Source organism: Cibotium barometz, chromosome 54 (assembly GCF_041138505.1).
Source record: "Cibotium barometz isolate CiBa-2024 chromosome 54, ASM4113850v1, whole genome shotgun sequence".
Taxonomy (NCBI): domain Eukaryota; kingdom Viridiplantae; phylum Streptophyta; class Polypodiopsida; order Cyatheales; family Cibotiaceae; genus Cibotium; species Cibotium barometz.
Genome location: NC_141099.1, coordinates 22,729,505 through 22,783,040, shown reverse-complemented (window position 1 = coordinate 22,783,040; position 53,536 = coordinate 22,729,505). Strand labels below are relative to the sequence as shown.

Here is a 53,536-nt window from a genome sequence, read left to right as displayed (position 1 = left end):
TGTTGTTCATTTTTATACCTTTAGGCCATGGGGTTTTCCCCATGGCCATCCAAGTGTGAATAAATCCTTTAGGGTTAGCTGGTATATAAGTAACCTCATCCTTAGTTTAGGGTTGTTGTTCATTTTCATACTTTATTGTACCTTGAGCTATTTCTCCAAGTAAACTAGCCTTCTACACTCTCTCTCTACTATGTGTTCTCTTTAATCTATAAACATTGAGTGAGTGAGTGTTTGCAACTTTTCTTCCATCAAAGCGAGGCCCATAAGTCTTTAATCTCATTGTATTGAGCCAAGGAATAGCTTAGCAATTGTGATTAAAAGTGGAATCTACTCCAAATACATAAGTATTAAGCTCCATTAAGTGTGGCTTATAGTGAGATAGGTAATTTTTATATATGCATTTCATATTCTTACATGGATTTTTTGAATTGGTAGCTTAAAGGCATGAAAATTTTAAAAAAACACTGTTAACTAGGATTAGGATCCTTAGTCACCCCTCATGAAGCCTAAAAAATCTCAAAAACTCCAAAAACCAAGCTAAACTAGCTCTCGGCTTGGGGGAGGTAAGCCCATAGTCCCACGAAAAAGATGTGAAACTACAAACATGAGCCTAGAGACACGAACTTAGCAAACATAAGTCTAGAGGTAGGTATAGGTAATTTGTACCAACCCATTATTATTGTCTTAAAGACTTGTAAGGACATACCTAGTCAAGTCCTTTAAGGATTTTCTTGTCATATAATTTAGACTAGATATAGTTTCCAAAGGAAATTCTTGTCCTTTGTAATTATTAAGGCATTAAAGTATAATTACCTAATAATTATACATAAACCTTGTCATAGGCCCATTACATTAAAGTTTGTGCCCTAGGTGGCCTATTTCATAAAATTTAAATATGTGAGTCTAGTTCATACAAGGTGAGCCTACATGGATGAACCTACATAGTGAGTCTAGAGATGTGAGCCTACAGACATGAACCTGCATATGTTAGCCTTGACATGTGAGTTTAGAGAAGTTAACCTAGAGCATACAAAATAAAGTTCAAAAAATGAGAAAACTTAAAACTTTTAAAAAACTTATTTTTTGTGTTACAAGTAAAAATAACATTATTTCTTTGTAGCTTAAGCAAAGTAGACATGTATAAAATCAATTTTAGACATGCCAAGAAGCACTAGAGACCATTTCACTAAAGTGAAACTTTGATAAACCCAAACTAGACTATTGGAAATGATAATACAGTGGACAATACTGCATCAAACTACACTTCCTCAAACCCATCCAGTCTTTGTTGCCAACAACAAATGACCTCGGGGGGTGAACTACTAAGAAACCCTGTGTATCACGTGCATTCAAGGGGTATTTAAAAAACCCCTTACCTTTGAATTTTTCATGAAAATGACCCCTTTATTTTAAGGACATGGTTTTTTTTTTCAAAATCGATTAAAAAAACCCCTTTTGTAAATGTATTTCCATAAATTTACCTTAAAATTTTAAATTAAAAAACCCCTTCATTTGAACTCACGTGGTATACTTACATATTTTTAGGTGAACCCCCCGAGCAAATGACCAACACTCAAGAGAGTGCTCCCATGTTAAAAGGAAAAACTCCTTCATATCCACCTCTAGCCAAAAAGATTTAGAATAAAATAAGATAACTAAACACAGATGTAAGTAGAGGAATAACATAACACTTGGAAATAGGAGCCGCCAATCTTTGAGCTCCATAATTCACTAACTAGCTCTGTAAATAACCCATAAACTTCATGAAAATAGCATTAAACCACCCTTTTTTGCAAAGGTCTAGCAAAGGAGAAGGAGCAAGCCATGAACCTCAAGGTTTGATTCCTCTCAAAGTGGTCATACCACTAAAATGTTTTAAACATTGGGTGTTGATGTTATGAGACTGGTAGGAAACACTGAAAGGTAACACTAGGAAAGATTATTTATATGTAAAAGGTTGCATATAAATAAGGTTCACGAGATTTCAAATAAGAAATACCTAAGCAATGGTTAATAGACATTAAAGGTAAAGTAAAAAGGGAAGTAGATGGTTAATAGGAAATACCTAAGCAATGGTTAATAGACATTAAAGTTAAAGTAAAAAGGGAAGTAGATGGTTAATAGGAAATACCTAAGCAATGGTTAATAGACATTAAAGTTAAAGTAAAAAGGGAAGTAGATGGTGCACAATGGAAGACCAAGGGACATAGAAGTAGGCACCCCCTTCTAGGGGTAGTTAAAGAGGCATCGGACAAGGAAAAGGCAGTGTCTAGCCAATGAAAGGTCAAGGGGATAAAGTTGGAAGGTCATGCATCACTTAGGCACTGTCGAGGATAGCACTTAGCTTAGTATCCTCCACGTTATATTCCTTAGCTAGAGTCTTGCTTTTCCCAGAAAGAATGCAAATCTAGCAGTAGGTTATGAGATGCATGTTTGATTTGTTTGATTTAATTTTTCTTCATAATAATACAACGGTGGAGGAATCAGAGCATGAGAAGCTTGGGAGGCTACAACAAAACCAGGAGCTACAAGTAAGTGTCCTAATCTTGCTCTTGAGTCCATTAATTTTTTATTTTTCTTCAACTAGTTAAAAATCATATTAGCTTAATTCCATAATTAATCTTAGGATATTACGTTTTATTAGGCATTATATGCATCATTGGATAGCTTGGGACTAGCCTAAGCCATCCACAAAAAGAAAAACACAAAAGATCATCATTGAGGGATTGAAACCAGTAAAAACTCAGAGAAAAAATGGGCACAACTTAGTCTCATCTTGCTTCTTTGAGAAGTGAACAGTCGTTCACTTCATAGAGGTATGGCCATACGCTCTTAAGGAATGCCCATTCACTCCCTATGAGACATAATCTTTCCATATTTACCTCATTAATGTGAGTAATGTGCATTAATAAGAGAGCATAAAGTGCATTAAAAAGGGTATAAATAAAGTACAGTTGAACTATCAGGGGAATATTTGAAGGCAGCTATCAGAAGATACGCCATTTTGGCACAGTTAAGATACTTGCCCTAGTGTCTATGAGTATACGTTTATACCTTCACAAACGTACGTCTATTGTGGTGTCTGAGGAAGTGCTAGAGAGATGTTAGCTTTACAGGATCTCTCTTGACCCTCTGAAATGTCAATTTCCTAGGAGCCAATCCCTTCCTTCCCCATCCCCTGCTCATCTCGGTGAAGGGTAGTCGACATCACCCTCTACCTCACAAAGCCATACGATGGACACCCTCTGCTGGGTATAGATTGGGTGTTTTTGATCCCAATAGGCATACTCTCAGACATCAAATCCTCCCATGCTACCCTCCCTAACTTTGCATCCCTAACTTTGCAGAAGGCTTCTCTAACCTCACCACCAGGGAGCTCAGCACGTCCATGATGGACTACATGCAGAGGCAACATGAGCAGGTAACTGCCACCCAATATGCCATGCTCTTGGCCAGAGCTGATCAGCTCCAGACCTAATAGGACCTTCAAGATGTAGGTAGGTCTCCAACACCCACCTGCAAGCATCCCTGGAGGATCGCCAAGAGCGCACACTCATCGATGCCCTGGCCGTCGTCATCACCCACCCTAAAGTAGCTCTATGCGACCCAGGAGGATGCTCAAATCGCAAAAACCACACATGGTCCCTTGCCTAGAAAGAAGCTCAAGACATGCATTAATGAGCCCAAACCTGCCGAGGATGGCTACATAGGATCCACACCTCCTCCAACTCCTACAAGCAAGTCATGCTGATGAGTAGACCTTGTAGCAAAAAGATGCCCAAATGTGTGCAGAAGAGGAGCGTGCCCTCCAATCCAAGCTAGAAATTACGGGGCAGACGACCAGCACCCTGGAGGGCAAAGTTGATGCCTTGATGGACACTGCCACCACCGAGTTGCCGTGCCTCTCCATTAGGAAAAAAGGGAGCTCATTTTGGGGCCCTGTAAGAAATTCACTATTTTTCAATTTATTTCTCTCCTAAAAGATCTCAAAAATAATAAAATATAGAAACGTGGCTCAGAACTGTCAGTAAGGACCACTGAACTGTCAGTTCAGAAAAGAACAAGATAATCTTTTGTCTAACTAACACGATTTTGCATTAAATATCTCCTTAATTTTTTTTGTTTCTCGAAGATTTCGCATCTCTTTTGACGACGTGTGCAGGCCTCTCATAAAGAATCCATCACTGAACTTAATGATTGTATGGATACCGCCACACTTCCACAATTCATGTTACAAAAAGACTATGAGATTGACAAGCCAACTTTGCAACCTCAGAAGCACAAAAAATGGCCGATACTAGTGAGTTACAATCTCAGAAGAAGCGATTATACCATCTTCACATCGACTTAGAAGAACAATAAGCTCCAGCACAAAAAAGACGAAAGGATACGGTGCTAAATGCTCAACAAACGGGAAAATATGAGAAGAGAAGGGCTCCAACATATTGACTTATGGTGTGATGGAAGTATATATCCAAAATGTCTAGTAAAAAACTCTACACCTCCATTTGTCAATCCAACCACACTACTGAGGTTTGCGGGCGATGGACAAAATGGACTTCTTGGTTATATTTCAGCACAGTCTGCATTTGCAGACACATATAAAACAATGTACCTACAAGAAAAGGGAGCCAGGATTCAAGAGATAGCTATTCGTGCAAAATTGGAGCAGCAGTTTGCAGAATAAAATTGAGGAGCATTCAAAGAGTAAAAAAGAGTTAACAAGATCAAGAAGGAAGAGAACCATGCTTGGAGACAGACAACGAAGCAAGAAGATTAAAAACATTGCAAATTTGAAGGCTGGGACTGGTGGATGCAAGCGAAGAATTCAGGAAGCAAGGTTAGTTTGTAATTTTTTATTTTTAATACTCAAAAATGCTCTCAAATGACTATATCTATTTTGTCCATTAATGCAAAACAGGATTGGAAGTGTTGAATAATATAGGCATATTGTGTTGTTACTATATTGTTACTATAGGAAACTATTGGAGCCTGCAAAAGAAAATATGGATCCCAACCTTCTTCCAGTTAAACAAATGAAAGGATTGCTTTCTTGTGGTGTAGCAAAAGGTCTGATTGAAGAAAAAAAATACAAAACAATCAAACGCAATGTTGTAGAGGACTTTATATCCAATAATCAAGTTGATGGTACTACAATCCAAGAGGCTCTTGATGTTAGTGGAGTTAGCAGGAAGGGATATAGTTCGATTTTCCATGCGATATCCTCAACTTTGAGAGATCAAAGGATTAAACGAGTTTTACTGCCAAATCCAGCAACAGTGTGGAAGATAAGAGGTCATTTGAATGAAAGTATAGATGAGTTTATTGGACCATATATCTATATTGAAGAAATATTTCATGGTGCTAAAGGAACCACTGTGTATGACCCTTGGAACAATATATTTGTAGATCTACAACAACTTCAAAGAAGAATGGTCGCGTTTTATGGAATAACATTTGAAGAGTGCAAAGGTATTTTAAAATTTGTTATCAAACTGGATGAGTGTGAGGTTGTAAAGGAAAAGAAAATGGAAAGGATTACTATCACATTGATGAATGGAGCACTTGATACATCATTGAATGAAGCGAGTTCAAAGTATTTTAGTGTGCAGTCAGAGAAACACATATGGTGGTTGGGCTCATTCCAGGTATGATCATTTTTTATTTCGTACTTGATTTTAGTCAATGTTTTCAAATCTTTTATAGTAAGACTTTTGTTTTGTATAATCACAGGTAAAGACAGAAGACCATGAAACACTAGATTGGGTGTTTCACCACACGGAAATACCAAGAATAATTAAAAGACAAGTGCAAGGAGAGAATCTCCATGTTACAGGAAAAGGTGATTTTCAAGTAGAGTGGCATATGGCGGGGGATCTTAAAACACTTAAGTGCATGTATAACGTTAGTAAAGGAGGTAACTCAAAGTCTCCTTGTCTTTACTGCAAAGAATTAGCTCAAGTAATGGATTCCAAATGGTGGAAGAGAGCACCTAATAGAGATAAAGTTGACCCTAACTTCAAGGCCATTCTTGACATTCCACTATGTAATGTTCACATATGCACATTGCATGCTCTATGTCGTGTTACCATATTATAGTAGTGATGTGTGTGAACACACTTAGGACCGCCGGGGCACTTTTTCCCTCACTAGGAGGTTTTTTCCCCCGTGCATTGTATATACGCCCATTATCTTCTAGGGCTTGTAATCTTTCATTTTTGGCACTCATAATACACTACTGTGTTGTGCTCAAGCTTCCTCATCTTCTTGAAGTTGTGTGTGCATTCCTGCAACCCTAATTCCAACAATTGGTATCAGAGCAGGCTTCCTCCTCCCGGGCAGCATCACCGGCACCTGCCGCTTCATCTCCTCCGATTGCAACGAGGTTTCACGAGCGTTTCGGAATTTTGATCTGAAGTCATTTCGCCCTCCGTTTTTGCATTCCAAGTACTGCGCAGGCAAAATCGTCCTACTGTGCAGATTTTCTGTCAAGATTACAATCTGCAGGACAGGTGCCCATTCGTCTGTTTTGGGCTGTGCTATATAGCACAGGTCGATTTTATACAGGTTTACCTCTTGCAGACAGCATTTACATCTAGTAGTACAGTCATTGGCCATGGCTGACAACAATGATGTATTCCGCATGTTGGCTGCTGAGGATAAGTTGGATGGCACCAACTATCCATTGTGGGCATATATGATGCGACATGTATTGGTAGCAAAGGGGTTATGGAATATTGTGCAGGGTATTGATGCACGTCCTATTGTGGCTGGAAATGCTGCAAACACATCAGAAACAGGTACTGTTGATGATGGTGCAGGCACAAGTGCTGTAGCAGCTGTTCGAGAACCACCACTTTCAGCAGAGCAGATTCGTTGGGATGGTAGAGATGCGCAGGCTCATGCCTTGATTGCGCTGTCTGTCAAACGTACCATTATCCCACATATTCGCTCCTGCAGGACTTCTAAGGATGCTTGGGATGTACTTGCCACATTGTATCAGGCAAGAAATGAGGCTCGTGTTGCTTATCTCCGAAAACAGTTGGAGAATGAGCATATGAACGAAGGTGATTCTATGGATAGCTTTTTGACAAAGATCAAGGATTTCAAAGAGCAGCTCATTTCTGCAGATGAAATCCTGTCAGACAGTTCACTTGTGCAGACTGTTTTGAATGGTCTACCAGATTCTTATCAGGGTTTTGCTTCCACTCTTCGCTTGATGATGAAAGGCAATCCCAATGCCTTATCATTTGAGGAGTTAGTTTCTGTTTTGCTGCAAGAAGACCAGTCAAGGCAAAACAGGAATAGTATGCGTGTCGCAGATCAAGCTTTCGGTGCTAGTCAGAGAAGCGGGAAAGGTAAAGCTGGCTTTTCTTCTAGTAAGCAGAAATCTGCAAATGCTGCGCAACCAAAGAAGGAAGACAAAGATGAGAAGAAGGGTGACAAACAGAAGACATTTTGCAAGTACTGTAAGGGAAATGATCATGTTATCAAAGCGTGTCCTAAGCTGGCTGCGAAAGAGGCTAAGAAGAAAGAGGCTGGTATGGCTGTTGCAGATGCCTCTCCTTCTAACAATGAATCTGCTAATGTTGTGCTAGATACAGAATGGGCATTCAATGCGCAGTGCAGTTATGACCCATCTTTGCATGACACATGTATGTCTGCAGTAGATTCAGATGTATGGTACTTTGACAGTGGTGCCACTAAGCATATCACCTCGCAGCGCAGTTTATTCACTTTCCTTGAGTCTGCTCCCACAGGGAATACTGTCACTTGTGCCAATAACTCCTCTTATCCCGTTAAAGGAGTTGGACAGATTGTGCTGAATGTTGCAAATGGCAACACCTTTACACTTTTTGATGCATTGTATGTGCCAGGGATCAAAAAGAATCTGCTGTCAGTCTCCGCATTTGCCAAAACAGGTTTGGTTGTAAAATTTGTGGATGACAGATGTACTGTTCATGATCTCTCTTGTGGTGACATCATTGTAGCATCTGGTTCACTATGTCGAGGGCTGTATAAGCTCAATAAGGATGGCAAATGTGTAGAGGATTCAGCATGTGCTATTATGGATACGCAGGCTATTTCAAATGCAAAACTGTGGCATGCACGTTTTGGTCATCTGAATTTTGCAAGTTTGCTGCGCCTGCAGAAATCTGAAATGGTGTCTTCTTTGCCTAAGCTTGAGGCACCTGTCAAGCATGTTTGTGAGGGCTGCATATTGGGTAAAATGCAGCGTGCTTCCTTTCCCAAAGATGGATCAGTGAGAGCTGAACGCAGATTGCAGCTTGTTCACAGTGATGTTTGTGGTCCCATGCAAACTCCATCATTTGGAAACTACCTTTACTTCGTGACTTTCATTGATGATTTTACCAGGCATGCATGGGTATATCCTTTGAAGGCAAAGTCCGAAGTGTTTTTGCGCTTCAAACAGTTTTTGGTTATGGCTGAAAATGTGTCAGAAAGTAAGATGGGCACCCTCCGTTCAGATCGAGGGGGGGAGTATATGTCTTCAGAATTTAATGCATTTCTGGCTGAGCGTGGGATAAAACACCAATGTACAGTGCCGTATACACCACAGCAAAATGGTGTGGCTGAGAGAAAAAACAGGTCTCTCATGGAAATGGCAAGATGTATGGTTAAGAGTCAAAGTCTACCACATGGTTTTTGGCTTGAGGCTGTCATGTGTGCCACTTATGTACTAAACAGGTGTCCCACCAAAGCATTACAGGTTGTCACTCCATATGAGGCTTGGCATGGCCGCAAGCCATCTGTTGGCCATTTACGTGTTTTTGGTTGCCTGGCATATGCATTAGTGCCTGTGCAACATCGCAGAAAATTGGATGACAAAGCTGTCAAATGTATTTTTGTTGGATATAGTGCTGAGAGCAAAGGCTATCGTTTGTATCATCCACAGACAAAGCGCATTTTGGTTAGCCGTGATGTTGTATTTGTGGAAGATGCAGTTCAGCCCTTGGTTTCATGTACTAAGGAGACAGATATCAGCTCACGTGATGTCTATGATACATTGTTGCCTCTTTTCAGTGGTGCACAGTCAAGTGCAATACCTCATGAGGCAGTTTTTCAGCCTATGCAGGTTTTAAATGATGGCACAGATCAGCCTATATCTGATGCAGATGTGCATGATGCACTTGAGGATGAGAGACAAGAGATTGAGGGCTCTAGGAATATGCCTAGATGGCTGGTGCAGACTTTGCGTGACAGCAAGTTGGATGCTCCTTTGTCTAGTCGCACTCGTTCTGGCTCTCATGGTGCCTCTTATGCGTCAGATTGTTATGCATTGGCTGTTTCTAGTATGTGCGATGAAAGTGAGCCTGTTTCATTTGATGAGGCACAAAGTTCAGAAAATTGGATGGCTGCTATGCAAGCAGAATACGATGCTATTATGAAGAATGGTACATGGTCTTTATGTGACTTGCCCCCTGGCAAGAAGGCCATTGGCACTAAGTGGGTATACAAATTGAAGCGTAAGCCTGATGGCACAGTGGATCGCCATAAGGCTAGGCTTGTTGCAAAAGGTTATGCTCAAGAGAAGGGCATTGATTTTGATGAGACTTTTGCTCCCACATGTCGTATGACCACTGTTCGTAGCATCTGTGCATTAGCAGCTCATAATGGTTGGAATGTACATCAGCTGGACATAAAGACTGCGTTCTTAAATGGAGATTTGCATGAGGAGGTGTATGTATCGCAGCCTCGTGGTTTTGTTCAAAGAGGGCAGGAAAACAAAGTGTGCAGGTTAAAAAAGGCTTTATATGGTTTAAAGCAAGCTCCACGAGCTTGGTATGAAAAAATACATGCATATTTGACTGCACATGGGTTTCAGAATAGTCCAACAGAAAGCACTTTGTATGTTAAACGTGTGGATGGTGTACATCTAATCATTGCTCTCTATGTCGATGACATGCTGCTCACAGGACCAAATAAGAGTCATATTGCTGATTTTAAGGCTGATTTGAATGCCTCTTTTGAGATGTCAGATTTGGGGCATTTGCATCATTATTTGGGGATACAATTTAAGCAGTGTGATGGAGGTATTGCTTTGTGTCAGACAAAGTATATTGAAACATTGTTGCGGAGATTTGGCCTTGAAGACTGCAAGCCTATTGCTACTCCAATGGAGACAGGTTTGAAGTTGAGTCTTCATGATGCTGGAGATCACTTTGATGTCACACTCTATCAGACAGCTGTTGGTTGCCTCATTTATGTATGCATTACGAGGCCAGACATTCAGTTTGCAGTCTCACAGGTGAGCAGATTTATGCATAGCCCAGGCATTAAGCATTGGCAGGCAGTGAAGCGTATCTTTCGCTATTTGAGTGGTACTCGGCATCTTGGGTTGTTTTATCCCAAGGGGGGATCATTGCCGCCAGATTTACATGCTTTTTCAGATTCTGACTGGGCTGGTTGTTATGACACACGCGTGTCCACGAGTGGTTTTTGCTTCATGCTTGGAAGCTCATGCATATCATGGTTGAGCAAGAAGCAGCCTACTGTGGCCACTTCTAGTTGTGAAGCTGAGTACAGGGCAGCTTTCACAGCTACGGTTGAGTGTGTGTGGCTCAGACGCCTTATGGCTGATTTGGGTGTTGGGCAGCCATCTGCCACCACCATCTTCACTGACAGTCAGAGCGCATTGGCAGTTGCGCGGAACCCAGTGTTCCATGCTCGTACGAAGCACATTGAGGTGCACTACCATTATGTCAGGGAGAGACTCTCTGCAGGAGAGATCAGTTTGGCTTATGTGCCAACACAGGATAACCTTGCAGACCTTTTCACAAAGGCTCTGCCTCGTGAGAAGTTCGAAGCTTTTCGCAAAGCTTTGGGCTTACTCCCTTTTGTGGATTCGTCCACATAGCTAGACACTTCCCTATACATGAGTGCTAGCTCTTGTTCACCGCATCACTCCAGGGGGGATTTGTTACCATATTATAGTAGTGATGTGTGTGAACACACTTAGGACCGCCGGGGCACTTTTTCCCTCACTAGGAGGTTTTTTCCCCCGTGCATTGTATATACGCCCATTATCTTCTAGGGCTTGTAATCTTTCATTTTTGGCACTCATAATACACTACTGTGTTGTGCTCAAGCTTCCTCATCTTCTTGAAGTTGTGTGTGCATTCCTGCAACCCTAATTCCAACATGTCGAATTATTGAGAAATTGGTATTTTTGTATATTGGATTTGCTTGGAAACTCCGTCCCGAAAGAAATAGAAAGGATGCTCTTCATGCATTGGAAAAAGTGTTATCCAATATAGGTCTGCATGGAGGTGATGTTCATATCACAAAGGATTTTAAAAAGTCTACCAATGGCAAGGAGGTACCAATCAAGCCCTCTATTGGTGGTGTTAAGGCAAGAAGATTCTTGTCTCAACCCAAACACAATAGTAAGCAAGTAAGGCAAGGTAGAATAGTTTCAAGGATTAGTTATGGATTGTGGAAGCAAGTCCATAATGCCGTGAAAGATCATGAGGCAGATGGGGAAGCACGAAATGTGAAGGCAGAGGTGTGGAGGTCTCTTGATCAACTCTTCATGTTCTGTGACAATGTAACATGGACAAAGAGTGATTACAAGAACTTTGAAGAGGCAATTAAACATTTTGGGAAGTCAATGAAAGACGCATGGACAGCCTGCAATATAACTCACTACATGGTAAAGTGATGTCTTCTTCTTTTACTTAAGTGTGATCCTCTTTTCTTTTATAACTTACTATGCATTCTTATGTCTTTGTGAAAACAACATATCATCTACAACCACCTTCCCTATTTTGTCAAAAAGTATGGATGCCCAGCAATTTGGTCTACCCAAGGCATGGAGAAGTCTCACTACATGGCACGTAATGCATTTTTCAGACACACACAACACTATGGAGGGAGTCAAAAGGCAAATAGTCTGAAGGAAGTCTTCCAATGGTTTTACCGAGGCATTCTACAAAGGCTGCATGCTAAAAGAAAAGTTGCTAGTTCCAAAGTCAAGCTTGCTTTTATTCTAGCCCAAAAGCAAAGACGAAGACAAACTTTGGACAATTCAATGGCAGCAGAGAGACATAGACAGTGGAGGGATTCGAAGATATTTAAAAACCATAAATGGACAAGTAAACATGAATAGCAGTTTGTAACTTATTGGTGTTATGTCCACATGTTTTCAAACTCAATCAATAGATTTTTATTCTGTGGAACAAGTGACTCTTGGTGTTATGCCTATATGTTTTGAGACTCCATCAAAAGTATTTCTTTTGTGAAACATGTGATCTATATTAACAAGCATCAATACATCCATATATTAACACACAAAAAATTCAATCAATACTACTTAATTATGCTAGACATACTGTTGATCCTTACCAATAAAGTACTGAGTGTCAAATGCTTTTAGAAGCTTTTGAGTGTGGGAAGAGTACTGAAGTGTCGTACGGTGATGGGACAAATGCAAAAGGGTACTGATCGTCCGTACGGACAAGGAACTGATGAGGATCAAAGACTTTGTACAAATCAGTTCAACTTCAACATAATGTTTGTGCTATATTTGATGACTAAATCCTATTACTCCCAAGACTTGCGAGTCGGAACTCTCTTTTTGAACTTGATTGGACTCTTTTTCTTCCTTATTGGCTTGATGTCGACTTTCTGTTTATCAATGCTTGCCTCTGTTGCTTGTCTGAGAGGGGTATCCTTGTCTTCAGCTATCTCCACGTGTTCTTCTTCTTGGATTGTGTGGCCTGATGCAATCATGGGTGGCTCTCGAAACCTTATGAGCTTGTGTTTTCCATAGCCCTCTAGACATTTGGGCTCCTTAACACCACATGCTAATGCATAAGAAGTGTAAGACAAAAAGTAAGAGGCCCTAGAGGCCTGCTTATTCACATAATCCCCAAATATAATCCCCAAATATATCTATGGCGGACAACCTCTCTATTAAAATGATCTTTTCCTTTTGCCATGGAAGATCATGTCCACCTAAAACCCTAGACAAACATTTAAAGAAGTAAACAATGGCTTCTCCATTGTTGCTCAACTGCCTATGGTAAATCAAGATCTTAGCACTGCCTAGATCATGAATATAATGAGCTAGGCTTGACATTTTGCCAAACCCAGCCGGCCTGCTTCCACTTGTTCTCTAGAGGAATCTGTCATCCTCAATTTGTAGCTGCCATGTATCAAAAGATTGTAGTGAGACAATGATACATAACTACAAAACATTTAAACACAAGATAAAGTATTTGATTTGAAGTAATAATATCATACCTTCTCATTTTCATCAGCAACAAGAAGTTCATCTTTCCAAAGATTTATTCCTCTCCCCTCCAGTCCAGCCTCTTCTTTAAGTTTTTCCTTATGAAGTGCTGAGAGATTCATAGCTTCCTGGGTGAGCTGGAAGGCAGCTTCATCTAGCTCTTGGAAATTTTCAGCCTCTTTGAAACAAATAGTAAGGGCCTCTGCTGCAGGATCAAAAGTTGTTTCCAAAGCTAGCAGTGAATGGTCATCCTCTATGCCAACCTCCTTGTCAAGCCTTGAAGCCTGGGCAATAAGGGAAATGGCATAGTCCTCCCTCAAATTGAACATACACTCTATATCATGGAGGAAAACATAATCTTTACCACCAATCAAGACACGTGGAAGCATGGGCACTGCATAGTTGCTGCTTTGAACATCAAAATCTTCAACTGGCTGTGCTGCCCTCCTAAGAGTTTCAGTCCTCAGTTGAACAAGGTCAAGAGCAGCCACTTGCAGCCCCTCATCCTTGAGGTTGATATCTTCTTCCTGCTCTGCCATATCTATTGCCATAGGAATATCCTCTTTTACCTCTGCTACAGATATATCTTCTTCTTCAGTCTCCTGCCCTTGCTCTTCTAGAGATTGCTGTTGAAAGACAATGAACATAAGAAATGCCATGTTTTCCTCAAGCACTCTACACTTTCTGGTGTGCAAGTTACAGCTGAATTTATATTTCTCAGGCAGGCTGTCAAACCTTCTATTCACATGGTACCTCAGCCTGTCAATGGAGACAATATGATTTAAATGCACAAAAACCTTTTCCCCTTCCACAATCCTTCCTGCCTCTGTCAGTTGTTTGAAGGTATCCCAATGGTCTGAAAGGAAATCTCTGTGATGGTCCAAAAGAGAGCTCATAGTGAACTCCCTGTTGAAAATACTGTGGTATATGTGGAAGTTCCTCTGAGCCTTGCACTTGTGAAGAAAGTCAAGTAGGAGCAAATCTGGAGATTTATCCTCTTCTGGTTCCCTTTGTTTTGAAAGGGAAGACTCACCTTTCTGCTCTAGTCTCTTGCTTTTGCCTGAACCAAAATTTATATAACATGAATTCTATATGCTGACATATGCAATCAGATAATGTATAGGATATCACCAAACAACTCTCTTCATGAGCACACATGAATCACCTGGTGATTGCTGTGGTCTGAGTATAGCAGCAGAAAAGTCCAGCTTCCTCTTGAAAGGAGGGGCCTGAGAATAACAATGAGGAAACAATAAAAACCAAAAGGGACATAATAATTTGCAACAAAACGCGATACAGATCCATTTGAAAAATGTCAAATGCTCTCCTCGCATTTTGTTGCAAATTCTAAATTTCTATTGATATCCATCTCCAATCAAATGCTAGGGACATCTCACAATGTTCAGGACAGTAAATGGTACTAGGAGGAATTCCCCAGGGCAAAAGAGAGCAAAACAAAGAGGAAGAAATAAAAACTAAAACAAATATCAGAATTTGTAGAAAAACGCGATTTGGAGCATTTGGAAAATGTAAAGCACTATAATCGCATTTTGTTGCAAAATTCTAAATCCTATTCATATCCATCTCTAATCAAATCCTAGGGTGATCTACTAGATTTCTAGGCACTGAGATTCAAGAATTCTATAGACGGAAGAAATATATATCAGAAAACATTGGAAAGGGTGTAGATCTCTGACCTTTCTTTTCCTCTTCCATACTGTCCCTGGAGATCTGGTAATGGTAGTAGTCTTCAGACAGGTTGCAGAGTGGATAGAGTGTGTTGGGTAGGAAGTGATCAGAGTGGGAAAGAAAAGGATGATAGGAGGGTGCTGGCAGGGATGGAAGACGGGGAGGGAAAAGTGTTAATGGATCTAATTATGAAATCATGATTGGCACGATTTCCAAGGCAAAAAGTGACTTTCACACGTGTCAAATTTCAAATTCCAAAAGATCTGGGTGGGACCCACACGTGTTAAAAAACGACTATATTTCACACGTGTGGTATTTAATAACTCCTTTATTTGTATTTTGCAATAATCTACTCTCCTAACTCAGTTCTCTTGCATCTCTACCTCCCTACTCTACACCATCAGCATCCAGACCAGCACCAGAGGTTCATCCCCAGCACAGGATACTCATCATCAGCACAGTATACCTGCAGATAGCTTCCAGGTTAGTAAGACAATTTTTTTCCTTCTCTTCTTGTTTAATAGTATATTAGGGTAAGGTACTGATTGATGTGATGTAGATTAGATATTATGATAACTATTATATGCATTTTTTAGATTTTCTCCACTGCATGTAGAAGCAGGAAGACTTTTTATTTGGGCCTGTTGAGTGAGAGCTTGATCACTTCTTGATGTCTATAGGCTCAATCCATGTTGCACTAAGCTGCATACACACTGAAATGACTAAAGGCATGTTGAAGTATGCTGCCTCTAGAATTTGCAGCAAAAGGCGAGGAGAGGGCTTTAGAAATCTCAAACAGCCCAAATCGCATTTTGTTGCAAATTTGAAAATGCTTCTTCATCCACCCATTTCAGTGTGATTTTGTAACTTTCTAGGCTATTCAAGGCTGCATAGTTCTTGCATAAACTCAATACATATTGTTTATAGTTGAAAAGACAGAGAATTCATTGTAGGGATGCAATAGCATGTTGTTTCAAGTATTTGCAGAAAAATGCGATGATGAGCTTTTAGAAATTTCAAATTATCATAATCGCGTTTTGTTACAAATTGTTCAATTTTGCTTTATCCAATTTGTCATCACCTTCTTTTATCATTCCATGTTCTCCATGGTTGTAATCTTTTTCCATTGATTTGTATGGACCTTTTCAAAGTGATGGCAAGAACCAAGGCAACTGCAAGGAGGTCTGGCAAGGGGCCAGGGCTTGCAGCAGCAGCAGCTGGGGGCTGATGTCAAGGAATCTAGTGTGCCTCCAAAAGGAAGAGTTGCACATGGTAGGAAGGGGAAGCCAATGAGCATGCTGCAGCAAAAGTCCAAGAGGTTAAAACATTCTGCAGGTGTGCTAAAGGAGATCAGGAAACAACAAAAAGCTATAGGCTTTGCAATCCCCAAGGCACCTTTTCAGAGGCTAGTGAGAGAAATTTGTGATAGCTGGCACCTTGGTTTCAGGTGGAACAGGACTGCCATTCTTTCCTTACAAGAAATGGCAGATGATTACTTGGAGAAGTACTTTGAAGATGCAATGCTTGTAGCAGCCCATGCTCACAGGGTAACTCTGTGGCCAAGGACTTCAACACATTGTCCAGAGTGAGGTGGAGGTATGACAAGCTGGTCCATCCTGTGGAATGGCAGGACATAAAAATGAGAGACATATTATTAATTCCACCTACAAGGAAATTGAAGGCAGACAAGGTGAAGGTTGTTGAAGTGACCCACTCAATGAGCAGAGGGAAAGCTGCTTATGAGGAGTCACTGAAGCAGCAAATAGAAGAATCCAAATCTGCTATAGATGTGGAGACTGTACAGATGGAGCTACAGATACAGAGAAGGTTGCAGGAGCTGGGCCCTAACATAGTTGTCCATATTGAAGATGATTTTTCAGAGAATAATTTTGACTTGACAAAAGCATGCTTGGCAGCATTGGCTCATAAGAATGAGTATTGCTCAGATACTATCATTCTTGCAATGCTCTAGTAAGTGTCTTTTATTTTACATTTGTTTGCAAAACAATCCTTATTGTACCTCCTCCCTTACACCTTACCTTAATTATTGTTTTGTCCAATGCATGAGAAGCTGGCTGAACCATGCTGTACAGCATACAGTTTATATTATTGATCCTACAATTTCCTTCAAGTTAAGAGATCCAAAGGAAACTCCCATGGATATTTCCAATTGGTTCAGACACTGTGATTTTGATCATGTTGATATTTTGCTACTTCCATACCATAACAAGTATGTGTGTGGCTGCTTCTTTTGGGATTTTTCTTCAAGATTGAGTACTCTTGTATCCTTTGATTTCTTAATGCTTTTTTCCTTATGCAGTGACCACTGGAGCTTTGCTTCTATTGACATCCAGCAAAAGCAATGCTTTTTATTCAACTCTCTTAGAAACACACACAGAGAGGTGAAATTGTAAGTGGTTTGTGTGCTATTTTTAACTTTAAACTTCATTATTTGGATTTAATGCACACTAACTGAATTATATGTATTGCAGTTGTATTAGAAGACTTCTAGATGCATTGGATCAGTGTCCTCCTAATGTTAATCTTTTGGATTCAATAGAGCCAATAGATTTAGAGGTAGAAAGTTGTTCCCTCTACTGATGTCTATTTCATGCTATGCCTTTGAACTTATTGAATAATTTTATTTTGTTCAGACATTAACAGTTTCTAACATATCTTTCTAACTATCCAGACACCACAACAAGATGATTCAAGTAGCTGTGGCTGGAGAGTGCTGATTAGTGCCAAATATATACTTTCAAGCTATTTTGAGATAGGACAGCCAGAGCTTGTAAGAAAAAATAATTTTCATTTAGCTTCAAAAAATTTGATATTGGTACAAAGTGTTCTAAATCATCATATCTCATTGCAGATGAGAGAAGATAGCTTCAACTCGAGCTATGTGTATAGTTTCAGAGCTGATATAATTTGGAAGTTTTTGAAGTATGCCTCCCCCAAACCTATTGTACCAGCTCTACTGTCGAGTTGGGTGAGAGATCTAAAGTCCGAGAAGGTGTCATACACCTTGATGACACAGATGATGCAGATGTGGTGCCACAAGAACAAGGACCTAGTGCTGATGAGGAGAAGCCACAAGAACAAGGACATGCTGCTGCTGATGTTATTGAGGAGATGATGGAGCAGCAGCAAACAGATGCTCCAGGGGCAGTAGAGGAGACAATGGAGCAGCACCAAGAGACTGTACACGACAGGATGGAGCAGCAGAAAGTAGATTCTCCAAATAAAGATGATACGGTGAGCTTGGACCATGTAGAGCAGCCTCTAGATCAGCCTGTAGATAAATAGAAAATTGTTGTCAAGAATATGTTCTACATATATAATTAAACACTTCTGTATAGAATTTTACATTATTGAATATAATACCTTTGTTTATGGAGTCTGTGTTATCTCAATTTTCAAATTTTCAATGTCTTTGCATTTTATTGATCTCTCTCTTCTTTTGAGCACCTGCAAAAAAGCAATATGAAACAATAGGGTAAAGTAAACTAATAGCAGTGCTTAATGAGACTAGGATAAGTCACATGGTATACCTTCTTATTGTTGTAGATAAATAAAAAGTCCTTTGAAATAGAACCTTCTGTCTCAAATAGAATGTCATTGCGCAATTGAGCTAGGGAGCAACATTGTCTTAATGTGATATTGACTAGCACATCACCATTCTCAACAACATCAATATCAAGAAGTTTATTTTCTGCACCAAAAGAATCTTCATCTTGATCCATTGGGACTAGTTTTGTACCTAGCATTCGACTACGCTTATAATAAAAAGAAAAAATGAAATTTTGTGATGCAACCATGTACTTCAGTTGCATAGAAGGTTGGACAACCTCACAAAACACTGAACTACATGTCTTCTTATCCCAACCTTTATCCAAAAATTGTGGCATGCATGCCAGACTTGTTGCTTTAACTGTGAACATTGTTTTTGAAACCTTCACTGGAAAGGTATTAAACAAGTCTACAAAAACTGTGAGAGGCATGCATAAAGAAATTTTTATTATCCTTGTGGCAATATCGGGCCTCGGAGCTTTCTGTACTTCTTTGAAAAGCTTGGCTCTATATGCCTCTGTAACACTAAAATGTGGGAGAGGCCAATCCACTGAATTCCATGCCGGAAGGTCTTGTTTTCTTAACACACCATGTGTGTTTGCATTGTCCAGCAACTGATAAAAATGATCAGTAAAAAATATACCGGATTGAGCTAGCTCTGTTGCACATCGACCTTGGTATTGTTGTTCTCCTATCGATCCATGCAAAACATCTATAAATCCCAGAATACAATCGATGTTTTGCCATGTCTCATACGATGAAGGGTATAAATCTGAAATAAAATAACACAAGAATATCAATAAGCAAAGAAAGAAAGCTTTGTCTTAAAAATCCATGCACCTCATAAAGAACAAAACCACAATAGAAAAATATACAATTAGGCCTGTGTTGCGGAAGATCATTTGGATAGTCTCGCAAGACAAGTTCTTTATGCATGTACACATGCTGAATCAAAACTTCTTTCACCGATATCTTCCCTCTGGTGATTTTAAAATCTCGTACTCTTCCCTTCCATGATGCCAAGAAAATGTTTTTTGTCTGGGGTCTCCTTCTTTTACTAGGTTGCATGAGCACCCATGCTCTTTTCGAAACAGTAAACCTTTCCCAAGTTCCTTCCGTTTTGATTGTACTTGAATTCTCTACCGAAGAAATAGAAGAAGCAAGTCAACGGGGTAAGGATGTGTGGTATAATTCTGCCTTCATAGCATTATCATCCACAGAGCGTCTTCCACAAGAACGACCATAGTTTTTATTCACCATGGATACCTTGTGAATCTGTAACCACAGCAAAGTAATGTAAACAAGATAACAAAGTGAAGTTTCAAGAAAGAGAAAGTGGGCAGACAGATAGTTGACAAGAAACATCTTACTCTAAGCCAAACAGGATCAAGGGAGCAGTTTTGGAAAAGAAGAGGTTGCTGCACAATGAGGCAGTGGTGTAGAATGGTAGACCTTTCGAAGGAAAGGCAGCACAACATTTCAAAGTTCAAAGGAAGGTGGAAGCGGGAAGGCCCTTGTCAGAGAAAATGTCAGACTAGATTCTATCTTCATGTCCAAAGATCTTGTGAGAATAAAAAACCAATCTCCACATTAATGTAGCACGCTTGTACCTACATAAAATATTGTTTCTTTTATCTATTTTCTTTTATTTTTGTGAATTTCCAACGTTACGTTGGCCCTCTGTTCATTGGTTGAGAGCTTATTTTTCCAAACCGTAAAAGGCCCCAAAATGAGCTCCCTTTTTCCCTAATGCACCCCACCCCAAAACCCAACCCAACTCCTTGAAGTCCATTATTGTGTGCTCCAACTCAATCTTCTACAACACAACCTTTTCCTTGATGGTCACTGCCTCCACCCTCTCTTAACTCATTACCAAACTCCCTCGCCCCTCTATTAACTTCCTTGTCACCCTCTTCTTTCCAGAACCGCATTTCCTTCCCCGACCCCACCATCCTCTAGCCACCAACTGGGCCATGCTCCTGGAGTACGGATAGCCACAAACGCCGATGCCTCCATCAAACTTTTAGTACCCCATGGCCTCTGTCCATACTTGTACCTTGCTTCAAAAGCCATTGTCACCCTTGCCTTCCTCAAACAAAGTGGCTAGACCACCCTCTACTATGAATACAAAGCCCTCTGCCATCGTGATCTCCCCCCTCACTCCGCTTCGAGCCTCCTTTTCCTCTATCATCGCGCTTCCATAGCCATTATCCAATTTGACGACTCCCATATTATTCGACGACTCCCATATTTCCTTCCCCTCCTTCAACATCACTTCTAAAGAGGCCTGTGAATTGAAGGCTTTCTTCTTGTCCAAATGCCCGATGATGACAACGATGATGACGGTGGGCAACGAAGGCCCAGATCCCCCCCGCCAAAGGAAATCCCCTTGCTTCTCACTCTCCCCTGCCACACTCTCCCCTGCCACACCCTCCCCTCCCCCACACTCAAGCTCCCATCCTGGCCCTAGTTGTCAACCACCTCCCAACCCACCCCCCACTGGTGCCCATCAACACTCCTTTGAACCCCCCACTGGTGCCCATAAACACTCCTTTGAACCCCCCACCCTCCACACAAAACTCATAGAGGGAACCATCTTTCCTTCTTCAACCTCTTCACCCACTACCCTACCCATTTTTCCCTCACCTTCCACAATCCCTCCTCCAGTTCCCTCGCCACCCCCTTCCTCCCTCCATCTTGGATTGGCCTTGCCCATGCGCGCCCAACAGATATTCCCGCTACATAGGCATGACCATCCACTCTCCTTGAAGCCTCGCTCGACACTGCCCCCTCTTCCTCCAAAACCTCTCCACCTAAAATACCTCAACCAATTTACCTCCCTTCACCCCCTGGAGGAGGAGGTGTAATGTAAACCATGCTAAGAGCTTCATGTAAAAGATATATGGGATGATCGAGCTTACGACATGTATAATGCCGGTCATGAGCATAAGCCTAGGTGTACATAAAATTAGAAGAACCAATTTTGGGCCCCCAATTGTTGAATGGGTAGTCAGCCATTGTAAAAAGAGATCTCATGTATATAAGTGACTTGGGAAATATGAAATAAAGAGAATGCAGAGGAGAGGGAGAGATTGAGTTCCTTGCGAGAAAACACACACACACACAAGAGATTGCAAGACACAAGAGAGTGATGGATGGCCGAATTTTCTTCTATCTTTTTCTCTTCTCTACAGCCATATAACTAAAAGATAAGAGTACATACATAAAGGGAAAGTACTCTCCTACAATAACATACAATGGTCAGTCCATAGTGTGAACTAGACTATATCAGCTGGCGCTATGAAAAGTCCATAGTCCAATAGCATAATAGCTCAAGTCTAGCCTAGTAATGGTCATGTAGATCAAGCTACCCAGTATGCGCATGTACGTAGTGGGGTCCTCCAAAAGCTCACTTGTATCTATGGAGAGCTTTGTGCTCTACTCCAATGGCATTGAGATAGGCTTACATCCTATCATACCATACTTGGACAACATGTCCAAGCCATACTACCTCTACAATAACAAAATTCCATGAAGTGATCTCACCACTTCTATCCCCAAGAAATACTACAACTCACCCAAATCCTTCATCTCAAACTTCTTCTCCAAAAGCCTCCTGATATCATGTATGTCATCATCACTATCACCACACTGATAATCAAGTCATCCATATAGATAACTAAGCATGATCCCTCTATCTATCTTTTTCACATAAAGTAAAAAATCTGCATTGGATATCTGAAATCCAATGGTAACCTCGATCTTTTTAAACCATGTTCTGGGTGCCTGCTTCAAGCCATACAAGGCTTTGCGTAACCTGCACACAAACGCTAGGTGTGCATCACTCTCATAACCTGGTGGCTACATTATGTATACTTCTTCTTGTAAATCACCATACAAGAAGGCATTCTTTATATCCATCTAATGTAAATACCAACCCTTTCCTATAGCCATAGCAATGACAACTTTCATGGTTTCTATTCTTGCAACCGGGCTGAATGTCTCCTCATTGTCAATGCCATAAGTCTGCACGCATAGTCCTTGGCAACCAATCTTGACTTATACTCACTGAACCATCAGCACTATGCTTGACCTTATACACCCACTTACATCCGATTGCCTTCTTTCGTTAGAGGCAAAGGCACTAACTCCCATGTTGCGTTTTCATCCAATGCTACTATCTCCTCATTCATGGCATCTTCCCATTTCTTATTTCCAAATTCCTGCTTAAAAAAAGTGGGCTCCAACTTATGTATTTCTTGAACCATGTAAGCATAATGATTGAATGTATATTCATCATATCTCAACCTGTCTACAAGGTACCTAACACTCGTAGACCTATGTACATATGGATCACTACTATGTGTCCTCAAAACAACCTTGGTTCTCTTTACACCAGAACTAACCATAGAAGGAATGCCAAGCTCCTAATCAAGGCTTTGCTTAGAGTTGCTAGAATCACCATCCACATATGAAAGACTTTTGCTAATAGACCATGCACAAAAGATTGATCTATCTTTTCCTTCCCTTTGCGTCGTGATACATGTGTACCTACATCTATCCTCAACATGCCTGACCATGGACTAACACACCTGGAGTCCTCTACTAGAGGACTCCAGGTCCACTAAGCACCTATGATTACTACTCTACATGTGGTGCAACATCAACACTTCTTACATCTGCATCTTCTACTACCTTCACTATTGGTGCATACTCGTCACTACTCACCTTGTCAAAGACAACATCTATGCTTACTCGCATCTCATGCATGGTAGGGCTATAACATCTATAACCTTTATTCTCCATAGCATAACCAATAAAGATGCATTTCTCTACCTTTGGATCGAACTTTGTTCTTACTTCATCTCAGGAAGATACACATATGCAATATACCCAAAAACTTTCAAGTGAGACACATCCGGTCTTATGCTTGTAAACTTCTGTTTAGGCATCACACCATGAACAATTGTAGTGGGTGTCCTGTTTATAATGTACGCAGCAATTGCTACTACTTCTACCCAAAACTAATGTGGCATATTCTTTTCAGCATCAAGGCACGTGCCACTTCTGCAATGTGCCTATGTTTTCTTTCTACAACACCATTCTATTGGCAGAGTGTACCTACATGATTTTTTTGCTTTCAATAGATTGAAATGTGGTATGTCGCTTTACTTCCAATCTCAAACATCCAGCATAGTTGCTGAGGTGAATGAGAAACTTATTGAGTCTATCTTGAAAGAAAAAGCCTCCACAAGAACTTTTAACATCTTTACCATGTAAGTTTGGCAGACCTCTAAGTCCTGCATGTGTGTGTGTGTGTGTGTGCGCGCACGCGCATGTGTGAACTACCTCTTAATACAATTCATCAAACTTTGGTAGGTGGATGGAGAACACTCTACCAAAGGAGACTTTAGAGAAAGTGTGGTTCCTAGATGCCCTTTAGTATGATTTTATATCCGTGCGTCTCTCCAAGGACTCTAGAGCTATCATGAATTTTCTTGGGAACATTGACATGAAGGAGCATCTATTCCTGTTCCTTTCGATTGTCGATAGGTATACTTGTACTCTTCCAAATAGCCTCGCTCTTTGTGATTAATTTTTAGTTGTAGACATCTTTAGTTTAACATTTGGATTCCTTTGAAGGGGACATTGGGTTCTCTATGTGCTGTACAACCATCATATCAAGAGAATGACACACTTGCCATGGGATAATAATGGCATCATCTTTTTTGACCCTATGCCACTAAGTGACACTCAACATTATCTTCCCGTGGTTCATCAACTAAGTCCTCCTCCTCCTCGAGCACAAAATCACTAGAATCATCTTCCAAGCGAATCCATCCGTCTATACGAGATATCAAAGAAGAGAAAAATGACGAGAAGAGGAAGGAAGCCCACTTACCAGTCATCCTAGTTTACCACCCGTGCCTAGTTTACTTCCTAGTTTACCATCCATGCCTAGTTTACTTGACACAGAGCGCTCATTCCTAGGTTTTTTCTACTTTACTGGCCGGAATAGTTTAGTTCCTAGTTTACTTTATACAGAGCGCTCATTCTTAGGTTTTTTTCTAGTTTACTACCTAGTTTACCACGAGCTGCCCTAGTTTACCTTGACTTATAGCCTTCACATTGGACATATAGTTTACTTTGACACCACACACAAGAAAAACATTGAAGGGCCTCTCCCTAAAAAATCTCTTCTTATTCCAGAATTCTGCACATTTCAAATTTTGATTATTCCTTCTATATCCACCTAAAAGTTTGTGCATGTCATTTTATTCCTTCCATATTCACTAATTGAAATTTATTCCTTCTTCAGCATGTTTTCTCACGCCGTTCCCGACTCTACGCATTTCACTGGCCCTAATTTATTGTCCCTATTTTACTGGCCCTAGTTTACTTTTGCATCGGTGGCCATGATTTGCGTGCCAACTTTTGCATCGCCGCTCTACCATCGATTTCATCTGACTGGGGTCTTTAAGACCCTGTGGAATCTCAACCTGAGAAATTGAAGTAGGAGGTAAGTGGTTACAAGATGCCATAAATCAAGATCAAATCACGGAAGAGCTACAAGAAGCAATGGCTCTGGTGGTGTAAGAGCTGTAGGTCGCCATGAAAGCTCAAACAAGAGTTGTAGAAGGAGAAGACCAGTTAGTGAGTCCAATTGTGCATTAAAGAAGCACAATAAAAAAAGAGGTACAACCACTATGGAGTAAGTAGAGCAAACAATCATTGAAAAAAGAGTCCATGTTTGGCATGCAGGATGCCAGCATAGGATTCCGAGAATAGTCATAACCCTTAGGGTCCATTTACATATCTAGTCATAGTCTTGGAGCTTGTTTACATGGTGTAAAAGCGGAATTGTAATTCTTGAATAATGTATATGATAGACACACACACACACACAAAAAAAAGCCGTGGATGATTTCTCAAATTGGGTTCACTGCCCACCTTCGACTAAAACATTTTGTAAAACTTTTCAATTAAGCATATGAGAGTAATCGTACTCGAGCTCGTTGGAAGCTCAAAACGAGGAATTGTTTGCATGTGTGTTGATCTCGATGTTACATTCGAGATGGATGTGAGAGCGATTGGCTCGTCACATAGGTGCACCGCCCGAGCGTTGCGGTGCTCAAAGTGATGTCTAGTGGATTCTAGACATGGATTGACACATGCATAAGCGGCCTAGGGAAGTCTAGGCACATTTGAGATTACACTCCAATTTCACATTGAGGGGGAGTGTTTCAAGAGAATTTGTGCATATTGCAATGCTAAATTGATGTATGGGTGAGTGAGAACACCTCGCTTAAGAGGGGGTGTTGAAATATATAAGCTCGACTTATGTGTGTGTGGGAAAGCACTCTAAAAGTGCTAGATATTGTGTAGTGTGAGTTGTGGCCACTAATGCGGAAAAGAGAGTGCAACATGTATCACTTTTGGTGTGAGGCTATTTATATTAGAAGTCTCACTGTATGGTATAACAATATGCATATGCAATAGAAGAGCATTGTTGAGTGTGCACTCTCTAGTCTCTCTCTCTCTAGCTATGGCTTTCTTAGTGTGGTATAATCCACCTTAGTGTTATGCTTAATATATTGCACAACACCATGATTAATCCCATATTAGGAAACTTTAACAGAGTTTGCACATGGCAAGATGTGTGGGATGCTAGAGCTGCCCAGTGGCATGACTGGGAGGACCTATAGTTTGATTTGAACCCCATAGCACTGGCTGTCCTTTAAACGGTTGTTGCCGAGGCACTTCCATAGCAACGTCCCTAAATTTGGCCAACTAGTTGGCAAATTGGGCCTCAAACACAAGAAAACATGTGACTAAGATTAAGGGAATAGACCTGCAAGTGCAACAAACCAACTGGGTGGCACTCATAACGTTTGGTCATTGAGGACTCAGTGGCAATGTGGACACGTCGCACAATTGAGGTGTGGAAGGCTACCTCATGCTTCAAGATTAACATATTTATTTGGAGGCATCATAAGCTGGTGTGACAGACTAGGTAAACAGACTCCTATTTCACACCTATGCCCACTGTCAAAGACGCACAAGGAATCTGCTTTTCATCTTCTTTGGGCTTGTCCTCATGCCCAAACTCTGTGGGAATGGAGTCAGACAGTGGCTCAGGATGGCGAGCACGCAACACCAATTCATATGGAAGCAAGCTCTACTTGGGGAGAGTAAGAGCTTGAACCCAACCCTTGTGAGCATATGGCCTTGGATTCGCTTACACATCATGAACCAGCTTTGGCTCATTCGCAATTAGATAGCATTTCATCAGTGCCCTAGCACTTATCGTATGGAGTGGAAGCATTATACCTTAGTGTTATGAAAAGTGATTGAATGAATGACTTGTCCTATTTTGATTTGTTAAAGAAAAGCATTTATCGAGCCGTGGGAACGATCGCCTAGGATCTAGTGACAAAAAGGTGGGGCAGCGCCAAGTGGGGCCCAATTCCAAAGTTCTAAAAATGCGTTCACGCAAATAATAAATTAACAATAATGAGCAAAGTGCACGGAATTTGTTTTTTCTGCGTTTTCTCGAAATTCGAAAATTTTTATGGGAACTCATCAACCCCCTTTTCATCGTACACAGTTTAAGCCTTTGTTTTGATCTTGAGCAGATTCTATGCTCACTCCAACACGTCTCACACAGCCTTCCCTTCCACGTTTAATAAATAATCCCCTCATTAATCTCGCTTCTTAATTATGTCCTTTCTCATGGAATCTTCTTGTGAAAAAATTAATCCCCTTTTTTGGAACAATAACTTATTATTAATATATTAAAGGCTCCAAACTTAGTCCCATTAACTTATTATTAATATATTAAAGGCACCAAACTTAGTCCCATTTCCTCCCTTTTTTTAAAAAAAACCTTAAAAATTTTATTAAGTGGAAGGATGTCACACACTAAGTCCCACATTTCATCTTCCCATTCAAAAGAAGAGCTTCCCCACCATGAAGAGCCGCACACAAGGCAGTTAACTAGGGATGATGAAATGTTAATGCATACTGGATGTTTTGAGTGCTGGCACGTATATATACATGGGATGATGTTAGAGCTAAATCCCCCAAATTTGAAAGAAAAGCAGCCAGAAGATCTTCATGGCTCTCGTGGAGAACCCCTTGGGAAGAAGGCCAAAAGTTAAGATAAAATTAATCACATTCTATACCCCCCCCAAAAAAAAATCAAATTATACAGATGAATCATCAAATTTTGAGAAATCAATGCATTGATTTAACCCTATGTAATCATGTCTCAATGAGAGTTGCATACATTTTTCATTATTATTTTCTCTTCACAAAAAAAATAATTTAGTTTCTCCAAAAAGTATAAAGTTAATTTCTCCTTGGTTTTGCTTTTAATTTTAAAATTTTAATTTTTAAAATCCAATTTAATCATGTAGGCCTAAAAGAGGGCAAATATTAACCACCAAAAATTAATGTAGAATTTTCTTAAAAATAAAAAGAACAAGGTTTTGTGTTCTTTTTTTCCTTCATATTCCACAAAGAAATGCACTCAGTTATATATATATATATATATATATATATATATTCTTTTTCTGGGAAGGGTTAAACCACTTTCACATGCATTTTCTTCCTTTATTTTCCACAAAGTAATATTAAAAAGGGAACAAACAAAGGAGAAAAAGGAATGAATAAAGTGATTATTCAAAGCTAACTAACTACTAAGGGGCCAACTTAGTGATACCCTACCAATTTCAATGGAAGCCTTTGATTTGCTCACTCACAAAATAATTTACAATTTTATGCCACCACTTATCTCGCAAAATCATAAGCATATAAATTCTTCGAAATTAAGTAAAAATAGTATTCAAAACTATCAAAATTCTGCTACCAATAAGTGTTGCACAAGAGGGGAAAATTAAACGAGGAAAAGAGCCACTCTTTTTATGGGTTTTTTTTTAACCAATCTAATTTGACACCTCAACAAAATTGTCACATTATAATGGAGTGTATACATTAAAAATTTAATGCGCAATTGAGATATCATAGAGGGGGTGATATTATAGGGTAAAGGGGCCATATTAGCGACATGTTGGAAAATTTTAATGAAAGCCTTTGATGAGGCACCAAACAACAACATTTTTTAATTTAGTGACATGTAACAAAATTTCAATGAAAGCCTTTGATGAGGCACCAAACAATAACATTTTTAAATTTTTGATGTAGCTGTCTTGGCCACAATGGAGTGATACTAATTTTAGCATCGATTCGTTAAAATTCAATATTCAAACTATTAAAATGATGTAAACCGAAATAATGGCACCCCATGTGGGAACACATTTATTGGCTCACACAGAGTCATTACAAAAAATCAACCAATGCACAAAAGGCATCTCATCAAATTTGTTCCACGATAGGACCTTTGCTTTCATCAGAGTTATCCATGTAAAGGGCCCCTCTACCCTAGTGCCAACGTCCATCGTTTTACTCGCCCGTCTACTCTAGGTATCCATGTAAATGGCCCTTCTACCCTAGGTATCCATGTAAATGGCCCCTCTACCCTAGTGCCAACGTCTGTCATTCTACCTTGGTGCCATGTAAATGGCCCCTCTACCTAGGTATCCATGTAAATGGCCCCTCTACTCTAGTGCCAACGTCTGTCATTCTACTCGCCCCTCTACCTAGGTATCCTTGTAAATGGCCCCTCTACCCTTGTGCCAACGTCTGTCGTTCTACTCGCCCCTCTACTCTAGGTATCCATGTAATGGCCCCTCTACCCTAGTGCCTAAGTGCGACGTCTTACTCGCCCCTCTACTCTAGGTGCGGGTGCACACAACACACATCTTTTTTGAAAAACCAATGGAAATTAAGGGTTTACAAAATTTCCTTAATGGAACAACACACACACACACATCTGTTGTTTAAAAAAAGTGGAAATTAAGGGTTGACAAAATTTAGTGAGTGGAGAAATTTAGCCAAAATCACTTAAAATTTTATTTTCTCTTTAAACAAGTGGAAATTAAGGGTGGAGCAATCTTAGCCAAAAGGAAAAATTCTTCGATAGTGTGGAGAGCTTAGGGTAAAGAAGGATTAGTAAAAAGAGTAGGTGTATTAAGGTTAAGATGATGATTAATGGAACAAATCAGAGCAGAGCTCATGGAACACCTTGATGATGGTGGTGTGGTATTCTTCAGGGTTGAGGCAGAGGTAGCACTGCAGGAGCTGCTGGAGCTGGCGCGGGCCGCGCAGCCGCTTCGCCACCACCATCTCCACCATAGACTCCTTGAAATCATGGTGGGGATCATAGGAGCTCTTCACCATAGCCACCGCACTGCTGTTCTCCAACCCTTGATGCTCTCCTTCTGATGATGCTGAGGATGATGAAGACCCACTAATCATGCTTATGTTGCCATTATGATTATCGTAATAATCACTAGGTACTTGAACCTCCCATGAAGAAGATGATACCACCTGCTTCTCCTCATCATCAGCAGCAGCATCATCATCATCATCATCATAACTACCCCCTAATCTGCTTTTGGCACCCTTAATCATCCCTATATGAGGTTGAACCGCACGTTGATTAGGATCTAACTGCTGTGCCTCAATGCCACCTTGATTAGGATCTAATTGAGCTTCTGCTCCTTTGCTCCCAACCTCACCAGCTAGCTCATGAGCTTTCTCCTTGCTAACTGCATGATTAGAGCTTGATTTCATCCCTCTTGCCCTCCTAATTAGCGCCGATGAACGTTCTTCTTGGTGCAAAAGCTTAATCTGGGGTAGATCATTGCATGCTTTTGGCTGCTTTAATCCATGATTAGGAAGATTACCCTGAGGTAAGTAGTTGCTAATCCCCACATCAACATGTTTGACACTTTCTACCTTCTCTTTGAAGGCCACAAACTCTTGGATGGGCAAAGATGGAGCCATGGGCAAAGATGGAGCCATGGCAGTAAACTTCTTCCTTCCATGGAAAGCAGACAGAGGAGCACGTCGCAGCCGAGGATTAATGTGATCACCATCAATGGATAATTGACCATTACTCACTAATTTGTCACCAATACAATCCACCAATTGATCTTTACCACCATGATTGCCCAGCTTCTTCTGTGCAAGAGAAGCTCTAAGGTCAGCCAAAGAGATCATATTATTACCCATGCTAGGAGAGTCCATGCCATCAAAGTTAATCTCAGGAGTAGCATTCAAAACCAACTCTTGCATTTCACTTGTATCAGCAGTGCTAATAGTATTAGTATTAGTGCTAATACTACTACTAATACTGGTGCTTATCAAGGGCTCTTCTTCATAATTTTTGTTTTTCTTCTTTTTCCTCCTCTCTTCGAATCCTGCATTTCTCAACCTGCACTCTACTTGATCAACATCCAAGCAAGCCTTTTGTGTCCTCATTGCTGCTGTCTCTTTACCCATATCCACTGCAAAGTGTTTAACCTCATGAGCTTCATCAGTTCCATCAAAATGCTTGACCACATCATGTGCAGATTTGCAAACCAGGCGTGAAACCATGTTGTTGCTTGTAGTGGAAGAAGAAGAAGCAGCAGCCCCATTCACACTGCTCGGCTGCCACCGGCGCCACCCGTGCCTGCTGCCGTCTGCTCTTGCTTCTGTACAATCCCCTGCTGCTTTCTTCTGCTTGTGTTGTGAAGTCATGGTGGCTCTGCAGGTACACCCGGCATCGACAACTGTGCAAACCTGTATTTGCTTACCCTGTTTTAGCAAGCTTCCATTTGATAATCCATCTTTAATACAAGTGTTTGATTTGGGCTTATCATCTGAAGGATTATCCTTCACACTTTCTGCAGAAGACCCTGACTTCACCAGCTTCAAAGTTGTAGATCTCTTACACACAAATGGAGGCTCAATAAAACTGTCATCACTTGTAGCTTTCCCCAAGGTCTCCTTCTGCTTGTAGAACCATACATGGGGTGTAACATGCAGGAATTTGAACCTCATTTCTCTCTCTTTCTGTGTTGTCTAGGCCTTCTGCCTTGTCTCTGCCTCCATTAACAACAATTAGGGTGCATGTATGTTCCTAATTTGCTCACTTAATGAGCTTCTGCCTTGTCCCTGCCTCCATTGACTGCCATTAGAGTGCATATAAGTTGGTTATTTGATCACTCAGGAGCACCACCCACATGGCAATACATTGAGCCCAAGGGTCCCCTCAGTGCCAAGAATGTATAATGATGTGCTAAACAAGATTAAGAGAGAAGATTAAAGGGGTTTGAGAGGCTGGCAGGATAATTGATTGAGAAGGCCAAAAATGAGCAGAAATCTGGAGCCTCAAAGCTTACCTTTCATGCTTTATGCGCCCAAGTTGAAGCTTAAACCTGGTCAGCATTCTTTACAGAGCTTTTGGAAGCTTTTTGGGACTGTGGTTTGAATTAACAACTACATAAGGGTCCCTTAAGGAAGACAGTGGAAGAAGATTATGGCCCCAAGGGGAGAGAAAAGCTGTACCAAAATTTTGCAAAGGGGAATCTTGAAGCAGTAAGAGGCTGCAAAAGAGAGGAGTTTTAATGTACTTACTGTGGTTGCAACTTGCCCTTGTAGAGGAGCAGTACTACTGCATACATTAAATCTCTTTCTCTCTCTCCTTCTCATATATATATATATATATACTTCTATATATATAGAAATATATATATCTTTCTATATGGAGAAATATATATATATATATATATATATATATATCTTAATGTTTTGCTAGGTTAATATAATAGGCTTTTGGAGTAGATTAGTATACCGTAGGGCTTAGCAAATTAACATAAGCTCCTCACTCTCACTCCTCTTACATATCCCCTTCTCTTCTTCCCCCTTTCTCCCTCTCTTTCTAGTCTACCATTCTCTCACTTCTCTTCCCCTCTCTCTCTAGAGACTAAATAAACCCTTCCCCATTCTACACAATTTCTTCTCTCTTTGGTTTCTTGGGATTGTTCCTACGACGTTAGAAGAGCTTCTCTTCTTCTCTCTCTCTCTAGAGACTAAATAAACCTTTCCCCATTCTATACAATTTCTTCTCTCTCTCTCTCTCTCATACACAAACTCTTCTCTCTCATACACAAACTCTTTTCTCTCTAGACAATCTCTTCTAGACTCCTCTCCCCTACAAACTCCATTTTCCTTCCCTCTAGAGTCTACACAATGGATACCTCTCTTGGCTATCTCCCTCTTACAAGTTATGTCTCTCTAGATGATCTCTTTCTCAACTCTCTTGACTCTTTCTCTCTCTAGAGAATCTCTATTAAGTGTGTTGGACTCTCTTGCCCCTTCCTTTGTAGACAGTCTCTCTCTGTCTCTCTCTAAGCAACCTCATCTCTCTCCACACAGATTTCCTCTATTTCTCTCGCTTTGTCTCTAGGCGATCTCTTTTCAAGCCTGCTCTCACGTCTTTGCAAAATTCTCCAATCTATCCCTCTAGGCAATCTTTCTTCAAGCTCTCTCTCTCTCTCTCTCTCTCTCTCTCTCTCTCTCTCTCTCTCTCTCTAAACAAAGTTGAAACTATTTTTCTCTCTAGACTATTCTCTCAACATTCTCCTCTCTAGGTAATGTCTCAATATCTCTCCTCTATATCTCTCTAGTAAATCTTCCTTCAAGTCCTCTCTCTCTCTCTCTCTCTCTCTCTCTCTCTCACACACACACACACAGTTTCCCCTTAGGAGACCTTTTCTTATTCAAGACTATAACAACTCTCGCTTTAGGCAATCTCTCTTCAAACTCTCTCTCTCTCTCTCGCTCTCGGAGGTCTCTCTTCAAGCCCCCCCTCTCTCTCTCTCTAGGCAATCTTTTTGCAATCCCTCACCCTCTCTCTCTCTCTCTCTCGGCCATGATCCACCCGAGTTCAAGTCCCACCGCCCGTTGGTCGTATATGCCCTCCCCTCTCTCTCTCTCATGTTGTCTCTATCTATCTCACATGATGATATGAACCCATGGCCATGATGTTGAGTGACTCGAAAGTTGGTGAGGAGAAGAAGCAAGGGATGGATGGGGGGACATAGATCATACGTCGACCTTGGGGGGGGGGGGGGGGGGGGGGGGGGGGGGGGGGAAGTACACGCTCAGAGTATGCTTGTAAAGTCAAGACAGCATTTACGAAGTGGCCTGCCACCCTACAAAATTCACACAGGAAGCGTGGGCGTTTTTAACCTTTTTAAATAAATCTTCGCTTTTTCTTTTTTTATTTCCCCTTTTTTTTTTGAATCTCGCCTTCACGAGAGTTGCCTACTTGGCCGCACGGAGATGGAAAAGTTAAAACCTCTTTTTCCCCTGCAGAATTAAAAAAAACATGTAGTTCCAATTTCTTTTTAATTCCTTTTTCCCTAAAGAATTAAAAATATATACTTCCAATTTCTTTTTTAACATTTTTAGTTGTTGCTTTTTTGTCCTTTTTTTCCCACAAAATTTTGAATGCTCCCGTGCCATAGTGGTCATAAATTAAAGAGTATATGGTGGCATCATTGCATAGAAGGGTTAATAACTCCAACTCAAGGACATGCATGTTATTGGAAATTAAAGATCTTCCTCCCCCTTTGCTTTCATTTCATACTTAGTGGCACAATTGTTCACAAACAAACCTCCAAACTATATACAATGGGCTTAGAATGTTCTCTCATATTTACCTCTAAATTTTAATTTCAAAATTTCATGCAGTTTAATTCAAAGTTCTTTAACTTTTCCCAATAGTTTTGAAAGATCTTAAAGTCACGAGTTTTATGATCTCCATAGAAAAATGATTTTTGAAACCATTGCTTGGGCAGTATCCTTAGGCTAGGCATGAGAAAGCACAAAACACACCAAGTGCAATTGCCCAACCACTTGGCGGCTAGCCGATTTCATTTTGGGCAGCAGCTCCTTCAACCCAGTTCCCACGTAGTCTAAAACTCAGAATCGCGACTACAATTTAGGAGAGACAATTAAAGAAGATAAAGACAAAAGCATCTTCTTATCTTGCGGCTGTGAACTCGACACATAGAAATGTTGAAATTGAAACCAATTGCGATTCACTACTCTCGTGGAAATCGAAACCAATTGCCATTCATAATTCTTGTGGAAACAGGACCTTCTGTTATTACATCACTTCAAGACCAATTGTGATTTCCTAGTGTAGGCTTACATGGCTATCACATGTAGGCCTACAAGCCCTTTTCCTTTGTCATCATGTGTTGTTGCTCATTTACTATGAGAGGTTGAATTAGTCGAATACGTTGGCAACCATCATTGAATTTTCGTGGGAGGGCATTGTGTGAACATGCATAGAGTTGACACATGGAGGCAACGGCTGGCTAATGAAAAATAACCAAACTAACACAACATTGTTGGAGTATGACCCTCAAACAAGATTTAGCTTAAACGAGGATTGCTCAATTCTAGGGTGAGAAAAAATACACTAAATGCTAGGCTTTTCTATTGATGATCTTCACCCAGTTCAAAAAATAATGTTTAAGGATCACTTCACACCATTACACTACCAGGTTAATGCAATCACCTATCTCAATGAATTCTTTAAATCATATGGCTCAAACAATTGCTCAAACTTCCTCGTGTCATCGAGACTTGACAAGATAATTCACCCTTTTGGTAGCATGTGAAAACACTCTTATGCTTGAGGAAAGCAATAGTAACAACATTTTGTAGTTCTCATCCACCTAATTTTACAAGTTCATGGAAATAAATAAATAAATCAACCACTTATATCCATAGAAATTGAAAGTCAACACCTCTCTAGCTAATAACTTTGATTTGTTACCATGTCACATGATAACTTGTCTCACATGCATCAAAGGCTTGAGTAGTACCACCCTTTTTAAAAGTAAGAATATAATGAGTGGAGTAAGAAAAGGATTTGAAAAGGATTGTGTATAGTAAACTTTTAAGGTTAGTCACAATCATTAGTCAGAAACACAAAGTATCTCAAGAATAACCCTCATGTAAGATAATCTCTTGTAACCAATTGTGTTATATGTCTATGTATTCTCCTATCTTAGAATTACAAATAAACAAAAACGAGGGAATTGTCACTATAGAGGAGGAGGTTTCCCCCCCATTGGAAAGGATTTAAAATTTCCCACCAAGCTACTAACGTCCTCCTCTCCAAGGAACGAGCTCAAGAGTTCATTATACATTCTCTTCTAGTATTTTAGTTCATTATACATTCTCTTCTAGTATTTTAGTTTGTTATACATTCTCTTCTAGTATTTTAGTTCACAGTTCACAATCAAGTTTGTTTTAAACACCCAAATGTGGCAGACAGTTTACCTTTTTCATGAATACAATCACATGCACATGGATTTAGAGTGACACACAAGACCACAAATCAATCCCATCAATATTGGCTTTTGAAAATATTGAAAAATTAGTAGAGCCATTAATGTTCGTTTTATGAAGAAAAAGACTCATGTTTTCTCAAAGCATGCATACACACACACCCCCAACAACACACACACACACACACACACACACACACACACACACACACACATACCCTTGTACTACTATCCTAAAACATTGTTTATCCCAAGGACACTCATATATGGTTCCTAAGGTTATCTTTAATATTTATGGGTGTATGGTCTTTTCACGACTTCATAAAAAATTCCATATTTACCACCAATGTAAGTGTATAAATTAATCTATGTATGTGACCCATATTCAATTGCACAAGTAGCTTAGCTACTAAACACTCTTTCATGTATCCTATTTCCTTTATTAAGGACCACATGCCCTAAATTAACCACATGGATGTTCTAAATGCCTAACTTCATCTCCTAATATGGAACTACTTCGAAGATTGCACCACATGCCACCTCTCCACTCCAATTGTAGGAGGGTGCATTTGTTTTTTCCCTATTAAACAAACTTTCAACCTCGCAAGATCTATTTTTTCACAATTAGGGACTATGTAAACATCATAGTACATCCCAAAAGTGAATGGATATGAACCAACAACAAATTGACTGTACAAATTAAAAACCAACAACAAATTGACTGTACAAATTAAAAGTCAACAAGCTAGTAACTTTGATTTGTTGCCATGTCTCACATGCATCTAAGGCTTGAGTAGTACCACTCTTTTTAAAAGATAATGTTTAATGAGTGGAGAAGAGGTTGTAAAGAAAGATTGTGTAAAGTGATCTTTAAAGGCTAGTGTTTAAAGCCTAGCGTTTAATGAGCAGAGAAGAGGTTGTAAAGAATGATTATGTAAAGTGATGTTTAAAGGTTGACATGAAATACAAGGTATCCCAAGACCAACCTTTCTTTAACAGACACAGTACATAAATCGAGCCACCAAAATCAAGCAAGAGAAGAAAATTGAGCAACGCTTCTTAAAAATTAAAATTTTAAATTGAGCAAGCATTGTGGCCTATATAGAATATTGCTATGATGATTAATTATTCCACTTTGTCCATGTCTCTAAATGCTCATGCCTTTGGTCTACACCATCAACCCTAGATGAAGAGTTTCCAAAACATGAATATCACCACTATAGTGCTATCATTGATAATGATTGTATAGAATGGGGGAGTATTTAGCCAAAAAAAATGTTCACTATTATGTCATTAGACACAAGTCCCTTCACGTGCCTTTTTATGCAATGGGTGTAGAATGATTATTTATAGATAGAATACCCCTTGAGGTTAATTTTCTATAAGTACCACACAAGATTTCATGCTAATGACTTGTTTGAATCCCCTAAGTGGGCATGAATGTGCCCTTGAATATGGTAAACCAATCATGCAAGCTAAGACATAGGGTAGCTACATAACAAGAAGCAAGAGCTTTAACATTAAAAGCTCCAAAATCATATAAACAAACATAGAATTTGGCTACGAAAGAGGGAAAGGTTAAAAACTATACTACCTTAAAAAGGTCAAGGAGCAAGCGATAACCCAAAATTAGCCAACTGAGTAGGTAAAGGCGAAGGGCAAGGCATATATAAAAAGGTGTCGATTGTGTCTCACCATAGAAAGAGGGTTAGATGGAGAGATTGTTATGGTTCACCCAAACCCCCTTTGAAACACATCCAACAACAAGAAGATTACCTGGAAAACTGTAACTATCGTGTGGGGATCTTTCAATTGGTCAAGCTCGTAACCCTTAAGGTCTCCAAGCTCCACAACTCCTTGCGAAGCAACTCCACTGCGCCTCCCATGAGTGTTGTCACACCGCCATGTTGCACTACGTGTACTCGTCCCTTCTCTCACCTCACCTCACTTCACTCACACACACTCACTAGCATGGATTAGAGAGAGATTAGCAAGAGAAAGACTCTATTGCGTAATGGGAGAGTTTTTTGTATTATGAGAGATTTTCACTTATATACATGGCCATAGGTCTTCACACTCACTTAAACTGTGGCCAGTCATCGCGGGCACTTTAGGCTCATAAGAGACCTAATGCTATTACAATGACTACTCTCACAATATATCCATGAAGTACATCACTTGGGACTTCATCTTAACTTGCTACCACATGCTCTTGAAGCGGAAATCACCATAAGTATTCCGTCGGACCATTTATTTACGGGCGCTCGCCCAAGTTTTAGATTTGGACACTGTTGCTTCATATCTTGAATGTATGATCCTTTGGTGCATCTACCTTCACTCCTTGATGTAAGATAATGTTGGTAGCTCCAGTTATCCCTAGAATTGGGTTAATATCCCCCCCCCCCTTTCTGATGCCGATCGCGTCCTCGTGATCGCATTGAAGACCTTTGTGTGGGGAGAATTGACAAGGTTTGTTAATGGCTTTTGATGTTGAGTGACTTTCAATGGTCCTTCTTCCTTTGGAAGCAATAAGAAAGGCTAGTTAGTAAATAAAAAGGTTAGAGATTGGTGGGAATTCCTATCGGGGTGGGGGTGGTGGGGGTTTTGCGAGTGATTGCATTTTTATATTTTTGGGAGCATTTTTTTGTGGATATATTTTTTTTCTCACTTTGTTTTTGGCAATTATAAGCAAAGTTACATGTTATTTGTGTTAGTTGGAAAACTAAGAGATGTTAATAATGGGGGAGAAGAGAAGGAAGGATCCAGAGGAACGTAGACAAAATCATCAGAGAACGAGATTGTGATTCTCACTTCCTCATCCGACTCATTGAAACGACATTCATCAATTGAAGAATTTGGACTTCAATGATGTCCCCTTTTTTGTCAAATGTTGAGTAGGACATGTTCCTCCTACATACTTTGACTTTAGTGCATAGTGCTAGTTACAAGGTATGTGCCCTACACATCATTTCAGTGAAGGTGTTTGCCATATTTTTTAACACCCCTCCTCAAACACTGAATCCACTCAATGATGCAGTTGGTCATGCTGACTCTCATGAGCCTAATTAACCACCCAATGCTCAGTGATGATAGCATGCATGAGCGTGGTCTGACTAGCAATGCCATACATAGGTTATGCCAATGTGAACTCAGAGGCTTTAGTCATGCGTACAAAAGAGGTATGGGACGACTTTAGAAGAGTGTGACAAGACGTGGCTACATGTATGAGTGAAGAGGACACCCATGTGTATAGGGCATGCCCTTGCTTTTAGCACTTTAGAATAAATGATTTGATCTAATCATAGATAGGGCCTCATGATGGTGGCCCTTGTCTTCATCTTTTTCTTCTTCTTGGTCTTCTTCCTGCTGCACTTCTTCCATGATGTAGACTCGTTGCATCTTCTTCTTGGCAAAACAATTCTTCTCTACATGGCCAGGTTTGTGACAAAAGTCACAAATGAGATTGTTGTTGTTGTAGCCCTTGTTGTAGTTGCCTTTGTTCTTGCCATACCTACTAGATCCTGCATAATAAGCATTTTCAGTAGACAAGGTTGATGACGATGGAGACTCCATTTGCTTGGTCTTTAGTTTTCTCTCCTCCTCAAGAAGAGATGCTTCAATGTCCACAAGCTTTGATATTGGCATATTGGTCAAGGTTGTGACCACATGGTCATATTCTTCAGGTAAAGATTTAAGTAATACACCAATGGAGACATCTTCATCCATCTTAAGACCTATTCCTGCAAGTTGTGTTAATAGGCCTTTCATGTAGTTCAAATGTGAGGCTAGGGATGTGCCAGACTTCATTTCTAGCTTAAAAAATTCAATGAGCAAACCAAACTTTGAACTTTTAGATCGAGCCCCAAATAGAGTTGTGAGTTGGTCCCAAACTTCCTTGGAAGTTTCGCATCCATCCACATGATGAATGTAAGTGTCATCAAGCTCCAATGTGATGATGGCACGAGCTTTGTCATCTCTTACTTCCCAACAAGGAACATCAGCAAGAGTCCTTGGCTTCTTCTCATTCCCATTTACTATGTTGAAGAGCCCCTTCTTCATGAGCATTAACTTGATGCGGGTTTGCCATGTGTGAAAACCATGACCTTTAAAGCGCATTGATGGAGAATCCTTGGTAGCCATTATGATATGGAATGAAGGGGGTCTTACCTCTGATGATTGAGGCAGTGTCTACCCTTTTACAAGAGAGATTAATACCAAAGAATAGTGCTAAATCAAGTTATTTAGCATATGCTTTCCAAAAGATAAAACCAGAAAATATATTGATTTGTGGGAAGCAAGGGAGACACCTAATCAAGGGGCAAATTAAGTGTGAAGTAATAAGGGGATGTAGCAAGTCCCTAATGACATGTATGAACCACTTATTGCACCAAATGATAAGGATTAGGATAGATTAATCATTGATTAGAGGAGTTGAATATTCTGCTCACTATGCAGAGAAATGAGCTCACTTGGAGTCAATATTTGAAGGAGTTGCACAAAGAATAAGCTAAAAAGCTTCAAGGGCATTGAATAGCAGTATGTCTAGATGATTTTAGAGCCCACAAACACTTGCTTAAGCAACTTAATCAATGAGTAATCTCAAATTTACCAAAGTACCTTTTCTGGCTATGGCAGTTCTGGACAGCACCCTGGTTTTTTGCTTGGTGTGTGAAGCACACTCAATCATTTGCAAAACCCTCTTAGGAGGAGTAAGTTTAGGTTCCAATGAAGCCACACCTAAGAGGAATTAGACCAATTTGATGTGTGTAAGCTGCAACAATACTTTTGGTGGTCGCCTATCAAAAACGTGCCTGTTTTGGGGAAAACGAAGTTGCCGGCGACGTGGAGCTATAAATGGTGCAATTGAGGTGCCATGCCCCTTAGCAATATTGCTGGTGAAGTGCCCACAAAAGGATTTTGGCAATGGTTACGTGGTTTGTGAGCACCAAGGCCTCCACTCAGCGGCTATTCTAGATCCTATTTTCTAGGAAACCCATAAAAGCTAATGAAACCCTAATTTTCACTAATCTCTTGCTAAGCAAATAAGATGGGGCTTGATTCTAAATGCATGGGCTAGTCCTTGCTCTGATACCATGTTAAAAAACCATTCTAAGGAGGATCAAACACTAGCTCCATTGCATAGTTGAATAGAAATGAAGAAGATGAAGTTAAGCTACTAATCAAGAAGTAATTAGCATAATGATGAGCATAATGACAACATAAGTGAGGGGCAATAAAATGTGTTGATTTCAATAGATGAGAGCCTCTTTATATAGGCTGAAGTACATGAGGATTAAGCTCAAGATTAGGTGTTAATCATCATCTAAATCATCTCCACCTTCCCTTCTAGATTCAAGCACCTAAAAGTGAGCACCAACCCTAGAATCTTGCTAATCACACCAATGCTACCTAATCAAGGGATCACGACCCCTTTGGCTGATGTTGAGCTCCTAAATGACTCTTTTACATCATGGTAAGGTTGCATAATAACCTTTGTATCCATTTGCCCATAATCTATGACTTTAGTGCATAGTGCTAGTTACAAGGTATGTGCCCTACACATCATTTTAGTGAAGGTGTTTGCCATATTTTTTAACAATAGGATGGTGAATGAGAATGAATCTGATGGATTTAAGTGAATGTGATGGGAATTGGGATGTGAATGGATGAGATGTGAATGAATGTGATGTGATGAGATGTGGAGATGGGTAGATGCGAGTGGATGAGATCTGATAAGGATAAATGAGGAAAGATGTGATGAGATAAAAATGATGTAATCGGATGAGAATGGGAATTCTTATGAAATGGATGTGATTTAAATAATGTGGATTAATGTGGAAAGACGAGAGTTCATTTTAGAAACTGTATTTATGACCTATTTTTAAATGATTGTTTTATGTCAAGAATGCTGGGGAAGCACTTTGACCGTCTTGTGAATGAGGCCGTGGAGACCTAATCTGATAAGTTCCAACAGCTAATGGAGAGTCAATGGAGGACGTCTCGCGTAGCAAGGTCGGTCGAGGACTTGACCAGCCTCGGTTTGATTCAAATGGTGAGCTTCTGGTTTGATGGATGAGGGACCAAGGAAGCGGCCTATGAGTGAAGCTCTAGGTCACCTGCGAAGGATCCTAGAGGGTGCTGACCATACGGTGGATGAGGGACCAAGGAAGCGGCCTATGAGTGAAGCTCTAGGTCACCTGCGAAGGATCCTAGAGGGTGTTGGCCATACGGTGCTCGGTGCCGAAGATACCCACATGTGGTTCGGTGCCAAAGATACCCACATGTGCATTGTGGAAGATATTGGAACAAGGAGTAAGAGTTGTTTTCTGAATTTGTGCATAGATCTGGTTGATTGACCTTGCTGGTCTCCTCAACGGATGAGTCCATGGTTCTTTTATATGGATCTGTTGGTGGTTGATCTTGTTGATCTTCAACGGAGATTCTATTTTGATATGTGAATATATTGCCAAATACTATGAGCTAGGAACCATCGAAAAGGCCCCTGAGTGGACAGGTGGTGAGCATTCTAGTTTTGCCAATGATGCCATAGGTACAATGATGAAGGAATGATTGGAAATAAGGATTCAACCAGAGATTTTGGAGGATTATGATCAGTGACACTATGATTTCATTAAATTATTATTTTAAAGACAGTTGAATCTGTGAAAAAGGCAATTTCATATTGGGAGTGTAAGTGGTGAGACTAGTTTTAAGTTGCCTTTTTCACAGCTGAATCTGTGAAAAAGGCAATTTCATATTGGGTGTGTAAGTGGTGAGACTAGTTTTAAGTTTGCATGAATATCCAGCTAGGGAGCTTGGGAACTCTTTTCCCTAGTACCCGGGACAAAACCTAACCAAATTCCTAATTGGATCCCATCACTACAGTGGTTGGGCGGTTGGCTAACCCATGGGACTAGATGGGGTTAGGCTAGACTGATGGATCCCTAAATTGAGACTCAATTCTCTTATGGTACGATAGATGAAGTAAATCCCGGACAAAAATTGTTCTATGGAAAAGAATCAACGGATGTGCCTCCTCTCAATGAGGAAAAAAGTGTTGGTCTCTATGATCTAAGTGCAATCTTTTCTCTGATCTGACTATGGGACTTACTGGTTCAGTTAGATTAGTTTAGTTAGTTAAGGCTTTTGACTACGTTAGAGAAAACGTATCCTCGAGGAATCGCCCGTGCTTTCTGGGCAAGGGAAGTTTTTTCGGGTTCGGTTTTGGAATACCGATGGATTAGTCTCTCGTCCGGATATCTGTGGGTGGTGGGTGAGGCCCCGAGTGAGGGACCCTGCCCCGTGCAAGAAGTGCTACTTCCGCTGTTAGTACCACTGAATTTGTTGTACGGAGGGGATAGGGATCTCTCATTGATAGATCATCAGTCTTTGCACAGTTCATTTGTGATCAACCGGACTTGAAAGGTAGAAAGGCCAGATGGGCTGAATTGATACAAGATTTTGATTTCATGGATTAAATATAGAAAAGGTAGCTTGAATAGCATTGCTGATGTGTTAAGTCGAATTGGTGAAGTTAATACACTTAGCTTCATGAAAATTACTTTTAACTTGTACGATTCATTCAGGAAAAATACAATACATATATTTTCTTTGGAAAATATTAAAATTTGGCAAAATCAAGATCCAACTGTGAGGTAGATCAAAACCTGGTGAATCAAGGAATAGCCAACCAAAAGTCACTTTTTACATCAAGCAATACATATTCACTTCCTTTGCATTAGAATAGTGCTCATAATAATGGTGATCTCTCCTTCTTCTATACTCTTTCTTGCTTATGTTCTATTAGATCCTACTTTTTCTTGATAGATGTTTGCTTAGATAGGTTTGATTATAGAATCTCTCTTGCATGAGCTTCCCCTCTCTATCCACCTCGTGTCATTTTGATCCATAGTGTAGGCAGCCTTCTTGGCACCTCCATCAAAGTGATCAAAGCTTTGCCTCTCTATCCACCTCTTGTGTAATTGATCCATAGTGTAGGAAACCTTCTCATCACCACCATGGTAGTGTGAATGTAGTCACTAGGTGTTCTAAGGTGGTAGTTTACAATAGAATACTCAGAACTACTTATCCAAAAGCCACCCTAGATGATTTCTTCAAGGTCATTTTAGGAGTAACCTAGAACTCCCATCCTATGTTAATCCTTTGGAACTCCCATTCTATGTTTATCCAAAAGCCACCCAAGATAATTTCTTCAAGGTCATCAAGAGAAACCTAGAATGGGAGACGTGGAACTCCCATTCTATGTTTTATCTAAAAGATACCTAAGATGACTTCTTCAAGGTCTTCAAGAGTAACATGTAACTCCCATTCTACATTAATCCCCTCAAGGAAAATAGTGAAATAAGCCCATACTTCCATGTATTCCTCATTAGCATCTATCAAATCAAAGTGTCTAGGGGTGATTATGGGCTATCCTCCCAAGGATACTACCCTAGTTTTAGGATGTTGGGAGACTGGCTTTAGGACTAATCTCACTGCTCGTTTTCATTTAACATTCTTTTCCATAGGGAGATGTAACAAAACTTTGGTAGGCTCCTTAAATGGAATCATGGATGTCTTAGTTTCATCTTCATTTTAGTTTCCCATTCCCTTTGAGATGGAAGCATTTTATTCCTCAATTTATTCCTAAAGAGTTAGTCTAAAGCATGGATTTCCTCATATTAGCTCTCAACATTTTCAGGATTACCCAATGTGGTGCTCAATGTATAAAATGGCATTATAGGTCCCCTTACTATGTTTACTAAGACTTGTTTAGAATCTCGTGAAGACCTTGGAGGTTTCGAAATTAGAATACCCTTCTATGTATGCTTTTAGATCTAGGTATAAGTCACGATTAGATTGGAGGGGTGTAAAGATAGAAGTTACATTGTTATAAGATGAGGTTGCATCTCCTAGTGTAGATTTGAAATGAGGTGTAACAACATCCTTCATCACAGACTCTTTATAACTTTCAATCTCGTTCTTAGTTGAATACTAACTTTCAGTATCATTTGTAGATTCTTCTTCTGATTTATCCTCATCATGGTTCGATGGATTGGTTTTAGTAGATAGTGCCTCCTCAAGGAAATTGATACTTCGCTTCTTGTTGGTTTTGGTTAATTCTTTTGGGTTTAACAAATGTGGTACAATGTTAACTAGTGACTCAATCAACAGTTCAATAAATTTTAAGAATGGTCTCTTGGGATGAAAGCATGGTAAGGTGGGAACACCTTTTAGGGTAAAAATCACCCTTGAAAAAGCACTAAAATCTGAGTGCTTTTAAGCCTTTGAAATTGTAAAATTTAAATTTGAATTGATAAAAATTCAAGCATGGGCCCCCTCACTCCTTTCCTCCCCTCCACTCCTACTTCCACCCACACACGTGTTTTGACTGGTGTTCTACTTTCTCTCTCTCTCTCTCTCTCTCTCTCTCTCTCTCTCTCTCATATACACGTCAATACCTGCTCTGTACCTATCACGTCTGTGTTGCTGTGTATACCAGAAGCTCTAAAGGCCTAGTGTATAACTATTGAAGCCTTATTGCACCAGATTAAAGTATAGGAGACCTAAAGAAGTGGTCAAATGGGGAAGCACTAAGGGTAATCAGGTAGGCCTCTCTCTCTCTCTCTCTCATGGCTACAATACAAGACACAGAGAGACTCTCTCGTGGCTACAATACGAGAGAGAGAGAGAGAGAGAGAGAGAGAGAGAGAGAGAGAGGGACTATATGCATTAGGAGATCACTTACATGAAATAGAAAATGTGTGTGTGTGTGAGAGAGAGAGAGATATATATATATATATATATATATGCATTAGGAGATAATTTACATTAAATAAAAAATGTGTGTGTGTGTGTGTGTGTGAGAGAGAGAGAGAGAGAGAGAGAGACCAGATGCATGTACTCTCTCTCTCTATCTCTCTCTCTCTCTCTCTCTCTTTCTTTCTATGTGTGTTATTATAGCCATGAGTGAGAGAGAGAGAGATTAGGTTTTCTACTCACATTTTCTATTTCATAGCAAATGATCTCCTAATGCATATAGTCTCTCTCTCTCTCTCTCTCTCTCTCTCTCTCTCCCCAATGGGAGCATGTACTACTCTCTCTCTATCTCTATTATTCTAGCCATTAGAGAAAGAGAGAGACTTGGTTTTATAGGAAACATGTACCTCTCTCTCTCTCTCTCTCTCTCTCTCTCTCTCTAATAGCTATAATAATAGAGAGAGAGAGAGATTTCTCTCTCTCTCTCTCTCTCTATTATTATAGCTATTAGAGAGCTCTCTTTTGCTCTCTCTCTCTCTCTCTCTCTCTCTCTCTCTCTCTCTCTCTCTCTGTGTTATTATAGCTATTAGAGAGAGAGAGAGACAGAGGTACATGTTTCCTACAAAACCAGGTCTCTCTCTTTCTCTAATGGCTAGAATAATAGAGATAGAGAGAGAGAGAGTAGTACATGCTCCCATTAGGGAGAGAGAGAGAGAGAGAGAGGCTCTCTCTCTCTCTCTCTCTCTCTCTCTCTCTCTCTCTCCAATGGGTGCATTAACAAAGAGAAGGAGTGTGTGTGTGTGAGAGAGAGAGAAAGAGAGAGAGAGTTCTCTCCAATGGGTGCATTAACAAAGAGAGAGAGAGTTCTCTCCAATGGGTGCATTAACAAAGAGAAGGAGCGTGTGTGTGTGTGTGTGTGTGTGTGTGTGTGTGTGTGAGAGAGAGAGAGAGAGAGAGAGAGAGAGAGAGAGAGAGAGTACCCCCTCATACTATAGATAATACATTGGCTTCGTAGAAAGTAATATCAGATTCATGCATGGATTCTCTCTTGAGCATTGACATTATGTGTAATGTTTGTGTATTGCGCTCTCACAAATTGCAATTGGGATTTTTAATAGCAGGCTGGAGAACCCCTAAGGTGGAGCTTCCTCAATAAAATTAGTTTTGTTTGTAGAAAGGAAGAATTCCACAAGGAGTATGGGCTGAGCCTCAAGGGTGAAAATCCATGTTCCCTCGACAATAAAGATATCCCTGATTGGATGTGGGTGGCGGTTTTTAAAACGAGGTTTGAAAGGACAAGAAAAAGTTCCATTTGAGAACCCTGAAAGAGGAGTTCTACAAGACATTTACCTACAAATAACGAAACATCAATGGCATTTGCACATGGTTTTGTGCTTGAGAATGCCACAACCATGAAGCTTACTACATCAAAGAGGCCGACTCCAACAAAGCATGGAGCGGAAGAAGGTTATTTGGGCTGAGTTTGTTGAATCTGTGGTGACCTTCATTACCAAAACGGGTACGCTAGAGGCTAAGATGACAGGTGGAGAAGACAAAATGGTGTTGCATGGATCCATAGCATACATAGTATGTTGCCATTTGTGGCAGTCAAAGTCGAAGATAACTTGGATACAGGTGTGCAAACAATATCAGGACATGGTCCAATGAGGTTGACATATAACAAATCTGGTGAGCATGTAGAGAAGGCAAGAGCCATGGTGAGTGCAATTTAAAAGAGTCTTGATGAGAATAAAAATTAGCTTATAAAGGTGAATGAAGATCTGGAAGCTGAAACAAAAGAAATGTATCAGAATGAAGGTGTCATGGAGGTAGTGAGGTCAAGACAAAGTACACACTTTAGAAGTTTGCCTACATGAAGCGAAGGTAGCTGAAAAGGTTAATGGAGGTAGTGAGGTCAAGACAAAGTACACACTTTAGAAGTTTGCCTACATGAAGCGAAGGTAGCTGAAAAGGTTAATGGAGATGGAAATCAAGATCCATTGCCACAGTCCTATTTTATGGAGTTCGTTATGTCCTTGTATAACTCAGGATGAGCCATTAAAGGTGCAAGTGCTGATGTGATGCTGGCTTTATCATCATGAGAGAAGATCATTCCTCTCCTAATGAGGTTTTGAGAGACTGTTTTAATCTTGTAAGGGAATTATTAAATTCCTCACGTGCTTTCTCAAGCCTATAGTTCATACAGTCTATTTTAAATGACTCTTCTTAGAGAGTTTGTCTTCCTCTTGGAAGGGGAAGCAGTACTCCTCTAGGCTTTGTATCTTGGTTGCTCTTTTAGGATTGGCATTTTTTAGGATTGGCATTATGAGGTTCAATCACAACCGCCGGTGACCCTATGAAACATTCCACCAAGCTAAGCATACTCTCCTAAGCTTGCTTTTTGTATTTCACATATGTCATGTGATTATTATTATCCGTTTGGGGTGGTTGGGTGGGTTCTAGTTTCTTGATTGGTCTTTGTGGGGTGCACTGAGCGAAGAGTAAGAACTTGTTTCATCCTCACTTAGTGATGTACTAGAACTTGTTTCATTTTTTGACTTTCTTTGGTTTGTCAGTTTTTCATTATGTTTACCCATGCGACGAGATCGAATTTTCTTTTGGGTTTTTGTATTCTGTGTCACACATATGAGTGTTGAGGTTTGTGATGTGGATGCTTTTGCATCTTGTATAGCTTTTGGCTCTTTTGTGTTTATGTCCCCTTTTGGTTTTATGTTGACTATAGGCTCCTTTTTCTTGCCTTTTAATTTGACTTTAGTTTCAACAGTTTGTTGTCCTTTGTTTTTCTTGGGTTTAGAAGGTTTTATTTTCTCTTTTGGGTTCTATTTTAAAGCATGTTCTTCTACCCATGTTGAGGTATTGTCTTTTGTGTTCCTTTTGACTGTTTCTTGTGCCTTGGCTTGTAAGCGTGTAAGCACATTCAAGGGTACCATGGCCAGTTGCCCATTTTGTACACTTAAGATGTTAAGAGTTATATTTTGTGAGACAAGCTGCATTGAAGCAACTCATCTTGGGAAATCTTGGAACATGTGATCAATGCCACATCGTTCACACATTGGTCACAAGGTGTCAGTGACTATGGGCATGGAAGTTTTCCAAACTGTGCAGTCTACCACCTTGTGAGGTCCACGACAAAAAAATTTCAAGAAATTTTTTCCTATTTCGCAGCACGTTTTTGAGGGTGTTCCAAAAAGAATTTTGAAAAACTTTGTTGAGGGAGTTGTATTATTTTTGAAGTAGTACAACTTTGTTTCCCTAAGTTGTTTGGGATTTTGTCATTTTTTTAGACTCTTAAAAAGTAGTATGAATATGGCTCCTCGTCTTTTCGTGCTGTTTTTTGCGATTTTTTAAGGTTTTTGGGTTTGAGGCTGCTTTGGGAGGCCCAAATGGTCAATTTTGACTTCGGAAGACCTCATCCAAAGTCAAAGATCTCGACATCAGCTTTCCGATGAGCCCTAAAGCACCTTCATCGGATATACGGTTTAGGAGATATGGGCCTTCAAACAGAGGTGTTTTCTAGAGTTGTTTTTTTATTTTTTTAAATTTGATTTGATTTTTTTTAACGGACCTTTTCACGCTCACGGGCTAAGCTTTCACGCTCATGGCTTAAGCTTTCAACACGGCTATGGCTTAAGCTTTCACGGTTCACGGCTCTCTCCTGACTCCTCCTCTACTTTCACTCATCTAACTCCCCCCTCTGCTTCCTCCCACCTAACTCCTCCCTCCGCTTCCTCCCTTTTGACTCCTCTCTCTTCTTCCTCTAGCCTACATCCTCTCTTTTGACTCCTCCCTCTACTTCCTCCATCGGCTTCCTTCCTTTTGAATCCTCTCTTTGTTCCTCTTTCCTAAGTCCTTCCTTCTAACTCCTCTCTCTGCTTCCTCTCGCATGCATCCTCTCGCCTGACTCCTCTCTTTGCTTCCTCCCCTATGATTCCTATCACATGATTACTCTCCTCTGACTTCCCTCGTGTTCCAACCAACATGTCCAATGCATTACTAATATGCCGATTGTTGGAGCCTAGAAGTAAGCACACGGGGAAAAAATTTATACTGCAAATTCCCTGCACACTCACTACTAGAATACTTTAAAAAAACCATATATTATGACTAGATTTTATTTCTAGTAAGAGAATTATGCAAAACTCTATGAGACCTACATTCTTGGTAACAAAAATAGGGCCCAAAAGAGGGACACTTACAAGGTACACGTACACAAGGACTATTTTGTGCTTTTTTAAAGCATTTCAATCAATATTAATCTTACATTGATTAAAGGGCTCTCATTTTCTCTAGAACTTCAAGAATTTGGTGTTAACGAGTTCCATAACCCAACCTCTCTCTCTCTCTCTCTAACACTAATAGAATATTGGCCTCCACATTCCAAGAATCGTTCTTGCTATCAACACCCTCCTTGTCAATTCTATATCTGAGTTCTATTTTCATTAACGGATTCATCTCTTCATGCTAAACATGGTAGTAGCTTTTCTAGATCCTTAATGGACTAAAATATGGAGGTTTTGGCATAGAAGCATGTTTATGATGCACCTTGGTGGATCATAAGATTCTAGTAGGCACATAGAATCTTATCAAAAATAGTGTGGTATCAAGGTATAATTAAATCCTTATAATTATACTTGGTTGATTTTTAGAGAGATAAAAAGTTGTGAAAGCATTGTTGGATAAATTTTTCTACTCATATACATGGTTGTGAAGTGTTAATTGTCATCTCTGATCTCGCTTGATTTGAAGGTGATTAAATAGAAAGGTAGTTTAGATTTTCACTTTCCTATATATGTGGTTTTTCAATATTTATAATATTTAATTTCTCTATGTAGGCCATATTTTTATAGAGGTTACCTTCTAAATTTATGAAAATATAGATTTCAAAGATCTACACCTTTGATGAGCTTATTACATATGCTTACATGTACACATTTATTGCTTTTCGCTGGGGCTCAAATGACTTTTTATACCTTCACGTCCCCTAAATTTGCTTTACTATGATAGTAATGACTTGAAAATAAATATTAATGTAGCAACTAGATATTTTGTGAGTATTATATATTAGGTTTTTACCCCTTGATTTGTTGAGAGAAAATGATGCATGCCTTACTTAGCCTTCTTTTTCCTTTCAATACTATTTCATGTCCTTTTAATATTGTTTGTTAGAAAACTTGAAGGAAATTTACATTGGTGAAATAACCACATAGCAAGAAAAACAATTTATAACCCCTAAAAAGGACATTTGTATGTCCTGTTAGGTTACCAAACTAGTGGCTAAACCAAGTGAAATTTTCCAAGGTCCATCTAATAAACTTTTGTAGAGTTTTTTAAGAACTAACAGACTTTTGTAGAGTTGTCTATACTTTAGCCATTTAAGATTATGATTGGGTTGTTATTCACATTTGCGACTAGCAAGGATCTTGTTACCTAATCTCATTAATCCAAGATTAAACTATATTATTCTAATATTAATGGTTGGACATAAGTGATTATATAAGCCTGATTTGGACAAGGACAGGACCTTAATCAACCCACTTGTGATTTACTAATTCTTATTTATGTAGTTAATACTCACTAATTTTGGTTAGCAAATATTAATCATTTTAATCACAATTTGGCTACATGGGCACCTTAGTAACCTAAAGGGTTTGAGGACTATGAGGTCATTTTTGAGTTTGGGGCATGATTAAGGCACTATTAGGCTATAATGATTTTTAGCTTAATACTCTACTTTCTCTTTATATATTCAACATCTAGGGTTCGGATTTTTATTGAAGTTTAGCCTCATACGGGAAATCTCATTATGCCTTACTCTAAGAAAGCTTATGATGAATTGATTTCTATAAATTATTAGAAGCATTAGGCCCTAGTTTTTTTTAAAAATAGAGATTAAAGAAATACTATCAAATGATTAAGCATAAAAAGGAAAGCCTACCATTCTATTTAATCTCTAAAGAAGCGATTAAGGGTTGATCTCTAGGCTAATTAGGATCTTAACTAGGTAGACTAGCAAGATTTAACTCCTTGACCTCTATCACCCCATCCATCTTAAGACGTTCCAATCTTGCCATCACATGGATTATTTCAGCTTTCTCAAAATGTACAAATGTTGTAAAGTGTTGTCTCATATCTTTCACCTTCGTACCTTCTTCTAAAATATGCTTGGCCTTCCTTTTTGGCCTTGGCTTTGTTTCTTGCTCTTGTAAATGGATTGTGAGAGCTTTCACTTCTTCCATCATATCGTCTTTCATGAGAGCTTTCCATCTTTGTTTCTTTCTCCTCCTAGAGCATGAGATCTTTTCAACTTGTGTAGAGATGGATCGGTAGGGCTTTGTGGCGAAAATCCCTCTACCACCACCAAGGTCTAAACTAACCCTGCATGGAGTATAAAGAGATTGGAGTGTAATTCCAAGGTCTGAACTAACCCTACATGGAGTATAAAGATATTGGAGTGTAATTCCATTTCCCTATAACAATTTATCATATCAACTTCTTCATCTAGAAGGGTTTTATACATATTAATCCATTACTTCAATAATTTCTATCGGTCATGACTATTTCTCAACAATACTCTTAATGAGATAATCATGGGGAAGCTAATCAATGATAAGAGAGCTCCATTCCTCTTATTTTCCATCTCAATAGGTTTCCATGGCATGTTCCAAGTTGCTTTAGCTATGTTAAACAATCAAAGGAAATGTGGAATACAGATTCTTGTTACCCTAGATCCCCTTGAGTATGGTGTCATCCTGGGTGGCACTTGGGTATGTGACTCGTGGTATTCAATTGACGAATCCATGCAAACAATCACTTTGGACACTGCAGGCATTGTGAAATTACTCCTACATGAGAAAGAGACCTTGGAGGAGCTAGAACTTCCAACATATCTTACTACGCAGAATATCCCAAGGGTTATAGTTAGATTTGAACTTTACAATAAAATAAACACACTCCAAGCCTAACTTTATCCAAGGTGAGAGCTCAATATCATGACCCTCAAGTTATGGAATTTGTTAGGTCAACCAACACTCAATGCTCATCCAGAGAAAATTCCATTCACAAAAGACATGAACATGCCACATTTGGGGTACTTTTTGAACATACAATGTATATTGAAACTAACCCCCTTACGTGTAAGTTTACAAATGGCCTACCTAAAAATGGTAGAATATCACAAGAACCTCCCAACATTCTTCAATAGCCAATACATTTTTGTTAAGCTTATAGCTTACTATTCTTTTGGTTGATTTACTGTAGCAGATGCTCCATGAGCACATATTCATACTCTTGCATTGGAGGACATTTGCACTAGAGCCTCACCATCGACAACTTTCTAGGTACATCTCTAGATGGGGAGGGGCATGGTGGGCGAAAGCCTAGTCAATGGTACAACTCATCCCTTGGAATTTTCCTTCAAATTGTAAACCTCTTTAAACGAACACTAGAATCTTCACAACACATTGATCTCTATTCCTTAGTGAAGATGTCTATATCATGTTTGCTCTACAACACGTCTGGCTTTCTCACATTTTGTCTCATATTCTTGCAACCCCATGGCATGTCTATCAATGCATGATATAGCTTGCTTCACCGCATTTTCAAACAATGTCTACGTATAAAGAAAAGGACTCATTATCACTCACACGATTAAAAAACATTGATAATCCATTTATTAATAAAACATGGGAAATGCAAACACTACCTTCCACACAAGCTTCCACACAAGCTGTGCCAAGATTGTAGCTGGAGCATTGTACCATTGCTCTCCACTTCGTTGCTCCAAACTAAGCTCCATTAAACCCCACCTCCTTATGTCTTCACCAAGGTAGTCCAATATGGATGATTTGTCCGCCATTCCAAATTGTTGAAACATGAAGATCTCATGTGACAATGTGGGTGTAACACTAGTGCGCACCAATCTGTTGTTGTAAAGAGTCACAATGAGCCAAGAACTTCACAATGTCCGTAATTAAGTAGAGAG

General features: G+C 39.8%; 1 protein-coding gene across 1 annotated transcript; it reads right to left on the bottom strand.

The window, feature by feature from the left end:
* Positions 1–29,345: 29,345 nt before the first annotated feature.
* LOC147607954 (uncharacterized) lies at positions 29,346–32,106 on the bottom strand. The gene is made up of 2 exons (XM_086790000.1): positions 31,807–32,106; positions 29,346–31,703 (listed from the first exon to the last, which is right to left on the bottom strand). The coding sequence occupies exon 2, from the start codon at positions 31,463–31,465 to the stop codon at positions 29,624–29,626; it is 1,842 nt and encodes a 613-aa protein (XP_086646126.1). The 5' UTR covers positions 31,466–31,703; positions 31,807–32,106; the 3' UTR covers positions 29,346–29,623.
* Between the last annotated feature and the right edge of the window lie 21,430 nt (positions 32,107–53,536).

What these genes read in the sequence shown, in the direction of transcription:
- LOC147607954 (XM_086790000.1), bottom strand. Translation starts at nt 31,465, where the DNA reads ATGAGGTTCAAATTCCTGCATGTTACACCCCATGTATGGTTCTACAAG.